Source organism: Peromyscus californicus, unplaced genomic scaffold (assembly GCF_007827085.1).
Source record: "Peromyscus californicus insignis strain IS unplaced genomic scaffold, ASM782708v3 Scaffold_22__1_contigs__length_63687245, whole genome shotgun sequence".
Lineage (NCBI taxonomy): Eukaryota > Metazoa > Chordata > Mammalia > Rodentia > Cricetidae > Peromyscus > Peromyscus californicus.
In genome coordinates, this window is record NW_026294525.1 from 17,978,968 (window position 1) to 18,051,056 (window position 72,089).

General features: G+C 43.5%; 1 long non-coding RNA gene across 1 annotated transcript; it reads left to right on the plus strand.

Moving 5' to 3' along the window:
* The first annotated feature begins 7,920 nt into the window (after positions 1-7,920).
* Positions 7,921-17,966, plus strand: LOC128118409 (uncharacterized). Its single transcript, XR_008221191.1, has 3 exons — positions 7,921-8,003; positions 10,864-11,162; positions 14,048-17,966. It is a non-coding gene; the product is annotated as an uncharacterized LOC128118409 (long non-coding RNA).
* The last annotated feature ends 54,123 nt before the right edge of the window (positions 17,967-72,089 follow it).

Sequence of the window (72,089 nt, forward strand, 5' to 3'; positions counted from 1 at the left end):
CAATAGAAGCCATGAAAATGAGCATTAGCATAAAGCCATCTCTCAAAACTGATCAGACTAATGAAAAGACGACCCATTAATCAATTCATTTCTTGGAACTGTATTTAGGTTTTCAGCCTTCCGTAGTCACTTGACTAAATCACTTCTGGCAGTGCGTTCTGGTGATGTAGACACAGCAAAGAGCTCATTCATTCTACCCCACTGCAATTTATTGCCTTTCGGAGAGGAGCTGCCCTGTGCTGCACTAGTGAGGACAGCCAGGGACCTACCGTTTTTTTTTGTTTCCTTCCTAACACCTCCATGCTACTTTCTGTTTCTAAATGTATACACTGGGATGTGGGGAGAAGAGCAGACTACTTTATTGGGCAAATTTGTTTACATTAGAGCTGAGACTCCTTGACAGGAGAGATCATCTCCAATTTTTCTTGCACTCTCCTAATTTAATTTTACCTTTCACCCTCAAGTCTTTATTTTATTTTATTTTATTTTATTTTGTATTTTTTAGAGAGAGGGTCTTACATAGCCCAAGCTGGCCTCGAACTCATGTGTAGTCCCTGATGACCTTGAACTTCTGATCATTCTGTCTCCACCTCCACAGTGCTGGGATTACAGGCCTTTGACACCATGCCTAGTTTTTGTGCCCTGCAGGGGATTGAACCCAGGGCCTCCTGCATACCAGGAAAGCATTCTACAACTGAGTTACATCCTCAGCCCCACCAAAGACTTCTTAGGCATAAAACTTTCAGGTATCTAAAATGTCAGAGATCTCTGTAAAGGAATTTAAACCATCAGGGTATATAATTCTATCAACATCAGTAAACACTGGCAATCAGTGCCAGCCTATAAAACCATTCTGAGATGGAAGTCCTTATGATGTGGGATTTCCCCACACTGTATCACAAACCATCCTACTTATAGCCATAGTTAAAGATTTACCCATCCAAGCTGGGCGGTGGTGGCACACGCCTTTAATCCCAGCAATCGGGAGGCAGAGGCAGGCGGATCTCTGTGAGTTCGAGGCCAGCCTGGTCTACAAAGTGAATTCCAGGAAAGGCACCAAAGCTACACAGAGAAACCCTGTCTCGAAAAACAAAAAGAAAAAAAAAGATTTACCCATCCCTCCACAAGAAACCATTCTTTCTCAAGAAGGCAGAGAGCTTCACTTTGCTCCCTTCTGTTTGCCGCATGCCGTCAACAGTGTTGAGCCCTGAGCAAAGACTCGGAAAGAATTTACTTCTAAAAGCCTAAAGTATTTCAAAAGCACGCTATACTTTCTGTATGTTTTTATTTATGGAGACTTAATGATACTTCAACTCAAGAGAAAACCTCACATAATTACTTCCCCGATAGCAAACTTACAGATTTGTTTAAAGTGGAAAATTACCACATGAGATCGTATAGAAGGGCTGTGGAAGTTAGCAGCTCAACCAAAGAGCCCTTGCCAAGCACAGGCAAGGTCCTGGGTTGGGTACCCAGGACTTTCTTCAGAAAGAAGAAGAAAACAAGAGAAATTATGGAAAATTTGAAGTTACAAGTCATTACATTGACTATTTCCTTAAAACTTGTAATTTATAGTCACATACTAGTTTTTATCAAAGGTAGTGGTAATTTATTAACATGGATGCTTCAAGGTAATAGACAGAAAAATATGCATTTTTGGTATAATTCTATCCTAAATGTTGTGTGCTCTTTCTCTCTCTTTCCATACATAACACATACATACACACACACACACACACACACACACATCTGAAATTCACGATTTAACTGAACATTTCATTTTACATATTCTTTTGTAAATTTGTAAATATACATATATTCTTTTGTAAATTTCACAACTGCAGCTCTAAAGAAAGCAGTATCATTCTCATTTCAAAGTGTCACCACCAAAGAAAATTGCTTCATACCTAAGCCTGGAACTTGCCTCCAACTTGTCCTGGTTTAGGCTACCTTATCATCACGAATAAACAAACAAAGGGGAAAAAAACTTTCCTACCCAGGTCCTGCTGTGACGCTCCACAGGGCCACTCCTTTGTGCTTCCTAAGGTCAGAGGTTCCCTGAGGCAGCATGCACTGTGACCTAGAGATTTCCTCTCCCTGCCGAACCAAATGACTGTCTCTCAGACCTTCACTAGGGTACTCTCCCAGAGGTTTCTTCCGCCTGTTTGTTTAAGAGATCTATAAAACAAAAATGCCTCTAACCTGTAAGTCCTTCTTGCCCAAAGACAGATAAACCTGTAAGCCCCACTTGCCCAAGGACAGATAACTTCCTGGAATACTGGAGGCTGTTCACGTAAGATAATCAGTCATGTGTTTTCACTCCCACACTGCCTCAACAGTACAGGATGTGCTTAATCACACACAGGTAGGCAGGAGGTACAGAGGCAGGAAGTACGTCAGGATGTGGGCTTGCCCCCATTGGATGAAGGTGGGAAGTACATAGCCTAGTGGGTTCTGCCTTTATAAGCACCCAGTTAATTACAGCCATAATTCACAGCCATTCTCTGGGAATCCCAGGTATGGACCTGGCCAGTGTCCATTGTCTTGGCCAGTATTTAATAGAATGGGCTTCAAATTTAGCTCAAAAGTTGGGGTAGTGTCTTATTCCCACCTGGTGGGATCAACATAACCTCATACAGCTGTTAAGAGCATCTGCAGCTGCAGACCTTTGGCTCCTGGCCTTTGCCTGCACAGGCATGGAGATTGGTGCCTTGTGCATGCTTCGGGAGGCCTCCGATCATTTAAACAGCACCCGAGTGCTGGACCAGAGTGGCAGAGTAACACTGATATACCAGCTAAGCTTTTCCTCTTACGTGCTTTGTGCTGAGAAAATCCTCTCTTCCTTTTCCCCGTCCGTAACTCCTTCCTCACATTGCATCAAAGAGACGCTGGACATGTTTTAGGGTGGAGGTGACACTCTGGACAGACACAAGGCTGCAGGTCCAGGCTCACTGCCTTGAGAAACCGACAGATAATCATTACTTGCTGGGTCTGCTAGTAAGTCCTACAGAGCCTTAACTTTCCCTTCTTTAAAATGGAGCTCTGAGCTAACATGCGGCCTGTCCAGTCACGTGAGATAGTGATGTAAACATTCAGCTGAGGTTGGGCACATTCAGGTGGTATGGTGGCAACAGGTAGACTGGCGTAAAACATCCAGGAGCTTCATAAGTGCTAACCAAATGATACTAATTTTAAAGTAAAATATATATTTAGGTATACAAAGCTATCACACAGAAATTGGCATTCTAGCAAATATTTCCTCTTTTAAAACTACAGGGATTGATCATTAGGTCTTTAAAAAAGACTTATTTTAATTTTACGTGTATGTTTGTCTGCATGTATGTCTTTTTTTTGTACTATGTGCATGACTGTTGGTTATGGAGACCAGAAGAGGGCATCAGATTCCCCGGAACTGGAAATACAGATGGTTGTAAGCTAGGAACGGAACTCGGGTCCTATGCAAGAGCAGTTAGCACTAATCTATTAATATATTACAGAATTTCACATTTCCCGCTTGGGAAAACTCTGAGCAATTAGCCTCTCACCACTTGCACAGGGGATACAAAAACCAAGTGATGTTTTTATCTTCACTGGGCCGGAGCAGAAGAACACAGTCCAGACTACTGGAGTGTCAGAAACAGGTGGTTTCACTGAGAGAGGTGGTGGGGTCAGTGCAGTCTGCCTACCAGGTGAAGCCCTGGGTGCAGTCATCATGCAGCCTTGACCTGTGCGGTGCTCTGGTAGAGAGAGGCATGCTGGGAACCATTTCCCATTTGGTGGACTGGACTTCTTCACGTGGGGAGAGGGCTTTTCTCTAGCACTTTGCTGGCACCAGTGTGGTCTGAACATGCCATAGGCCACCAAGAAGATGGCACTATGGTCCATGGCACAGATAACAAGTTTACCAGGACACAATGGGGGGAATCAAAATAATTTCTTTGAGTGTTATTGCATTTCCCCCACCCCCTTTTTTCCTTCTATGGGAGAAGCTAAGAGCAGGTGCCAGAAGGTAGATTCTAGTCATCTAAAAAGCAATGCATCTATCCTGCTCAGAAAAGGACTTTGTTGATTTGTTTACTTTGGCTTCTTCTCTGCAGAAAGGGGCAAATTTTGGGGGACAAGAGCAATCGAGAGAGCCAGAGGAACTGATTAGTAGAAAGGAGTTAGCAGGGATCCACGCATTTTTGTGTTGCCTGCTTTAGAAGTGGGCACCAGAGTCGATGCATGTTAGCAAATGACGGTGCTAAGATTTTCAACTCGTGCTCTTTGGAAAAGGCAAATGTCAGTGTAGCACCGAGAGCTGAGGCTGGAAAACCCCATTGAGCTGTTGAAACACTTTGGAGAGAAAATTGGTGCTTTATCCGGGTGCTTCCTCCCACCCCCAATTCAGCAAGATGTAAACATAATTCAGATTTTCCAGGCAATTATTTTGTGCCACCTGACTTCTTCCCTGGGACAAATTAGAGCCTGGGACTGAATCCCACAGACCGAGGTCCACAGCTTGGAACTGCCACTTACAAAGTGTTATTTGAAATGGGGGCCATTAGCAATGGTGCATTAGAAAAAAACACAGTCCTTTTGTTGGTAGAGTAATAATGAAATGGCAGCAATGGTGTAGTTAGTACCTTATGGGTCTAGGAAGGTGCTGGGCAAGTGTATAACTAGCTGTGGATTCCTCTTCCCTACATCCTGGTGAGAAAGGACCTACTGTTATCTATCCATTTGGGACCTCACTGTAGTGAGGAAGGACCTTCTCTGTGCCCTCTCTATAAAAGGGAGGGAGGTCCTTTGATCCCTGCATTTGAGTCACTAAGGTAAGGGACCGGGATTTGTAAACTGACTCTAAAGTCTGTTTCCAGCCATTTTTTTGAATTTGCCACTGGCCTTTGCTTTAAACTATTCTTTGATCACTGACCTTGGTCTGTGGTGATATGTCGTGTACCCTAATAAACTTGCCTGGGGATCGGAGGACAGAACCAGCCAATAGATTAGACATAGAGGTCAGGCAGTGGTGGCACACATCCTTAATCCTATCACTCGGGAGGCCAGAGATCCAACTGGATCTCTGTGAATTCAGGGCCACATTGGGAACAGAGCCAGGTGTGGTGGCACACACCTTTAATCCCAGCACTTGAGATCTCATGTCTTTGCTTGGGAAGGACACGCATCTTTAATCCCCAGAAGTAATGTGGCAGGACACAGAAAGGTATATAAGGCATGAGGAAACAGGAACTCATGCTCTCTAGACTGAGGATTTCCTGGAGGTGAGCTAGTGGCAGCAACAGTTGAACTGAGACCCTCAGGGGTGAGGACTCAGAGCAGAGGCTTTTGGTCTGAGGATTCGTGGAAACAGGACTGGCTGAGGAGTTGGGAAGGTGAGGTTGGCTGTGGCTTGTTCTGTTTCTCTGATCTTTCAACTTTCACCTCAATATCTGGCTCCGTTGTTGTTGTTGTTGTTGTTGTTTAAATTTATTAATAAGGCCTTTTAAGATTAGTGTTACATCAAGGTCCACTGACTCTGTGGCAGTTTCCTGGCTGTGTGGCTTTGTTTAAATTCTTCTTGCCTGCATTGACCTGTGGCCAACAGTGTATCTGCAAACACATTGATGATGATGGAACTGAATCTGTCTACAAAGTTGAAGTGCCTTACTCCAGAAAGATGTGACTAGCTTGTGTTACCCATATTCCTGTGGCAGAACCAGCCTGGGTATGGCAGATATTGGCATATTATGCTTTTTCAGAAGCTAGAATCCTGCTTTGTTTTCCTCAGCCATTTCAGGTCCTTAGACTTTCCCATGAAACAATGTGGCCACCCATATTAGGCCGGGGGCCATTCAGTCAGGTTATTCTAGCTGCCTGGTGAATGGTAATGCTCACAAAATATATAAACATGACCAACATCTTTCAAGTCCAATAAGCGGATAGAATCTTTACTTTTTTTCTTCCAAAGACAGCTATCATGACTGTCCTAAGTCAACCTCCAGGGTCATTGGCAGAGGACTGGGTACCATGTTCAGTGACTTGTGGGGAAGATCTTAACTCATTGTACCCGGTAGACAAAGTACAGGATGCTTGTATCCAGATTTTAGAGACCATAGATCTGGCACCAGTAATGTGAGTGACACCTCTAATTCTCCTCCCCTTCCAGGATGAGCTGGGTCTCCAGTTCCACAGAGAGGGCTGATAGAACCTCCTCCTCACAATGCAGCCTGTGTTGGAATAAGCAAAGCCCGCATTAATCTGCTGCCTTCTGTGAACCCCTTGGGATGGTTCACTTCACTTATACTCTAAAAGGAGGAAAAGCAAGCAGTCAAGGCCATCTCGAACACATCACTCAGTGGGCAGAATTGCAAATGGATTGAGGATGCTTCGTTGGCTGCTGATTTCTTGGGGTATGCCCAGAGTCATGCCTAAGGAGAAGTCTACCGAGCTCTGCTTCAGGAGAGCTATGGTTCTGAGAATGTCTGTAGGGCCAGTCCCAGCATCGTTGGCCTCCTATAGGGTTTGGATTATTGGGCATTGGCAGGTCACTCTGTGCTCACTTCATTCTGAACTATGTCTGGATTGAATGAGGTGTTCTAGGTTACTGTAGAGCTGTGGTTCTCAACCTTCCTAATGCTGTGACCCTTTAATGCAGTTCTTCATGTTGTGGTGACCCCCCCACCATAATATTATTTCATTGCTACTTCAGGACTGTAATTTTGCTACTGATGTGAATTGTTATGTAAATAACTGATGTACAGGATATCTGATATGTGACCCCTGTAAAAGGATCGCTTGACCCCTAAAGGGGTTGTGACCCACAGGTTGAGAACCACTGCTCATGGTAACTCTGATTTACTTTTCAGGGCTGCTGTTGAATTAAATAGACTTTTTTGAAGCCTTGGTATAGAACTCGTGAACAATGTAGTTGGCATATCATTTGTCTGCATTGCTGTGCTCCAATGCCCATTTACTGGAAGAGCAGACCTGCCAGGACTCAGCTCTGCCTCTGACCACATCCTAAGTGACAGAGTTCCCATGGGACTCGATATCTGAGCAGTGTGTCCTTCACAGCACTCCCAGGGGAAGAGCCCCCCGAAGGCAATTTTTATAGGTGAAGGGCCCCACAGGCCAGTGCATAAACCCCTGCAAGTGCCTCAAGGCCGAGTGCTGCTAATATCTGCATTAATATTCATATCCCTACATTTCTGTGCAAGGCTCCATCAACCCATAGCCTGGAAAGAGGCGGCATGGGATTCTGCAGGAGGGAGCCCCTAGGTAGCTGTGTCTCTCTCTACCTGCGGTGGATGGAGGATGAGCCCAGAATTTGGGGAAGACAGTGGTTTCAAATCATTTTAAAAATTGAATTGGCGAGCAATTCACATCGGATGGACTAGTTATATAGCTCCCTGAGGCAAGAAATAAGACTCCGGATTCGGTTGTCTCTTCTGGCTGTGTGAGTCTGTGAAAAGACCATTCCAGAAGGCAGCTCTGCCCACCTTCTAATCTCAAGTAACACTGGAAGGCACTCCAATAAGTACATTCCCAAAGTTAGTTCCTTCCTGTCCCAGTCCAGTGTGTTTTACGTCCCCTGCCTGAGTGTGTGACCAGTGCTCAAAATTCTAACTGTTCTTTTTCAGAAAGAACATGACATAACCAAACCCTCTTAGACACCAGTATCAGTGTTTCTTGGCTCTAAACTCCTTTTTTTTTTAGGGTAGCCCCCAAAAACTTCTGGGAAACCAGCAGCAACATGAATCACAATCACAAAGAGCACCCAGTATACCAAGCTGCGGTTTTATTCCCAGCTCTTGTTTTTGCTTTATTTAACGAACAGGGCAATGCTCAGTGGATACGTTCTGTCTTGTTCCTTCTTTCACATCTCATCTTTTTTTTTTACCCCTCCTTACTTAGCATTCTTGGAGAACACTTAGCCTACTTCACCAGACTTGGCGAACGGTTCTCACAATGTGGATGCAGCAAGCCCCGGGGAGACTCTAGACAGCACTTCCGGTACTTAGGTGAGTTTGAGCCATCACAGTCCATATGGAGACATCACTCAGGCAGGCAGGGAGAATAGGGCTGGCTTCCCTTCCCTCAAAGACCACCTTCAGGCAGATACCAATCCCATGATGCAGGAACTGAGACTCCCATATTACAGATCTGAGGCCAGAGAGGCTGAAAGAAGGCAACTCTGCTGTCTGCTTCCCACCCCCCCCCACACACACTGTCCTGCCTTATTTTTGCATTCATCTCTCACCCCTTTAAAAGCTATTTTCAACTGATTTTGCTTGAAGCAAATATGGGCAAATTATTAATCCCTGGTTTTCAGCCATGTCCTAATTAGTCAGAGATGATGCATCCCTGTGGAAAAGGAGATGGTAGTTCTGTTTCCCAGTCTTTGGTCCCTTATTTCCTCAAGTATATGTGCACTGACATTATGCACTTTGAAAAAAAAAATCTTATCGGTAGATGACTAATTTGTATGCACTAAGAATGGAAAGCCAGAGTGCATGTGTATGTTTACAGATGTCATCAAGTAAAATCCAAGAAGTTAAATTAATCTGACACAGACTTAATGATGTACATAATGATTATGTTGCATGGTAGTTAGGCATAAATGGGAAACATCCTCCAGAAATGAGTGTCACTGGTGTGAATTTACATAGGTTTTCTTTGATAATGCTGTTACCCAACAGTATCCACTTATTCATATCAGTTTAAACCAAAGGGAGATTATTGGCTCTCACAATGGGAATATCAGTGGTGGATCCAGTTATTTGGAGATGTTACTGAGACATCCCCTCTCTCCTATCCCAAGTCTCATATAGCCCAGACTAGTCCCCAACTCCTTATGTAGCCAAGAATGACCTGGAACTCCTGATCTTCCTGCTTCCATGTGCCTGGAGCTTGTATTCCTGGTGTGTACCAGCATGCCTGGCCTGTTCTAAATGTCTTTAGTCAAAGCAACTCTTAATTCCAGATACAGAAAAGGGGACATAGGTGCAAATGCTGTAGGAAAGACAGTGTAAAGGTCAGACTAAGTGCAGCCAGAGAAGAATTAAAATGTCATCTCATTTCTGATTTTGATTAGGAACGGGAAGAAGGCAGCGATGGTCTAGAGTACAGCACATGATTATGGTTGATGACCAATTGAATATTTTTGAGAAGGTAGCAAAGAGGATGTTGAGTGTTTCCAATACAAGAAAAGGATACATGTTTGAGGTTCTGAATATTCTAATTACCCTGATCTGGTTATTACACATTGAGGACATGTATTGAAATGTCACATTCTAATTCACTGATACCTGTTACTAATGCTGTGTCAAATAAAAATCCAGATATGATTTTTTTTAAAAAAGGAGGTAGCGGGGGAAATACCATTCAAAGGGAACAGAAAGAAGAAATTCTGAAGACTGAAGACAGAAAAGCTCTCCAGGCTTCCCAAATTTGCCGACATCAGCCCAGTTGACGGAGCACAGAGAACAGCCCCCAGACTCATCTTGACAGAAATTCTGTTGTACTGGCCATGATTACTATTGATCTCTGTTCTTTCAAGACTTCTTAGTTTATTGACTGGAAACTGGAGTTTAGAAACTCTGCGATAGTTCTCTGAAGATTCTCAGTAGCCTGAACAATCACTGCTGAGTTGTGTCGTTATTCGAACTGGTGAGAAGAATTATGGGAAAAAGAGTGCAGGAGACACTTGGCGGTCAGCTTACCAAAGGCCTCGCCTGGAATTTCTTTTTTTCTTTGATTTGTTGAGACAGGGTTTCTCTGTGTAGTTTTGGTGTAGTTCTGGATCTTGCTCTGTAGACCAGGCTGGCCTTGAACTCAAAGAGATCCACCTGGCTCTGCCTGCTAGTGCTACGATTTAAGGTGTGCGCCACTGCTGCCCGGCCCTGCCTGGAATTTCTTAATGAAATCTGACTTTATTTTCATTCCTGACGATGTCTGTGGGTCTATGTTAATTATCATCTCCTACAAGAAGAAGCCTCAGCCGGGCGGTGGTGGCGCACACCTTTAATGCCAGCACTCGGGAAGCAGAGCCAGGCAGATCTCTGTGAGGCTAGCCTGGACTACAGAGTGAGTTCCAGGAAAGGTGCAAAGCTACACAGAGAAACCCTGTCTTGAAAAACCAAAAAAAAAAAAAAAAAAAAAAGAAGCCTCGCTGATGTGGGCTGAGCACTGATCTACGGGAATAGCAATGTATCTTTAGGAGTGATTTTATTTCTCTATTTAGCAGAGTAATAGTAGTAGGTCTCCCCTAGGGCCCATGACCTACCCAGCCTCAGGTTCTTGGCCTTAACATGGTTAGGTGTGGCTTCTGTCTCATGGAGCAGGACTTACACCCAATATAATGTGGCTGGTCTCATCTATAAAATTTATGCCACAATTGTACCACAATTCCTAGTTCTTAACTGGAAGGTAGAAGAGAACTTCTTATATACAATGGAATCAAAGATTAACATCTAAAAGGTGTTGGCTGTGTTCTCAGAAAAAAACAAAACAAAACCCAGTAATGATTTCATGAACATGTAGACTTTCTTTATTGGAGTCATGGCTTTTACTTCTGTGTAACATGTGAATGCTGCCATGACTGATCTGAAATCACTGTTTGGTTATATACTAAAAAAAGCAGCATCTCCAAGTCTGAACCATGACACACTTCTATAAAACTCATTACCCTTGGGCCATCGAGTGGCTCAGCAGATAAGGGTGTTGTGCCTCTAAGGCTGAAGATCTAAGTCTGGTATCAGGGATCCAGATGGGAGAAGGAAGGAACTGATGCCCAGAAGTTGTCTTTTCACCTCGACGTGCATACCTACACACGCGTGTCCACATACAATGGAATGGAAAGCTCACCGTTCTTGTCCTTAGTCCCTATTTTTCAGACGTTTTCGGAATCCAACGGCCTTACTAGTATCAACCATCTCTCTCCATATCTTTGAGGCTGACTGGTCTTATCAAGCTTATTCACCCATGGCAAAGGCCACCACTGGTGACCACGGACACCAGAGGTTCTCCAGAGGGCTTCCTTCAGATGCACTCAAGGCCTTGAGACAGATGCGGGATGAGTCTGCTCTCTTACCACGCTACTGCCTTTTATCCCAAAGCCACAGAGGAGGAAGACAAGGACAAAAATGAAGCTCTGGAGCCAGTGACCTACCTAGAATCAGGTAGGTTTGGGTCAATCATGTCTTCGGCAATCAACAACCCATGATGTTTGCACAGGGTGAGTCACCCTGGCTCCACCTTGAGCCAACACCGTGTGGCAGCTCCAGTTTTTCTCTTGCGTTTCCCATCATCCACTCACAATATAAAAGGCTTCTCCAGGTTCCTCCAGCTATAGATGGCTAGGTGACTTGGGCTAGAAAAGCTCCCTAGAATTTCACACCGTATATTGGTTCTCTTTTCTTTGTCTTTCATTGGCACAGTGCAAAGCAAAGGGGTGCAGGGATGCCCTTAAATTGTGCCTGCATAGGACTCAGCAGTTTCCCGTGACCAACTCCCTAGCGGTCTAAAGGTCGGAAGGTGAAATCTCTGTGCCCTGTCTTGTTTGGTGACCAGACCTAGATAACAGATTTTGTCGATGTGCTATGCCCACGGTTAATCTAACTGCTACCAGGATCCATTTTTCTGACTTTAGAACAGACCAAAAGTGGAGTGTGTGTGTGTGTGTGTGTGTGTGTGTGTGTGTGTGTGTGTGTGTGGTGTATGACATAGAAAAAGAGAGAGAGAGAGAGAAAGTGCGAGCTTAGGCATATGCATTCCATGTATGTCTGTATATTGATTTGAAGACTGGCATGGAATTTACTGAGAAGCAGGAAACTGCAGATTTAAAATATTCTTGAACTCAGAAAAAGGTGGCCAAGGAGCCAAGGAGTGCAAATATAGCAGACCAGAATGAATGCAGTGGGGAGGTGGGGGGGGGACAGCGGGGCAGGGAGCCGACTGAATGGGTCAAACTACTTGCCACACAAGCCTGATGACATGAGTTCAATCCCTGGAACCTACCTAAAAATCTGGACGTGATGGCTCACATCGCAGCATTCCTATGTCAAGATGAGGAGGCAGAGATAGGAGTGTGGCCGGAAGCTCACGGGCTAGCCTGGGGTAGGCTGTGCAGCTGCAGAGACTCAGTCTCAAACAAGGTATAAAGTGAGAACGATCTTCAGAAAGTTATCCTTTGTCTTCCACACACTGGCACACGCGTGTCTCCCCCTGTATGTGCACACTCAAGAATTTATGGAGGGAGAAGTTGTTTCTAAGCAGAGAGATGGCTTCCTGTTTGGCATCAACATGAATATTTGGCGGGAGCTTTTCCTTCTGCTTACTTCTAGATTTTCAATTATACTTAGTTTTAAGTACCTGACTTTTAAAGTCCCCTGTATGCTGCTTCTGGATCAGTCTTCAGTTTGGAACAGCCCGTGTTTCCTGGATGTGCTGATGGTAAGGAGGGCTCATCTTGTGGGCAAATCCCAGGGCCACTCTGCTGCCGACTCTGCTTTCTCTAAGTGATTGACAAGCACACTTGACACACTCCCTTTCTGGAGATCAAGCCATAATTAAATCCAGGCAACCTCGCTGCCGGTGGAGCCTGCAGGTGTTGGATTGCTATTTGTTCTTGCAAAAGCCGACAGCTCTGGCTTGTACATGGCTGCCACCGGCAGGGCCAGTTAAGGTGACTCTGAAATGTTTGTTCTGCCTGCCGCTCATTTTGTTTGGTGAAAATGAAAGCCTGCCAGGAGAGTGGACCTGCTTGGAATACAGATGTAAGCATTTCCTTACAAAACTCAAGCACCATTTTTTTTTTTTCTCCCAGAGAAGACTAAAGGTTAGTTCCCTATTGGGCCAACAAATAAGAAACCATCGCTAAGCAGTTAAGAATAGGTAAACACAATGGCTTTCGCAAGGGGGAGATGTCTGGTGGGATGCCAGTGTAGAGCTCCGACTTAACAGCTTTATCAAAGGGAATGTGTTAAATGCTCATTAACTAAATTTACAAATGATTCCCAACTGGGAGGTGTTGCAAACAACAGAGGAAACACACACACACACACACACACACACACACACACACACACTCACTAATTACATGCATGTGTGCACTCAAAGCAGAAAATGTAGTAAACTTGTGCTTGGAAAACAAATCCCAAAATAAATCATCATAAGTAAAGACATCCAAAGAGAGCAGCTACATATATACACTCCTTCCAGAACTAAGGTGATAATTCTTGAATGGCAAGTCTCTGGATTGGCAGGATGGCTCAGTGGGTAAGGGTATTTGCTGCCTAAGTCCTCAGTTTGACATCTGGAGCTCACAGGATGAAAGGTGAGAACAGACTCTGACCTCCACATGAAGGGTGTGCCTCATGTACACTCAAGAGTGCCTGACATGTGAGACACACACACACACACACACACACACACACACACACACACACACACACACAGCTATTTTCCACCTCAGATGAAGTCTTTTATTCAAAAAAGATTTATTTTATTTGTTTGTTCTTTTTTTTTAGATTTATTTATATTTTATGTATATGAGTGCTGTATCTGCAAGCCAGAAGAGGGCACCAGATCTCATTATAGATGGTTGTGAGCCACCATGTGGGTGCTAGGAATTGAACTCAAGACCTCTGGAAGAGTAGCCAGTGCTCTTAACCACTGAGCCATCTCTCAGCCCCCTATTTACTTTATATATATGGATGTTTTGTCTGCATGTACATCTATTTGCACACCAGAAAATGTCATCTGATCCCATGAGACTACAGTTATAGGTGGTTGTGAGCCACCATATAGGTGCTGAGAACTGAACTCAGGACCTCTGAAAGAGCAGCCAGTGCTCTTAGCCACTGAGCCATCTCTCCAGCCCACTATAAAGGTTTCTGGGACTCTGCCAGGGAGGCTGTGGCTGAGGTGGCAGAGACTGTAGTACCTCCACACTTAGAGGGGAACATATGAGGTCCCTGACACAGTTACAACTGTAATGGGAGAAAGCATGATGGTGATGTGCCTCCAGATTTGAGATTTGTAACCAAAGTCCTTTATTTTCAAGGCTCCAGGAGACCCCAGTCCATACCTTCCTCTGGATCTTAGTAGTAGACGGAAGGTAACCCTGGACCTGGATCACACTGGCACCTTCATTACCTCATTGGTCCCTCAGAAGCCACTATGAAGACTCCCTGAGGTTACATTGGGTATTGCACTGGTATCCTAGGGGAACTGGAGAGTGACCAGGATCCTCAGTCTCATCCTGATGTCACCAGAGAGCTGGGGCAAAGGCCATACCTCCACTCTTGTCTCACCTCAAGTGACCCTTTGGACTCTGCCTGCAGGCTTTTGGGACAACACACCCCGGTCTTAAAAAGCACAGAGACAGTAGGCAGAGGGCTGTGGAAGACTGGACGACATGATACCTGAGTTGCTGCTGCTCTGCCTCTCCTGTTCAAGTCTCTGGACCTCGCTGGGTTACAGTGATTAGCTTGGGGATTTGCTATGGGTGGAAATGGGTATCCTTCCAGGTTTATATGATGATGTCCTAACTCCAGGTCTCCCAGAGTGTGACCATGCATGGAGACAGGGTTTTGAAATGGATCCTTGTGTCAAAATGGTCATTATAGTGGATCTTAATTCAGTGGGAATGGTGTCTTCATAGCATTAGGACATGGACACACATAGAAGGAATAACACATGAGCGTACAGGAAAAAGGTGGCCATCCCCAAGTCAAAAAGAAAGGCTTCAAAAGAGCCAATCGTGTTGACCTGTCATCTTGGATTTGCAGTCTCTAGAATAGGAGAAGTAAATTCTTGCAGCGTAAATCTTCCCAATTGCGGTCTTCCTACCTATTAATATAGGAAGCCTAGAGGAGGGGGCCCATGAATCAGGGACAAGGAGGTCTTTAATCCCATGTTGCTGAGAAACGCTTTGTGTAGGTATACCTTTTAGAGGAATGATATATTTACACACACACACTGTACTCCCTGGCAAGGTCTCATGTATCCCAGGCTGGTTTCACATTTGCTACATAGCTGAGGAGCACATTGAACTTCTGATCCTTCTGTCTCTACTTCTGAAGTCTGGCATTAATCAAATCCAGGGTTTACTGCATGCTAAGCAAGCACTCTTATCAACTGAGTCACACCCCTGGGCCCAGGGATCTATCCTTTAGGAAGAATTCAATTTTCTAGAGAGATTCATGATATAAGAAAGTGAACAAGCACTGGCTATATCTAGGTTTTCCTAAAGTTCAAAGCCAAACTTCAACCCTACCAAGCAGGACCTACTCAGTCTTTAACATGTATAGGCAACATGCGGTTCTGGTAATTTAGGGAGAATCTGGGACAGCTGCTTATTACGGGTCCCTTAAATTGAAATCCAGATGTCTGGCCACCTTCATTTTGTGAAGGTTGTGCTGAGAACTGACAGAGCTTCTTTGATCACATGGTTAGGCACAGGGCAAGGGAAGCCAGGATTGCAAGCCCGACACATTTGGACCATTTCACTTTCACCTAAAAGTGGAGTCAGGGGGGCTGAGCAGATGGTTCAACCAGTAAAGTGTCTGTTCTGCAAGAGTGAGGACCAAACTTCAGATCCCCAGCACCCACATAAAAGTCTGGTGGATATAGTGACCCATTTGCCATCCCGGTTTCAGGATGTGGAGAGCAAGCTGGCTACCTAGACTAACCAAATCAGCGAGCTCTGGCCTTGGGTGGAGGCCAGAGAGGACACACAGTGACAACCTCTAATATCTGAACCTGCAGCCATGCACACACACACACACACACACACACACACACACACACACACACACACACACATGCACCTGCATAGGCCTACATACCTACACACATATGAAGATGCACATACACATGTACATATCACATACATATACATACATGCTTTAAAAATTAAAGTAAAGCTAGGGTCAAAAATCTTCAACTGGAACCATCAACAAAACTCTATGCAGACATCATCCATATATGGAACCATCATCCACGAAACCCTATGCGGACACTGTAGATAGATTTCTTTGAAATGCATAGAAATTTATGGAAAAGATAAAAAGACACAGCCTGTCATACATAGCTTTTAGATAAATGTCATGGATGACACAAACTTGCTTCTTTCAGAACCTTGTAGAGTTCTCTTGTTACCATCCTGGAGAATGGCTTTCTCGTGCCCCAAATGCCCAGAGGTCACACTGTGATGCTGTATATCCTACTCAGTGCTGGGTGGGAATCTCTCTGTTTTCTGTGGTTCTAAGAATGGAACCCAGGGCTTGCAAGGGCTAGGCAGGAACACTCCCAGTGAGCTACACCCCATACCCCTTATTATTTAAGAGAAAGACTGTAAGTTCAAGTTCTAGCCCTGAAAAAAAAAAAATCTCGGAGAGCAGAAATTTAGATTAATGGCTTCCTTTGGAACTGAGGGAGGTGAGCTGTGCTGAGCCCAGTGTGGCTTTCCCTGTGCGTGTGACATGCTCTCTAAGTTGTATGCTGGCCATGAGCTTGCTGGTTTACTCATCTACTCTGCACAGTCTGGTATTAAATATTAAATAAACTTCAACAACCCACCTGAAAAAAAAAATGGTTTACTTAGCCTTAAAAATGTTCATGTCATTGACTGACTCTGCTTTCGGGAGTGTATTGGAAGAAAATAATCTGAACTGAGGCCAGAGATGTTCATACCAGAAGTTTATCGTAGCATTGGAAATTGGAAATAACTTTTAAAGGTCCAACAAGGAAGAACGACTGGGAAAATTATGTTACTTCTATTACACAGACTTCAAAAAAAAAAAAAAAAAGATGCTCACAAAGAGGTTTTAGTAGTACAAGGAGCATTTGATAAAATTTTAAATAGAAAATCAGAATATTAAATTATGCATAAAATAAGACTTCAAAGTGCTGGAAAAGACCGAAGAAAAAGAAAAGAAAAAAAAAGCCAAAAAGAAAACAGTGAATAGGAAGTATCCCTGGGCTTGTAATTACAGTTCTTTTTCTTGTGTCCAAGTTTTTGTTTGTTTTGCAAAGCTTGGGATCAAAGACTAAAGTCAGAGCCTTGGTCACGCTGCATGGACACTAGTGAGCTCTGCACTCGGCCCCTGAAAGTTTTCATTTTTATACACGTGAACATGGAACTCTTTCATCAAATGGAGAGTTGATTAAAGAATGGCCTGCCTATTGGTTCTTCTTATTAAAAACCTCCAGGTAGGTTCTTCTTTTATGCTGAACAGCGTGGCTTCTTGCCCTCAGAATGAAGAGGCTGATTGGGGTAGGGGTAGCGGGGAGGCATTTGGGGGTTTCTGGTCTCGTGTATATATTTTTACTGTGCTTTTTCTTTTCTTTCTTTTTTTATAGTTTTTTTTTATTTATTTAACTTTATTTCATGTGCATCGGCATCAGAGCCCCTGGAACTGGAGTTACAGACAGTTGTGAGCAGCCATGTGGGTGCTGGGAATTGAACCCAGGTCCTCTGGAAGAGCAGCCAGTGCTCTTAACCTCTGAGCCATCTCTCCAGCCCCATGGTTTTTCCTGATACAGATGACTGTTGTGGGATATTTGTGCACTGTGTGAAGATATATTGCTATGATTGGTTTAATAAAAGGCTAAACAGCCAATAGCTAGGCAGGAGACTGGACTTGCTTTTGATTGCAGCTATCCACCTGCCTCTGCTTCCCGAGAGCTGGGATTGAAGGCGTGTCCCTCCACGCTGGGATCTTATCTCAGTTTTCACTGAGCGTGTTTCGCTGTGTAAATATACACCCTTATCAGCACCATGTCCAATGGGCTTAATAAGCAACTTCTCCTAGCGAGTCAAACAAACAACACTGTCACTGGTCTCCTGTCTCCACACATATCACCCCATTCTACCCTTCAAAGTGCCACCACTGATCTCTTTTCTCCACACATATCACCCCATTCTGTTCCTCGCCTGACAACCATTCTTAACTCTTCCAGTGGGTTTTTTGTTTGACTTTTTTCCCTGACATTTTCTTTCTTTTATTTTTTTTTTATTTTTTTATTTTTTTTTGTTTTTCGAGACAGGGTTTCTCTGTGTAGCTTTGTGCCTTTCCTGGATCTCACTCTGTAGACCAGGCTGGCTTTGAACTCACAGAGATCCGCCTGGCTCTGCTTCCCGAGGGCTGGGATTAAAAGTGTGTGCCTTTCTTTCTCATTTTTAAACCATGAGTTTGTTTTGGTATTTCTTTGTCTTCCTATCAGGGACATATAGGTGTTATCTACTGACCTTAAATATAATTGACTTTGTTTTGGTTCAAGCATCAAGGCAATACTTCATGTTACAAAATAGAATTGAGTATTCCTATGTATGGATTTCCTAAACTGCAAGGTGGGAAGTTGGGGCCTCATCCATGCCAGACAAGCACTCTACTTCCAAGATGTATCCCCAGGACTCTTGAACTTTTGAGACAGAGTTTCATTAAGTGGCCCAGGTTGGCCTTGAACTCACTCTGTCACCCAGGCAAGCCTTCAACTTGTGGTCTTGCCACAGCCTGTTTGTTGAGTACACTGCAGGTCTACTGCACCAGACCCTGTTTACAAATGATATTTAATAGTCCATCTTGCCCTCCCCGTCAGGTTTCCTTCTTCTGGTCTCTCACTCTACTGGTTATGTTAACACCTGTCCTTGAAATGCGCAGTGTGTATCAGGGAAGATGTCTAGGAAGGGTTACAGGCTCTAAGCTGAGGACTTCTGGGAGGGAAAGGGGCCTGGACAGAACCTTTAGACTGCGGTAGAGTCCTGAGTAATTCAAGGCCAGTCCCAAGGGAGAACCAGAACAGATCCTGGTGATGCTCTGGGTGGGACCAGCTAGCTGCTCAGTTCTCTTGCAATACTCTGATAGTGTCATTCTCTGTGAGGACAGCAGGGGACCCAGCCCTAGCGTAACACACTCCTTAGTCAAGGTATCCTTTAAAGCACTGGTTCTCAACCTGTGGGTTGTGACCCAATGTGGGGGGGGTGGGGAAGGGGGGCATTGCATATCAGATACTGTGCATATTTACATTACGATTCATAACAGTAGCAAAATTATAGTTATGAAGTAGCAATAAAGTAATTTTATGGTTAGGGTTTACCATAACATGAGGAGCTATATTAAAGGGTCCCAGCATGAGGAAGGGTGAGAACCACTGCTTTAAAGGGAGGCTGGAGTGGTATGCCTCCGTGGCTATCAGGTTTATATTCTAACTTGGTCTGTTCCTATCAAGGCTTCACTTCAGTATGCGCTATAACCAGATTTCATACTTTTTTTTTTTGGTTTTTCGAGACAGGGTCTCTCTATGTAGCTTTGTGCTGGAACTCACTCAGTAGCCCAGGCTGGCCTTGAACTCACAAAGATCTACCTTGCTACTGTTATGAATAAAGGTGTGCGCCACCACCGCCCGGCCTCAGATTTCATCCTTTTTAAAAAAATTTCTTGGAGCTTTCTTTTGGTTGTTATTTAGAATTTTAGTGTGTGTGTGTGTGTGTGTGTGTGTGTGTGTGTGTGTGTGTGTGTGTGTACATGCGTGCCTGCATATGGGCCAGGTGTCAATGTCAGACATCTCCCTCAATTGCTCTCCACCATACTTCGTTTATTTATTTTTGGATATTCTTCCCTTTATCTGTACCTCCTTCAATTTCTTTCATCAATGTCTTGCTTCTCCACTTGTCTGTCTGTCTGTCTACCTACCTACCTATTTTGAGACAAGATTTCAAGTTAGACCTTTTAACTGGGTGTCTGCTGACTAGGCTGGGCTGGCTGGCTGGCCAGTGAGCCCCAGGGGCTTCCTGTCTCTGGCTCCTTAGGAATTATACCCACACGCTGTCCCTGTTCCACTTGGATTTTTCCATGAGGGCTGGGGATCCAGCTCAGGTCCACACACTTGCAAGGCGAGCTCTTCACCCATGGAGCCACGCTTCCCACCGTGAGGACTTCTCTTTTTTAAGTCGCTTGCTGTTGGTTTTGCCGGCCTGGGGATGGAGGCCAGGGCTTCAGATGTGCTGGCAAATGCTGTATGCTCTACTGAGCTATACCCCGAGCCTTCTCCTATAATCTTAGTGGGCTGGGTCTTCCAGAAGCTTGCCCGAAGGAGCTTAATGAGACCACCGCTGATAGGTCTCAGACATCGCCTGTCTATAATCCTGAGGCCATTGCTTCCTGGTGTCTCACTTCCTGATGGAAGGGCCTGCTGTTTGGATTCCTGTTGCTGTGGGTCATCTTTCCTTTCCTTTTTTCTTTCTTTCTTTTCCTGTCTGGCTGTTTTTAGGATCTCCTGCTTACCTCTGTTTTGAAAATTCACGGTGATGAGTTTTTGCTTTTGTTTCTCCATTGTTAGATGCTGGGCTGATGATTTTGAATCAAGAAACCCATGCCTTTTATTTCTGGCATAGTATTATTTTATTAATTTTCTTCAGTCATCTGACCTGGATATATTCCACAATTTGGATATTTGATCTTTTGGGGTGACTATTTCCTTTCTTTAGACTGCCTGTCTCGCTGTTTTGTGGCATTTCTTGCCCAGAGGGCCTCACTTGTGATGGATTCACTAGGTAGAAGGCGAAGAGCTTGTTGGGAATTCCCGATGTCCATCGGTACGTGCAGATTTTGACTGTTGGGCAGATCCCTTGCTACAAGAGGAAGTCTTCCATCTCCTGGGTTGCTGGTGGGCAAGACAGGGACAAGCCCTGTGCAAACCTGGCTGACTGCCTGTTTCCTCCTTGGCTGCCTGAAGGCTGGGTGCCATCACGACACAGTAACTAGCCAGATCTGGACGTTTATGACCAACTGAGTCCTTCCAAGGAAACAAAAAGCTTCCAATGTCCCTCACTCCTGGAATACAAGAGCATCTAAGACAAAGATTCAGGAAAAACAAAAACCCAGGCAAGTTGGATAAGACCATATTCGACGCCATCTTTGTATTTGGATTCAGAACTCATCCTGGGGGCTGGGGAGACAACTGGCTCTGGCATGATATAGGATTCCTCGGATGACACAAAGAGAACGGAGCCCACGCACACGCTTAAGAGACATGGTCTGCATCAGGAGAGAATGAACCTTCGGTAGCAATAATGAATACAGGAACAGAAAGCAGAGGTCAGGGCACGCGGAGGCTAGCGCTGGCGTTGGCAAGGAGCGGGAGTGAAGGAGATTCTGCCGTGACTTTGTCCACTGTGATATTTTTTTTTAACTAAAATATAAAACTAGACTGAAAACCAAAAACAAATCCTGCCTAATATCATTTGGGGAGCTAAGTTCAGAGGTAGAGTTTCACTAATTGTGTAGCTGGTTCTGGGGCTTTTTTTTTTTTTTTTTTTTTTTGGTTGAGTCTCCCCCCCAGCCTTTCTGTTGTGATGGGAGCAGCTGGCTCAGCCTCTTGGTGGCCCAGGCAGGCCTAAGAGGTGACAGGAGCAGCCGCTGGGATTCTAATTGCTCCTACCACAGACTTCCAAAGGACCCCCCAATTTCAGCCCCCTTCCCTGCACCTCTACGCTGCGACCTCCTCTTTCGAGATCTTTGAGGTTGAGGTTCTCATTAGGGGTTTTATTCAGACACCCCTAGTTAGTTGCTTCTGTCTCCCTCAACCCAAATTTGTTCCCAAATTTGGTTGGCATTTCTTATCCACTCCTTTCAGGATGGAGTAAAAAAAAGGACAGATGACTAAGATGTTATGGTTAATGAGAAGTCATGTTTTTGCTACTTTTTTTACTAACACACTCCGGGTCAATATGCTGCCTCAAAAATGATTGAAAATATGCTTCTTTTGTAGGATGTGCTTAGAGGAAGCCTCCTATCCCTGGATATTTTTCTTCTTTGACAGGCTTCTGAACTAGCTTTTCTTTAAGGTAACAAAGGGTTGCCATTCAAACGACATAAATAAACAAAGGAAAACAGTTAATGGAGCAAGTACTGTGCGCTAGTGGCCAGAGTGTGTGATTTGTCATCAGTATGACTCTTCGGTTTCACAGGACCTCAGCAAGGCAGGCATTATGCCCATTTTAATGGACAGGCCTCGGGTTTACGTACTCCTTCCAGAACATTCTGATTTCCAAGAAATGAACAGCCGGCAAGGTGTAGATCCTGGATTCAAATGGGTCCTCTCACTTCTAACCTGATTACTCCTTCTGGGGCACTTTGCTGTCCATCCTGAAGAAGGTACTGATGTTAGGTGATAGCAGGATGTGCTTTGTCGGAAAATGAATGGACCACTGGGGTAGAGATCTCATGTGATCTACTCATCACCTCTTCCCAAGCATGAGAACAATACTTGTCTCCTTGGATGCTTGCATCGATTCACTTTTTTTTTCCCCACTAACAAGAGTTTTATTAAGATAAGGGAGAGGGACAGATGTGCACAGGCCTGCGGAAAGACACGTGAGTGAAGTCTCGATTCACTTTTTAAAATAATGCATGGAGGGAGGGAGGGGCGTCACCTCACAGAATGCTCAGAGCAACTCCTCTGGTAAGAGGTTTCTGGAAACGTGTTCCAGAAACGTTGGGCTTTTGCTTCCTAAGAGGCTGTCCTTTCTAGGAGTCCTACCTACATACAATCTGACAATTACCCACTCTCAGCTGTGCTATAACTCAGAGCAACTGGCCGTAATGAGACAGAGGAGCTGGCCCAAGTTAGCCCAGAATAACCCAACATTTCTTCAAGAAAAGATTGAGCATCCACTACATGTTAGGCACCAGACATGGAGATTTTTATATTTATGGGCTTTCTTTTTTATCTTCACAAATGTCCCCCGACTCCCAGGTAGCCACCAGGTAGCTTCAAGCTAGTTCCTTAAATATCCATTTGCCCAATGGGAAGGTGACTCCAAATTCAAGTCTGGTTGATAACTAGATTTCATTTTAGTGTCTTATGTTTTGGGGCAGTTTAATGATGAAACAATAAACAAACAAACAAAACAAATGGTTCTTGTTTAGGCACAACTAACTCCATTTGGTGTTTATAATAGGTGTTTGTTGAACTGGTGGAACTGTATTCTTTTAAAGACTGGGATTCTTTCACACGCTCAAAAGTGCCTTTTTCTGTCTGACCTACTTTTGGACAGTTAAGCTCTTTTTAGTCAGCTTATGGAAAGCCTTTTGATGGAGAACTGAAATTAAATTAACAATTAATTTAATATTTATTTCTAGGACACCTGAACAGATGTGCAAGTGCTCCGGAGGGCACTAAATTCACACCCGTGGGGGTGAGGTGAGTTGTTCTTCAGTTAAACAGGGGAGGAAGAAAACAGGGATGAATCCTTGGGCAAATCCATCAACGATGAACAAGCACCTTTCTTTCTTCTCCTTCGCTGGCGTGCAAGGAGGATGCTGAGCTCTTCTTAGCTTCAATTGACAAATAGCACCTGATGGGTAGAGGGTGCTATTTCACATTCTTATAAGTCCGAAGTGAAGGTCAGCTGCTGTATAGATGTTTCGGAGGCAGACAAAACTTCCGGACAAACTTTCACACACTCTCACCTACCTATTCATCTAAAACCCATGCCCAAGTCATCCAAAGGTCACATGAATTGACTTAACATAGGAATGGTAGAGACAGCCAGAGAATCAGATAACCTTGGAAGTATGTGCATAGAAATGTTTATAATATTAAATTATTAATTACATACATTAAATAAAACATAAATTAAAATATTAACTTCAGACAAATGGAAGAGGGGAGGTTCTGCGCAATGTCTGCCTATCTAATATGCTCTTCGATCAGAATTTGATTTTGGTTGACTGTGGTACCTCTTTGGTAAAATGCCTACTTTTGATATGAGACACTGAGATCAAGTGGTTCAAAGCCATGTGGGGAGAAGTTGGGGCTCAGAATGAAGCATGAGAAGCATCATAGGACTAGGAACCAGAGAGATGGTTCAGTGATTATAAGCCCTGACTCCTCTCCTAGAGAACCCAGGTTCTCTTCCCAGCAACCACACTGCATCTCACAACAGTATCTAACTCCAGTTGCAAGGGATCTAATGCCCTCTTCTGGCCTTTGTGGGTATCGGGCATGCAAGTGTTGTACAGACATGCATGAAGGCAAAATGCACATATACAAAAAATAAAATAAAATAAAATTGAAAAATTGAAAAGCATAACAATTATTTTAGAACATGAAACTGTCAAAGATTAATTTAGGAAACAATCAGCGATCACTTTTGTTTCTTTAAAAAAAAGTCTAAATAAAAAATGATTTTTTGGACTGGAAAGATGGCTTAGCGGTTAAGAGCACTGGCTGCTCTTCCAGAGGTCCTGAGTTCAATTCCCAGTAACCACATGGTAGCTCACAACCATCTTGAATGAGATCTGGGGCCCTCTTCTTGCCTGCAGGCATACATGCTGTATACATAATAAATAAATCTTAAAAAATGATTTTTTTTGGGTAGTGTTATATGGAGTTTAATGGTTGAGCATTTGCCTGGCATGGAAGAGACTCTGGGTTTGAATTCTAGTACTGCCAAAATGAGATATTCTTTTTTATTGATTTGTTTGTTTTGAGATAGTGTCTGGCTAGGTATACCAGGCTGACCTTGAACTCATAAAGTTCCTGAGCGCTGGGATGACAAGGAGGGACTGCCACACTCAGTACGACTGTCTTTGATTGGGAAATAATGAAGTACTAATGTAATAGTATCTCTAAAGTTCCAGAAAGAATTGTGAGACATGTCTAGACAACCGTTTGGGATAACGACAGTGTTCTGCCTGGTTATGCTGCATGGAAAGCTGAGGTCACCTCACCTCTCCTCTGGGTAATTTTTTTTTCTTATTTTTCAGAATCTTCTGAACTCTTTCCCTCACTCACTCTTCTGGGTTTCATTTCATTTTCTTTTGAGTGACGGGAGAGGTGGCTTGATGAAAGGTGGAATCGGGCTATTGACAGGTTACATCAAAATGAAGGGAACCCAATGGCCAAAGAGAAGACTCCACAGCTGGAGAGAGAGAGAGAGAGAGAGAGAGAGAGAGAGAGAGAGAGAGAGAGAGAGAGAGAGAGAGAGAGAGAGAGAGGCCTACGTTCCTCTTGACTTCACTGTCCAGTGTCTGGTGTCTGCCAGCTCAGGTTTAGATAATTGTTTACTGACACTCATCTTCCACCCTGTGTGGCTCAAGCACTTGGCCAGTTCTTTCTGGCAGATTATCATTTAATCCTTACAACAACACCCTGAAGGCAGGTGTCACTCCCAGTTTACAGAGGAAAAGAAAAAAAGAAAGGCAAGTACCCTTTAAGGCCACCAGCTGTCGCGCAGAGGACCAGAACTGGAACCCGCATGTTCCATGTCCATGGCCCCTTTTCTACCCACTGTTCAGTCTTTCCCACATATGAAATAGAAGCAAAATAAAGACGGACACATTCCCGTCAATCTCACACTCACCAGACGAAATTGCTCATTTGGAATTTTTTTTTTTTTTTTTTTTGGCTTTTCAAGACAGGGTTTCTCTATGTAGTTTTGGTGCCTATCCTGGAGCTCTCTCTGTAGATCAGGCTGGCCTCGAACTCACAGAGATCTTCCTGGCTCTGCCTCCTGAGTGCTGGGATTAGAGGTGTGGGCCACCACCGCCCGGCTGCTCATTTGGAATTTTGTACAACTGTCCACCTAGCTTTCCGCCATTCTCTAAATAAAGAACCTTCCCTTCAGTATCCTATCCATCCCACCACCCTTCCATCCATGAATCCATTGCCCTCCTGATGAGAGTTTGCACACGAACTCTCGTGACAATTATTTCTTTTGTACCAGGCATTGTAGTAAGTTCCGAAGAAATCCCCATCTTTAAGCAGTTCTGAGCACAGGGAAGGGACAACACAGAAGCAGCTATCACAGTCTGTGGGAATTTTAGTAGAAAATGGGGCTTATGAGATCTCATGAGAATGCAGAAGTCGAAAAGGAGGACTTTCTAACTTTTCTGAGGATCTATTTCTTCTGCCATTCTCCCTATGCGGCCCAGTCTGGTCTTGAACTTTCTGTTTCCCTGCTTCAGTGTCCTGAGTGGTGGGACTAGAAGCATGCACTATTAAACCTGGTGGAATGATTTTTAAAATCTTTTATTACATCTATAATTTATGGCTTTTATTACATTTATATTTATATGTATGTACACATTTATTATATATAATTTATGGCTTTTTATTACATTTATGTATACATGTACATATTTATTATATATGATTTATGGCTTTTATTACATTTATGTATGTGTATGCTCATGCCCATGTATGGAGATCAGAGGCTAACTCATGGGAATTGGTTCTCTCCTTTTAACACAGGGTCTTAGGGATCTCAGGCTTGGCAGCAGACACCCATACCTGCTGAGCCATCTCACTGGCCATGGGGATTGTTTTTAATTGGCGCCCTCAAACCTTTAGGTCAGCAGAGAAGACACCTGTAGCTGTGTACAAAGTTTTTTCAGAGAGCTTTGTGGCTCAGGGAGTAGAGGCATCTTGGGGCATCACAGGAGATGTTTCAATGATTTTGATGTTTGAGCGGACTTAACAAGAGCTGTCAGGACTTGGGAAGAACACGACCCAGGCAAAAGAAACCACAAGAGGAAAAGTATACACAAATAATTTGATTGGACTCGAGCCCAGGGGACTCTCTGAAGGTGTAGAGGAAGACAAAGTACTTAGGGCGAAGAGTTAGGGTCCAGATCAAGACAGCAATGATGTGTGTGCAAGAACAAGGAAGAATTGCAAGGATATTAAAAACATTCTCACAAGTATTACTAGAATTCATCGCAAGATTTATTCTCTAATACCACAAGGCAATTGTCAAGTCTTTCTGTTCTTTTCTAGAAGTTTCTAGAAGATTCTATTCTAGGATAAATTTGCATTCAGGAGTTGAGCTGGGAGCTTGTTTCTGGGTGATAATGTGCTCTGAATTCCAAGTATGGCTTTCAGAACTTCTGAGGAGCAAGACGTCCTGTGAAACTGAATGGTGACATGGCTGGTTAGGGCCCTAACTGTGGATTCCCCAAATACTTAGTATTCAAATTAGGGGCCTGTGAGTAAAAAGAGGGGGCTGAAGGAAGAGGACGTGGGCCCCAGTGAAAACTTGCTCATTCTGTTGGTGAGGAAGAGGCAGAAGGTTGTGGGTTACACTTGAAGTAACAGCAGTTAGATCGATTATCTATGTATCATTGTGGAAGTCCCAGCCATACTGCCTTAATGTTATTCCCATGCTTTTGGGGTTGAGGAATTAAACAAGAAGATGAATAGGTTAGTTAAATTAAGACACAGGACTGGAGATACAGGTAGATGTTTATCCCCTATATACAAATTTCGGGGTTCAATTCCCAGACCTGCGTAAACTGATTGTGAATGATGGAACATGCCCATAATCCCAGCACTCTGGAGATGGGGTGGGTATCAGAAGTTCAAGGTCATTCTCAACTACATAGTTAATTTGAGGCTAGCCTGGGTTACAAAGAGACCCTTCTTCAAAAAATAAAACTGACCAACCAAATTAAGTCATGCACATAATTATCTCTCCATAGGGAGCTGATCTGCATTGGCTGTTCCTTTAGATTTTAAACTCCTTTGCTAGTGACCTTAGGTAGGTCAGGGATGGTTATCCACGCCTGATGGCCCTCCTTTCAGTCTGCACTGAGCAATACATCTTTTGCATTGTCCAGTACAAAACCCGAATGTGTTCGCTTCCTTCTCTGAAATAAAGCCTCTGTCTCTCGGGCATTAAGAGGGCATAGTCCCATGACACAGTTTCCAGTCGAATTTTGGCATTCAAAGAAACCCTTCCTCTTTTCAAGGGCACCAGTCAATGGGCAACCAGTCAAGAGCAGGCAGTCTTTGGGCATTGAGACGAAAACGTTACCTGCCAACTGGGCTGCTCTGGGCCTATTGTTTCTGAGGCCAGGGGAAGGACATGGAACAGAGGGGGTTTGTGCAGTTCGCCCATCTTTGATGAACACATCTGTACCAAGTTGGAAAGGCAAATCGGTCCTGCCACTTTCTCTTTCCCAGCTTTCCTTGGAGTTCCTGAACATTCTCACAGGGCAGGACTCATGCCGCAGAATCGTCGCTTTGTTCAAACCATAACCACGGTACCATGCACTTCACCTGCCATTTCTGTCGCTGGTCCCTCTGAGTTACTCAACACTGCTTATTCCTAACTTCCGGTTCCACTGTACCAAGGAAGGTGAAAACCCACTCAACAGAGTCATACATCCCCAGTGCCATGTCTTCCAGAATCCCAGTCTACCACTGTATTTCCAAGCAACAAGTTTGCCTTTAGCCGTTCCCGTAGCAAGCACTGCCTTCTCTCTCTGAGAGGCAGCAAAGAGAGAAACAGTTCTAGAGTCAAAACAGTATAGAAGGAATCTTTGGAACGGTGCATCCAGTTGCCTGGTGACTTGCAGACCTTTGTGACTTCCTGATTCCTTTTAATTGTCTTCCATGATGACATACATATACATATACATGCATCATGACCATATAAATGTGTATACATGTGTGTATATATGTATATATATACACACACACACATACACACACACAGATATATGGCAGAGAACTTCTCAGTCTTCAATATATTGTTCTCACAGAGAATACCGTTACCCAGAAAGCTAAGAAAGACACTATTTCAGTGGAATATTAGATGGCAAATGGTTTCTCTGCCAGCCTGGGTCCCCAGAGGCTTGTAATATGAAGTTCAGAGTCCCAGCCTTCATTCTTAGCATGTGTGGAAGTCTTTTAAAATGATTTTGTAGATAAACGGAGAGTGGAAAAGCTTTGGTGTTTAACAGTAAAAACTTTTCTTGGCTTACAAAACCCTCTTTTATTTTTTTAAGAGTCCTAGAGGAAAACAAAGATCTGCATAATCAAACCAATGTATCTTATATAATAAATAGCAAGTCACACAAATCCAAAGACCTGGCAGACCAGCTCTGAGACAGAGGCTGCCTGGTTCCTTGGAAGTTTGCTCAATTGCTTAGCGGCCCTGAAAATACTTACAAAAAGTCCCCACCATTGTCCCTCCATGTCTAATGGTCAGAAGGACACCAAAACAAAACAACAGAAAATGAAAATCTTAGAACTTGAAAATCCACAGCCTACGTACCCCAAAATCTTGGTCCTCCATGAAGGGAGCCGCTTGTGGTCTAGCGAGCCATACGTTCGAACGGCCCTGGACTTCCTCTCTGACTCACAGATCCTCAGCTCTGATGTCAGGCTCTTAGTGGGAAGCTGTTTTCAATTCAGGGCAGATGTGGGACACTCATGTAGCCCTGGAGATTATGAACTTTTAAACAAATCGCCTGGAGGACGATAAGTCCAGAGGCGGTATCTGCTTCCTGAGGCCTGGCTGGGGCGCCTTCCAAACACTTAACGTATAACACTGTGACAGGAAGGCAAGCCTGCCTCGTTAGATTCTCAGCCTGTAAAGGGAAGCCTGCAAACATGCCTGAGAAAGGAGCTTGTGCATACCTCTCAGAGTGCTTAACCAGACCTTGAGATGCATCAGGAACAAACATCAGGAATCGAAACGACGCTCCTCCCTCCTGGGCCCCCAATACTATCTTTATACCGCTTGGCTCATTATATTTTGATTTTTTCCAAAAGCTGAAAGTGAATTGTTCTGGTTCAGGCTTTTCTTGGCTCATGAAAGGGAAGGGGAGGGCTAGTCCAAGACTTCCATGGAGAAACATCTAGAAATACATTTAACACGGCAAGTTTAATGTTCTAGAATTTGGGTTCACATGGCACAAACTGTCTATGTCTCAGCACACATTCTTTTCGGGGGGGTTTACCCCCTCCCCAAACTCTAGCTGGGGCTTAATATAATTCAATCCAGTTTAATAACCCTGAAAAGAAATGCTATAAAAACATTAATTTTCGAAGGTATCCAAAGGGGAAAATTTTGATACTTTTTAAAAAATAAAATACAGGGCCAGGTGTAGTGGCACACGCCTTTAATCCCAGCAGTACCCAGTAGACAGAGGCAGGTGGATCTCTGAGTTTGAGGCCAGCATAGTCTACAGAATGAACTCCAGGACAACCAGGGCTACAGAGAAACCCTGTCTTGAAAAACAAACAAACAAACAACCCCAAAGCCAAGTTTCATATAGTGCTTAAAACTGTAAAAGTGCATTGTGTTTCCTTCACACGGATAAGTCTCTGTGTGTGTGTGTCACATCGGCGAAGAAGGAGAAAATAGCTGCATTGAAATACATACATTCAAAAGGGCACAATCTAGAGCTATCGAGGTGGCTCAGTGGGTAAACGCACTTACCACAGGAGCTTTATAGTCTCTGGTCCCTGGAACACTGGGTAGAGGGAGAACGTGGAAGTTGTCCTTTAACTGCTACATGAACCCTGGCATGCACACACAAGTGTAACACGCACAGTAGTGTAGTTTTTTTTTTTTTTAACTCTTTGCTCCTTTTACTCTTTGGGGGCCTGCCACCCAGCTCCCATATAAATCACATGGAGTCTTATTCTTGCTTATGCATACCTGGCCTTAGCTTGGCTTGTTTCTAGCCAGCTTTTCTTAACTCAAATTATCCCCTCTACCTTTTGCCTCTGGACTTTTACCTTTTTCTATTTCTGTATATCTTTTCTTTCCTTCTTACTCCTTATTCTGTGTCTGGCTGGGTGGCTGGGTGGCTGGCCCCTCGCATCCTCCTCTCCTCCTTTCCTTGGTCCTCTTTTGCTTCCTTCTTTTCCTCCTTCTATTTATTCTCTCTCCTGCCTCGCTATTGGCCAGTCAGCTCTTTATTAGACCAATCAGGTGTTTCAGGCAGGCAAAGTAACACAGCTTCACAGAATTAAACAAATGCGACATAAAAGAATACAACACATCTTTGCATCATTAAGCAAATATTCCACAGCATAAACAAATGCAACATATCTTGAATTAATATTTCATGACACACTAGTGCTAATATATAGATAGAAAATAATTTTGTTCCTTAGTATTGCAAATATGACATGGCAGATCTGGATGCCAAGTTACCAAAGACCCTTAGAGCTGTGAGTTCTGTCTTCAAGGAGAAAGACCCAAACTGCCAATCCAACTTTCTTAGGGATGTGTGAAAATAATCACCAATTGGTATTACTTGCTTTTTATTTATTCTATTTATTTACTCTTTTGACAAGGTCTCACAGAGCCCAAGCTAGCCTTGAACTTGCATGTAGCTGAAGATGACCTTGAACTCTTGATCCTCCTGCCTGTACCTCCCTAGTGCTGGGCTTATAGACATGTTCCACCATTTTTGGGTTATCAAGCAGTAGTAAAAGGGGTATTGAGAGTTCTGGCTAGGACAGAAAGAGATGTCTCCCTGCATCTCTCTTTAAAGGAATGGACCTAAACAAACCATCCTCAGAGTCAGTTTGTCTATTTGTACAGAGACTGAATTCAACAGATTATTTCTAAAGCCCAAACCTCAAATATCAGTGATGGCATATTAGCTAAGCCCGGGTGGGCCAGAGGGTGAAACTTTTCTTCCTAACTGCCACTGGCTTACATCCCAAAGCCTCCCCCACCTTGGAGCTTGTGTCTATAATGAGAGTGGAGAAGGCAAAATTTAGCTAAAAAAGGAGGGCCTGAGGTATAAGACTACTTATGACTTCATAAAGACTAGGATTCTAGGTTTTCTTTGGGTGGATAGGATATTAGAGAAACTATTCCCAAAGGTGTAATTTCTAAATTCTGATCTTGCTCACAAGCATCAACAATATATTTCCTATGCAATTAGGATTGGTTTATTTAAAACATTGTTTTTGCATGGAAATGGCTGAGATAGTAGTAATCTAAGTGGATAATTTTAATAAATGGAGGTAAGGTGGAAGGCAGAGTGTTGGGGAATGACCCCTGGCTTATGAGTCAGGAAATCCAAATGCTAGTTAGTTCTAGGGTAGTTCTAGCTGGCCTTGGAACCCTGACTGTGGCACTTCCGTGTTGTACCAGCTTGTTTTCTGTCATTGTGACAAAACACTGACCAAAAGCAACTTGAGTGCATGTGTGTGCTATCTCAACTTACAGGTGATAGTCCACTATTGAGGGCAGCCAGGGCAGGCACTCAAAGAGGAACCTGGAGGTGGAAACCAGAGACCGTAGAGGAACATAAAGTAATGTGGCCTGTTGGTCCATTTCTCCTGCTGCTGAGTCAGCTACCTTTCTTACGTAACTCAGGCCTCCTTGCCGAGATCTCACAGTCCATAGAGGGCTGGGCACTCCTACATCAATTATCAATTGAGAAGATACCTCCTGGTCACGCCCACAAGCCAATCTGAAGGCGGCTAGTCGTCAAGCAAAGTCCCCCTCTTCCCAAGAGACTCTAGTTAGTGTCATGTAGACAAAAACTACCCAACACACCTATTCCCCACCTGTGTCCTCGTCTATACAAAGAAAGCGATGGTCTGTTCATCTTCCTCTAACATCCAAAAGAGAAACATGGCTGCCTGTGGGATGTTGTGTTTGGTTTTGAATTTGGGTCTCAGGAGCACAAGTAGCTATGCTCATAAAAGCAGTGTCTACCAGAGTAGAGCCCTTAGTAGTTCTGATTTTACACCAGGCAAAGATCCACAGCCCTCCCCGAGATGCTCTTTTTCATTGTCAAAAGAGACACCTTCTCACCCTTCTGAAGGAGCATAGAAACATCAGTAACATCCTGTTAGCAACAATGTTACTGTTACGTTTTTCTTTCCATGCACCTGCTTTCATTTCCTGGCCATGGCTTGATACTACAGGAATATTCTTCAAAATGATCATATATACTGCTGATGTTGGGTCAAACTGTCCCATCCCACCCCCAAATCTCCATACGAAAGCCCTAGTCTCTCTCTATAGCTCAGAACGTGACCTCATTTGGAAGAAGGATTTTTAAGGATGTAATGAAATTAGAAGGAGGTGACCAGGATACGGCCTAAGCCAATTCTAATGGTGTTCTTATAACAAGGGAAAACGTTGTCACAGATAACATATGTATGGAGAGCACTATGAGATATCCCCAAGCTAAGGTGGGAGCTGGAACTGACCCTTCCCTTTCAGACCTCAGAGGGGGCCATCCCCATCAACACCTTCATCTTGGGCTTCCAGACTCCACAGCATTTAGGCAATAAACTGTGCAAGCCCCCACACTAGTACTTTGCTCTGGCGGCCCTCGTTAGAAAATGCCACCAGCGTGCTCCAAAACCTGATTTTACAGTGTATCTTGTATCCTGCTCTGCCCCAGATACTCACCACGCACAAATCAAGTTATTTTAGTGCTCGAGGATGGAAGAGACCAACACCACGAGTAGGCTGACCATGGGGAATTCTTCAGTAGTCATTCATTCATTCAGTTATTTGGCTTTTCTTTTAAAATGAAAAACTGTGTGCGTGCGTGTGTGTGTGTGTGTGTGCGTGTGTGTGTGTGCATGTGTGTGTGTGCGTGTGTGTGTATGTGTGTGTGTGCGTGTGCGTGTGTGCGTGTGTGTGTGTGTGCATGTGTGTGTGCGTGTGTGTATGTGTGTGTGTATGTGTGTGTGTGTGTGCATGTGTGTGCGTGTGTATGTGTGTGTGTGCGTGTGTGTATGTGTGTGTGTATGTGTGTGTGTATGTGTGTGTGTGTGCGTGTGTGTGTGTGTGCGTGTGTGTATGTGTGTGTGTGCATGTGTGTGCGTGTGTGTATGTGTGTGTGTGCATGTGTGTGTGCGTGTGTGTATGTGTGTGTATGTGTGTGTGTGCGTGTGTGTGTGTATGTGTGTGTGTGTGTGTGTATGTGTGTATGTGTGTGTGTGTGTATGTGTGTGCGTGTGTGTATGTGTGTGTGTATGTGTGTATGTGTGTGTGTATGTGTGTGTGTATGTGTGTATGTGTGTATGTGTGTGTGTGTGTGTGTGTGTGTGTGTGTGTGTGTGTGTGCACGTGGAGATCAGAGGACAACTTTGGGGAGTTGGGAATTGTTTCCATCACTGTATAATGTCCAGGGATCAACGACAGGTTCTCAGAGCTGGATATGGTGATGCACGCCTTTATTTTCAGCATCCAAGAGGCAGGGGCAGGTGATCTCTGTGAGTTCCAGGCCAGTCTAGTCTATATGTGGAGTTCCAGGCCAGCCACAACTACATAGTGAGCTTGTCTCAACACACACACACACACACACACACACACACACACACACACACACAAGTTATCAGGCACCTTTAGCCATGGACCATCTCACTTGTTCTAGTTATTTAGTTTTATGTGATCAAAGTACACATGCATTTATGAAATTATATTAAGCCCATAATTCTATGTAACTAATGTTAATTTAAAAGTTACGAACACATCCCTGTCTTCCATCTCTCAAGCAAAGTAAGACTGAAATAATTCAAGAGAGCACAACGAAAATCACCATAAATAGAGTAGATGAGGAGAGGACACACACCTGGGAACATTCACGATTCTGTTCCAGGTGTGCTCTGCATTGGTCCACAAGAGACAGGGCTCCTCAGCTCTGTATCTACAAAGCATGTAGTATATGACTCCAGGAACCTATAATACATCTTCTTAAAAACTTTTCTCCAGCCGGGCGTGGTGGCGCATGCCTTTAATCGCAGCACTCGGGAGGCAGAGCCAGGCGGATCTCTGTGAGTTTGAGGCCAGTCTGGCCTACAAAGCAAGTTCCAGGACAGGCACCAAAAGCTAAACAGAGAAACCCTGTCTCGTAAAAATAAAACAACAACAAAAAAATCTTTTCTCCAAATATAAACCAAGGAAGCAACATGTTATTTCATATCATACAGGTAGGCCATATTTGATTTTCTTTCAAAGTAAAAGGGCCGTTGTAGACACAGCTTAGTGGTAGAGCATCTGCCTTGTGTTTGAATCCTAGCTCTGAAACAATGAAACAGAAAAGTAGCAGGAGACACTAGGAATGAAGATTGCAGACACCAACACAAGCACTTTTTGCACACAACGAGCTGCTATAGTTTCCAAAGATAAAATGCAAACGGCTAAGACCATGGCTCCCAGGTGCAGAATCTGGCAAAGTTCAGAAGGGAGTAACTCGAGCAAAGCCAGCACAAAGCAAACACAAATCCCCCGACTTTTAGATTTATTAAAATCAATTTCCAGCATCTTTCTTCTTAAAAAGCATAGAAGAAGAGAGTCTCTCGATACTGACGATGTTTATAAAACTCAAAGCTTGGACCAAGTAAGACAGACTTCAAACAAGGCAGGAAGTGAGAGGGAGGGAAAACGGAAGGTTAACTACATAGGCCAGGCAGGTGGATGTGGGCCCAGAGGGGATGGGGTTCCTCGAGGCAGCTTTTCAGGATCTCAGAGAGATCAATTGTTCTCATGGAATTTGATGCCCTGGTAAGGAGGAGGTTTAGAGATGTCGGGTGCGGTGCAGGCTTGGAGTCAAGTTCTGAAACCTAGATTTCAGCATCTGCTTAACTGTTTTTTTTTCCTTCATATATTTACTGCTTGTCTGTGACCTCACAGCTTGTCTGTACATAATTCACAATTAACCTCATCTGTCTAACTTTCTCACGAGCGTGAAAAGTAATGCTGGGGGGCTGGAGAGATTGCTCGGTAGTTAAGAACATTAGCTGTTCTTCCAGAGGTCCTGAGTTCAATTCCCAGCACCCACAGGGTGGCTCACAACCATCCATGATGAGATCTGGCACACATGCAGACAGATAAATAAATAAAAAAGGGAAGCAATGCTGGAAGCTGTATAGAACCTTGCAAAATATACTTTTTGGAGGAACAAGAATAAAAATGCAGTTATGTCTGCTTCACGTGCAGGTCAGTTCCCACTGTATGCACTCCGAAAAGCCAAGTGTATTACTTTATTTCACAATTCAAACATTTCCTCCCAAGTGAAAGGATTCTCCCAATGCGTATTGTGCTGTTCCAATGTGTTTTGAAGAGAGAATTTCACAACGTTGAAATCCTTTGACATCAGTCAAGGTTTCCCTAACTTGAAAGTGGTCGGAGATGATTCTTCCACAAAGAGAAACAAACGACTAGCTGTTTACTCACTGTTCATGCCGTTGCTCAGCACCCACGGGCCTTCTGTTCTTGGGGTTCATGGGGTTCCATGTGGGTTTGGGGTGACGTAAGTGTGAGGACTTCACAGAACATCCCTTCCAACTCTCCAGAGACGCTTTAACACCTTATTTCTCAGCACTGGCTGCTGATACTGAACTAAGGGTGCTAAGAATTCGCTGGCTCCCAATCTTGCTGCCTTGGCAGGCTGATTACAAGGTATGGTGGGACTCAAAGGTTTCTCACCATTGGGCAAGTTCGAGACATTTTATTTCATGGCTTTAAAATTTTTATGTACTTTTTATTTCTTTTACTGTTATTGATTTTTGAGATTATAATATAATTGTAAGTATAATTATAACACAATTCCTTCCTCCAAACCCTTCCCTATATCCCTCCTTGCTGTCTTTCCAATTCAAGACCTCTTTTTTCATTAAACGCATGCATATATGTATTTGTGTATACATATACATTCCCAAACATAACCTGCTCAGTCATAATGTTACTTGTATGTAGTTTTCATGTCTGACTGTTTGGTATTGGATAACCAATTCTCAGTCCCAGTGGACACATCTACAAAACATTTCCACACAAAAGGCTTAAGGGACATCTTGGAAGATGGGGTTTAAAGACTGTAAAAGTCAGAAGGTCAAGGAATTTGCTGTGAGATGGTGTCTCCAAGTAACACTGGAAGCCACATCCATGAAGTCTCACCAACATGACTGCCCCAAACATGAGCTAAACAAGGATGACAATAATGGGCATTTCAAAGTGGATGTGGAAAAGCCCACGAAGCCTCAACCCTACACAGAGAACTTTGGGCAACTAAAAAAAGCTGGGAGTGGGAGAAATAGTCTTACCTTTTATTTTTTGAAGCAGGGTCTCATTATATGAACTAGATTGGTCTAGAATTCACTGTGTAGACCAGCTGGGCTCAAATTCACTGTCCTCCTGGGTTCTGGGATTTGTTAGATATGAACTAGCATTCCTAATTAATTCCTTAACTGCTAGTATTGACTAGATATGGGGACTTAAAAAAAAAGTACCAAGGGTTCTGGAGATTAGTCCAGTGGTTAAGGGTCCTGCTGCTCAAGCATGAGGACCTAAATTAGAATCCTAGCATCCCATCGAGCAGCTCACAATTGCCTGTAACTCTTAACTCCAAAGGATGCCTGGGCATCAGTGTACATATGTGCATATACACTTACTTACATATATCTATATATACTCACACACACATAAAATAAATCTTCAAAAAGTACTACTGAGCAAACACACTATCTTAGTCTAGGGAATGGTCTAGGACATTTGGAGATTTTACTTTCCCACGTGATTTTTAGGAACAGCTAGGCTAAGAGCCATTGGCTCATTTGAAGCAGCAGCCAATTGACTGAGCACATGGAAGGGCAGTTTATGGAGATAATCATAAAGGATAGACAAAGGAATATAGGAATATTTCTTTTTTTTTTTTTGGTTTTTCGAGACAGGGTTTCTCTGTGTAGCTTTGCGCCTTTCCTGGAACTCACTTGGTAGTCCAGGCTGGCCTCGAACTCACAGAGATCCGCCTGGCTCTGCCTCCCGAGTGCTGGGATTAAAGGCGTGCGCCACCACCGCCCGGCGGAATATTTCTTTTGAGTCCTGACAAACTGGGTGGAGGTGGGGTAAAGTCTGTTTATTTGAGACAGGGTCTTACTATATACTCCTGTTTGGCATAGAGCTAGCTATGTAGACCAGGCTGACCTGGAACTCATACAGATCCACCTGCCTCTGTATCATTCTTTTATAGATCAGCAAAGTAAAGCTTGGAGCAGGGAAGTTACTAGCTTGGATGTCCTGTGCTAAGCAGAATCATAGAATTCATTTCTCACACCTCTCTCTGCTCATTTGTTCCTTCCTGGCTCTTTACCTGTCCAGTCTTCCCTTAAGAGTCAAGAAATAAAAGAAACCCAGGCCTTGGGTGGTGCATCCTTTTAACATCAGAAGCGCTATTAGAAACAATACTAGCAGCAGCTAGCAGTAGGTGCTCTGTGTGTATTATTTTAATGATCTTTGGCTGGGGAGAAGACTCAGTCAATATAGTGCTTGTCTCAGAGACACCGAGGACCTGAGTTCCATCCCCAAAACCCAATTAAAAAAAATAACAAAGCAAAACCAAACAATAGCAACACCCAGACATCCCCCAACACAGCGCCGAGGATCTGGTTTTCTAGGGCTTTTCACATATGCATTTACCTCTTGTTATTATATCAGTGTTGAGGGCCCAAAGTCAATCAAGCAACAATGTTTGGGTTCTGAGTTCAAAAGGCAGGAAGAACATGGGATTTGATGTGATCTTACAGCACTCCAAAGAGGGAGAAAGACGTAAAAGAACAGTTTCTCCCTCCTTGCAATTTATCACACTGTCACTGGGTATGGGAACCTGTCATTTTTGGCAAAATGGAGGTTATGTTAAGACTGAGAATATTGACTATCAATGGGTAAGCTTACATGTCATCTTATGTGCAAAGCTCAATTTATCCACAGATATCACAAGTATTTGACTTGTGCGAGACACTTGGCATACAATGGTGACATAGGTCCCCCTACCCTCTTGTAGCACGTTTTCAGTATGCATGCAGACCAATGGGTATGAATGGGTATGAAAGCAGATTAGTAAAACAGCGATTATTAAACTGCATTTTGCTTGTGTTTTTAGTCAGAGTCTCCTGTATCAGGCTAGCATCACACTTGCTGAAGATGACCTTGAACTTCCAATTCCCCTACCTTTATCCCTTGTTGGGATTATAGCTGTATGCCACCATTTCTGGCTTCCCAAGGTTCTGGAGATCAAATCCAGGGCTTCCTGTATTTTAGACATGCCTTCTACCAATGGAATTATACTCCCAGCCCCAGTTCATGTTAAATTTGACATAAGACGTCCTCAGAGAGAATGGTGAGGGTGGGAGGCAACAGTTACTTTGTAGAGGACAGGGTTTTGAATGACAAGTTTCTCTGGGCGTGGAAGGAAGGCATTGCAGGCAAACAGATTTTAAAATGCAGGGGGTGGGTGGGAGATGTTTGTATAGTGAGATGCTGGGGAAAGTCAAGGATAATGGGGTACAGAGGAAGGCAGAGGAGGTGGGACAGGAGGCCACGGGCTCTTGAGCAACCACCTTGGACAGTCATCACAGACAATGGCAAGCAGTGTGGATTTTTACCTGAAACCCAGTAAGAAGCCACTGGAGAATTTTAAACAGAGAAGTAGCATGAACTGTGCCTTAATGTACTTCCTGTGGTGCGTGGAGAAAGGAGCAGAGAATATTGAAGACAATAATGAGCATTCTCTACCCAAATGACACATGCAAGAAAAAGCTGAAATTATAAAATCTGCATGTATTTTTTTTTAAAGCCTTGTTCTGTGGACCCACTTCTCCCTCCTATTATTTTCTAAAAGGCACAACAGTGATTCTATACTTAAAATTGGGGCTCAACTTATAGACCATCTAGTATTAACCTGCTAAACTGAGGTCAGGAACACACTGGCCAGCTCTTGTGTGTTTGTGTATCAAAACAAAAGACAACAGCATCCTTTTAGACTGTTGCCAGCAAATATGAACCATCCTGCTTCTCTTTTACCAGAGAGAGGTGCTGTGTTGAAAGCGACCTCCATTCACATTTAGCCTCATTAGATCCCAGGTGAAACACGAGGCTTTCTGACTTCCTCATTTTAGATGGGTTGAGTCTAAAGCATTCAGGTAAGGTAGGATGCAGGGCTGATTGGCAGACAAGCATTGCTTCCCACCACGAGAGAACTCTTGGCAGCCCTACATACAGAAAGTTGACTTCCAAATTTTCCCCGGGCCAGCCAGAAATGAATCTTCTACCTTTAGATAGGCTGTTTCTACTACCCAGATAGACATGGAGACAATAAAGCCCTCAATAATTCGGAGAGTGTCATACCCAGGGGCACTGGATAAATGTAGCATTTTTATAGTCCCAAAAGGTAAACTCTCTTTATCCCATGAGAGTTTCCTTTTCAGATTCTCATTCAAGACAAAGTGTATTTCCATGATCAAGTTATGAACTCCCAAACTAAGGGCCTGTCCCGGCAACTTGGGCATGCCTTACCGCAGCCACACTCCCGGACAATGCTACAGTCATCGGTTTTAATGAAGGCTGTTAATGTCACCTCCATCAGAATGGTCGCCTTGGGCTGACATTCGAGCCCTGCACAGGTGTTCTTGGCCCACACTGTAATGCAGGTTATTACGCTATCAATGAGGCACAGATGTGCCTTCTGTCTGAACTCAGGGTGGTGTGCTTGCCAAGTGTATAACTCTATCTGCAGGCCCAGGTCCGTGGGCATCAAAATGCTGTTGTAACCCAGCGATGCCCAGCACGGCCGTCTGTTTCCCTAGGACAGAAGATTTCAGGGGCTGGGGACATAGCTAGAGTGCTTGCCTAGCACACAAGAAGCTCTGCACTTGACCCCCAGCACCACATAAACTGGGTGTGATGGCTTATGTTTGTTATCTGAGCACTTGGCCAGCACGAACTCCTGGGAGATGGGGGGTGGATCCTGGGCTCTAAAGCCAGACTTCCTTAAGAACATGAGACACATCTGGTCATCTCCTGCTTTTGCTGGGGAAGCAGTGGCCTTGCCTGCATACACACTCACTAGGTTTATTTCGGCACTGAAAAGCTACCATGTACCCTAGAAGAGCCAATCAGTCTGTCTCTGGGTACCTCGAAATGATTTTTGCTGTTTCGGGTCTTCTCTTTCCACCTGGTTCTGAAATGTCTGTCCAAGCTCACTTCCATCACTTCTCCCAGGGGTCTTGTCCTGACATCACAGAGTTTCCTGATGTTGAATGTCTCCCCAAATTTACCACACTGCCATCTTCTTTCAAACAAAACATGCATTATTTGGGCGTTTTGTTATCAAACTTGGCCCCCTGGGCTCTATCTGATTTGAAGCTTTATTTTCCTTACAGATAGTACTTGTAGACACTGCAGTTGGCCTAGGGGCCTTCTTCAGTACTGCCATATGGTTGTGGATCCCTGGTGCTGAGAATCAGCCTGCCCTCAAGGTGCGGGGAGGGGCCAGGGATGATACCGCATTTTCTTTGTTCCATGGCCTCAACAACCCGACAGGTTGGGAACGGTGACCCAGGAGGGAGATGGGGTTCTTCTCCCCATGAGGGACTGATTTAGAATTGACTTTGACCTTGAGAGTGACCTTGCCTGGCTGTCTGGGAAAATTTGGGTTTTATACAGGAGCCAAAGTGGTAAGAAAGGAGGTCAGTTCCCAGGCACAGGGCAGCTTCCTCATTGACAAGACAGACACTGGGAAATGTGTGTGTGTGTGTGTGTGTGTGTGTGTGTGTGTGTGTGTGTGTGTGTGTGAGAGAGAGAGAGAGAGACAGACAGACAGACAGACAGACAGACAGAGACAGAGATCTCTGAGAGGTGGGAAAGGTTTTCCCGGGGATCTGAGTGAATCAAGCTTGCAGTAAAACTAACAGAGTCAGGACACAGTCTTACGCTTTTTGTCTACCTCTCATCTGTTAACCAACGGTGAAAAAAAGATCTTGGCATTGAATGGATGTTTTCTTCCATGTCCTCCTCCACACCCCCACTGTGCATGTCTTCAGTCCCCCCGCCCCCCCGCCTTCTCTTATTCCCATTCCTTTCTGCCCCTCGTTTGACGATGGTTTCAGTGGCAGCATGAAGGGGTGGCACTAACCCCGCTGTCTGCCTCCAGCCTCCCCCCAGAGGGATGTGCTTGCTGTTGGGTAGTACTGGCTGTCATTCCTGAAGCCTGCCTGTGAGCCCTGAAGATTTGGGCCAGCAGCTCTGGGCCCTGGTGGCACAGTGGCAGTTCTACATGGCTGGGCTCTCTCCGAAGTAAATCTCTTGACAAGCAATTTGCCTCCACCACCTGTACCTAGAAATCCTTGGCTCCATCTGTGAAACGCAGCCAGCTCCCTCCGCTCCCGGGATCTAGCTAACCCAAAGCCCGGATTTTCCTTCAAGCTGGCAGCTGCAGGTGCTGCAATCGGCCTCCTGGCCTGGCCTGACACGGCCTTCCATCACTACCATGGGAGCCTGGGGGTGGAGGTACTCCCACCACTGTGCGGCCTCCACTGAGCAAACATGGCCCTGTTTGAATTTCTATGTGGTGTTTAACATAGTCCGATCGTCTGCGGAAGTGTGAGGAACAGAAGCATGAAAACACGTTGAAGACCCACAAGTACTCATGGAAAATAGATGCCACACGGATATGCCTGTGACTCAGGAAGGGGTGTGTGTGTGTGTGTGTGTGTGTGTGTGTGTGTGTGTGTGTGTGTGTTGGGGACAGAAGTTCTGGTGAAAATCTGCTTAGGGTGAAATACAGATGAAGTAGGGTTGTGGTTTTTTTATTTTTTTATTTGGTTTTTGGAGACCTTTTCTTTGTAGCCGAGGATGACCTTGGACTTCAGATCCTCCTGACTCTACTTCCCAAGCACCAAGAGGACAGGTGTATGACGTCATTCCTGGCTTGAGCTGACCTTTTAAGTGAGGAAGGTAGGATAGAGTATCTTTATTTATTTTTATTTTTTTGGTTTTTTGAGACAGGGTTTCTCTGTGTAGTTTTGGTGCCTCTCCTGGATCTCGCTCTGTAGACCAGGTTGGCCTCGAACTCACAGAGATCTACCTGACTCTGCCTCCCGAGTGCTGGGATTAAAGGCGTGTGCTACCGACACCGGGCTGATAGAGTATCTTTTTTTCCTGATTATCCCAATGACAGAAAATTTGGGCAATACAGTAGCATTTACAAACTGCTTTTAGAAGATTTGGAAAATACAATAATGACTCAAAACAGGCATATAAGAAACCATTATACTTACTATCAAATACATAAATGTCATCATAAGATTGTTTTTGAGGGGCAAGTATAAGAACATTTGTAACCATACACATAATATTTAAAATAATTTCTATTTCAAAGAGTGACTTTTTCTTTAGAACAATTAAGCGTCAAGTCTCATGCAAGTTGAAGGGAGCATTGTGATGAGTTGATACTCCCCGACCTTTGTTCTTTGGCTATTTTCTGATCATCTATATTCCATGCAGATTATAATTAAGCTTGGGCTCAACAAAAAAAACATTAGGTTTTAAATGTTCTGCTTTGCCCCTGAAATAAGAATAACAAACAAATAATTTAAAGTGTTAAGCTGCCCCTGAAATAAGAATAACAAGCAAATAATTTAAAGAGTTAAGCTTGGTTGGGTGTGGTGGTTCCTACTTATAAACTTAGCACTTGAGAACTTGAGGCAGGAGAATTGTTACTATGAGGCAGGAACTAGATAGTAGGTTCCAGGCTAACCCAAGCCACACACTAAGACCCTTGCTCAAAAACAAAAACAAAAATGTCAAGCTGGATGATGCTTCCAGATGATGTCAGACTGATGACAAATGTCTCCGTTTAGGCCTGACTCATTGTTTGCACACTGTTGGTAGGGTTCAAGGTCCTTTCCATGACAGGGGAGCCAGACCCTAGCCTTATATTTCCAGGCACTTCTTCAGCTTTGACTTTATAACTCATCTCCACAACAAGTAAGATACCTTAAGTTAGGTGTGTATTGGATTAAGGTGGTACAACGATTCATTCCAAAGGCAACCCTGGCTCCACCATCACGGAGCACACAGCGGCTGTAGCAGCACCAGCAGCAGTAGTAGAAATAGGGCCGGGGTGGGCCAAAGACCCACTTTTGAGGTCTTGAGCCTATGCATATGTTTGGCTAGGCTGATAAGGGTGGGGGGCATTTTGCCCTTGCTTTGAAATACCAAGAAAAGAGCAAAAGCTGGACTTCCGTTGTCTGTTTCTTGAGGTTCATGGGAGTTTAAGGGCAGTCTGCACCATGGGTATGGACAAGTCTGTCCCTTGGGAGGATTTTGGCTTAGTCAGATCTATGTAAAGTTTCCTAATGGGAGGTTCTAGCTTTGCATGATTCCAAGCTCTTCTCCAACAGGAGTTGCCTCCATATTGGCATGAACATCCCCTTAACCTCTAACCCCACACCTCCATTGATAATGGTCTTTGGGTACTGTCTAGTCGTAACATATACATGACCAAGTTACCACAGATGAATAGAGAGGAACAATCTCAGGTGGTTTGCTTGTGGCCATGACAACCACGAAATGAGCAAACATTTAATATAGTTGAGGTCACCGGGGCAGCTGCTAATCTCCTACAACAACTTCCAGGATGTGTGATACAAGCCTTGAGACACCTGGCGCGGAGCTTGTTGCTCAGAAATGCCAGAATTATGGCCTTTACGGTAAGTGTTTAACTCACATTGAGTTATCCCTTGAGCAGAACTTTGGGAAGTATAGTTAAAGCCTTCTGGGTTTGGTTGACTACAAAGTTAGGGGCCAAATGGAAGAAGCCCATCCATCCGTTCTTTGTGTGTGCCCATTTTTGCAGTCCCCTTCTCAATGCAAGGGGCCGTTCGGTCAGTAGTTTGGATGACTAAGATGACCTCAGGATGCGTCAGCCTGATTTGAAGACGTTGTGTGATGCTGAACTCAAGAAGGGATTTGCTAAACTGTGAAGCCAAGGAAAGACAGAGAGGGCCCAAAGGCTGGAGAACAATCTCAAGCCATACTATCACCTCTCCTTCCATTTTCTCCTGGCAAGGTCACACAGAGAAATGACCGCTATGACCTCTACGGTGTTGGGAATATCATTGCATGTCTGTGAGTCTCAATTCACATCTGTGTAATGGGAGCATTAGAAACACTGACTCAAGAGCTAATAGTAGAAATGAAATGAGATAACTGAATACAAATTACATAGCGTGAAGCTTAGTCCAGAGCAGGTCGATAGACACTAAGCTATTATTGATACCCCCTGAACTTAGGAAACTCCATGCTTCCGTTTGAATTCTTCAGTTTGGCAATTCTGAAAATGGCTCACTACAGTACAAAGTGTTATGTGCATTCTAACACACTGAAAACAGAGAACCAATTACTCATTTCTTTAACAAACATCTTCTATGTGCTCAGCAGTGGGTAGGACCGGGGAGGCAGATACAGGACAACCCTTCTCTTCCAGCATCTTCAAGTCCAGGGAGGCAGATGAATGAATAAAATGCCAAGGTGACAGGATATCTGGGCTCTAATGAGATGGCATGGCAGACCTGGGCCCTGAACACCTAGAACTTCTAAGACAAGAAGGCAGTGAGACTATATGCCTGCTCAAGTCTGATATTACGTTTCTAAAGGATTGGGAGAAGGAGGTGGGCAACATGTGAGGGATTAGTTCAGACCCTGCTGACTTCCAGTCTCTTGTCCCTAGGCCAGGCTGTCTTGGCTAAGTGGGAACAGGAGCTTAAGAGATTCTGGGAAATCTTTGTGTGGCTCAGGTTCAAGCCCGAGTTGTATGTTCAGAAACCTGAAGCCAGTGTGGCAGCATTCATGGAGGATGTTTAGGGTGAGAACTAGGTTCTCTCTTCCTCATAGGTCCATGAAGCTCTGGTCCTGGCTCTGGACTCCATTCTTAGGAGTGGAATAGTGCTGCCTCTTAAAGACCTTACAGATGATGCTGGTTCTCTTAGATTCTTTTGGTGGGAGGAATGTAACAGTTTTATTGAGACATAATTCACAGAGCGTATAATTCCTTCATTGAAAAATTCAGTGGTTGGGCTGGGAGATGGCTAGAGAGAGTGGAAAGAGTGCATGCTGCATGAGCATTTGGATTAACGTTTGGAGCCTCTGCACCCACATCCATGCTGGGTGAGTGTGGCAACACACTGGGAAGTCCAGTGCACACAGGGCAGAGACAGGGATCTCCAGGGCGGAGACAGGGATCTCCAGGGCAGAGACAGGGATCTCCAGGGCAGAGACAGGGATCTCCAGGGCAGAGACAGGGATGTCCGGGCAAGCTGGCTAGCCAGAAGAGCAGAATCAGGGAGTCTCAGGTTTAGCAAGAGACCTTGCCTCAGTAGACAAAGTGACTCAAATGGAGGAAGATCTCTGATGTCAACCTCAGGCCTCTACATGCCTGTGGGCACACGTGTATCCATGCCTGAGCACACAGCAAACATGCCCATCACACACACAAAATAAATACAAAAAAACTCAGCGGTTCTTAGCATAGTCACCGAATTGTGTACCATAATCAAAGTCAGTTTCAGAATATATTCACCACAACAGAAGGCCCAAGCCCCTGAGCTTCTGTCCCTCATCCTCCATGCTTCCAAACTGACAACTCTAACTCTGCTTTCATAGCCACATATTTGCTTACTCTGAAACATATGACATAGGTAGATGTTGCAGACAGAATCATGCCCCTTCCTACGTATAATTTGTAACCCTGAACTTGAATAGGATTGTACTTGAAAATTAGCATTTAAAGAAGTAATTAAAATTAAGTGAGGTTGTGGGGCTGGGGATGTAGCTCAGTTGGTTGAGTGTGTTTGCCTAGCATGCGTGAAGTTCTGGATTTGATTCTGATCACCACATAAAAGCTGGGCATGCAGCACACTTCTGTAACTCCAGCACTTGGGAGATGAGGAATGAAGACCCGGAAATCAAAATCATCAAGGGCTATACAGTTAGTTTGGGGTAAACTGGGCATATATGAAACCCTATCTCAAAAAAAAATAGGGAAGACATTCTACAAATTCAGGAATGAAACACTAGTTCAATTGGACTAGTGTCCTTATCAAAAGAAGGATAGCTACCAGGAGTTTGTGCAATCAGAACAAAGGCCATCTTAGGACACAGAGCAAAAATGTCATGTACAAGCCAAGGAGAAAGGTATTAGGAAATCAAACCTGCCAGACCAACACCTTTAACTTGGACTTCTAGACTCCAGACTGTGACTAGATTGATGCCCCTGAAGCTGTTTTGTAGTAGTCTGTGGTAGACCAAATGCTTCTATCCCCTCCGAAATTCATGCATTGAAGTCCTAACTGCCACGGTAGCTGTATTTGAAGATGGTATCTTGTTTTGTTGTTGTTTGTTTTTCGAGACAGGCTTTCTCTGTGTAGTCCTGGCTGTCCTGGAACTTGCTCTATAGATCAGGCTGGCCTCCAACTCAGAGACCCACCTGCCTCTGCCTCCTGAGTGACAGGATTAAAGGTGTCCATCACCACTGTCCAGCTTGAGGATGGTATCTTTACTAAAGCAATGAAATTTAAAGGAGAGCTGATAGGGTCATCATCCTTACGTGAAGACTGATCAGAGAGCATGTGGACTCCCCGTAAGATCACAGAGGAAAAGGTCTAAGAAGACACAGTAAGAATATAGCCACCTAGAAGAAGTTTCCAGCATTTTCTAGTCTCCAGAACTGTGAGAAGACACCTATGGTGTAAATCACCCAAACTGTCATTTCTGTTATGGTTCTAGCAGACCAAATATGAATTGAGACTATGGAGCTATGGAGTCTGGCTTCTTTCATTTGGCATGCTGTTTGCAAGATTTAATGCATGATGTAAAACTTACCAGTTTTTAATCCCTTTTTATTGACAAACAATATTCCATGACACAGATGTATGCTATCTTGTTTATCTGTGTTTTAGAAAGATGGTCATTTCAGTCATTGCTACTGATGGCTATTTGGATTAGTCATGCTACAAATATTCATGTACAAGGTTTTGTGTGGATATATGCTTCCTTTTGTCTGGGGTTTGTGTTTAGGAATGGGATGTTATTCAAAATGACACCCCTATATTTTAGTGTCAGGAACTCTACGGGAACCTGTGGGTACCTTCGAGGAAGTTCCAAAGTCTGAAATGGCTGCTTTATTGTGTGTTCTCACTAGCAAAATGTGAGAACAATTTCCCTCCATTGTGTACAACAGAGTCTGTCTGTTGCTTTGGTCCTGTGAGGGAGTATGAAGTACATCTCATTGTGGTTTGGATCTGCACTTCCCCAGGAGAATTTAGTGACCATTTTTATGTCTTCATTGGAGAGATCTCTATTCAGACCTTTATCAATTTGGGTATTCTTTTATTACTGAGTTATCTCTCATTCTTTATGTTTTTTTGGTACAGGTTCCTTATCAGACATATCACTTTGCAAGTGATTTATCCCATTCTATGGTCACAGTGTTACTTCCTCGATGGTGTCCCTTGAAATGCAAAAGTTTTCATTATTATGCAATTCAGCAAATTAAATTTTGTCACTGAGCATGGCGCTGCATGCCTGTAATTCCAGCACTTGGGAGGCTGCTCTAGGAGGTTCATGCATTTTTGAGCATAGCCTCTTACATAGTGAGATGTTGTCTTTAGAAAACAAGCAAAAAATAGTATTTCTTTTGTTGCTTCATTTGTGATTTAATCATTTAAAAAATCATTTCAAATCTAGGGAAACATTTATTCATATCCTCCCCAATAGTTTTTAAAAAACTTTTTACATCTAGATCTTCGATGAATTTTATAAGTCAAAGGAGGTGGGTGTCCATTCTTTAGCCCATGGATGTACAGTTATCCTGCTATATTTGTTGAAAAGGTTGCTTACTTCCCAATGGTGTCATCTCAGCACTCTTTATGATCATGAGAATCGGATCCAGGGCCTCATGCATACGAGGCAAGCTTTCTACCATTGGGTTACCTGCCCAGCCCTGCCGGCGTACACTTGATGAAAATCAGTTAATCATAAATATAAGAATTTAATTTTGGACTCTCAGTTCTACCTCATGGATCTGCACATTCGTCTTGATAACCATAGCTGTGCGGTAATCTTTGAAACTGGCACATGTGAGTCCTCTCTAGTTTAATCCCCCCCCTTTTTTTTAAAGACACGGTCTCATTTATGCAATCCAGCCTTGAACTCACTATGTAGGCAAGCATGACCTTGAACTTGTGATTTTGCTGTCTCTACTCTCCCTGGGTGTTCTGATAACAGGTGTGAGCTACCATGCCTAGTTTATGTGGTGCTAGGGATCACACCCAGTTCTTACTGTGTTCATGCTAGGCAAGCAAGCCGTCTCCTGAGCCAGGTTTGTTCTCTCTGTTTCTCTCCCCATGATGTGTATGTATGAGTGTGTGTGTGTGTGTGTGTGTGTGTGTGTGTGTGTGTGTGTGTGTGTGTGTGTATGTGTAGCATGCATGTGTCTGTACATGGGGAACAGGCACTGCCCATGTATGGAGGTCAAAGAGTAACTTCCAGTCAGTGCTTGGTTTCTGCCTTGTTCACAGAGGTCTCTTACTGTTTGCCACTGTGTATACTGGGGGCACTGGCTCCAGAACATCTAGGGATTTTTCTGTCTCTGCCTCTCATCCAGCGGTAGGAGAGCCAAGATGACACACACACACATGCTACTAGATCTGGACTTATGTGGCTTCTGAGATCTCAACTCTGGTTCTCAGCCATGCAAGGCAAGTCCTTCAGCCACTGAGCCATCTCCCCTGCCCCAGCTTGGTTCTTCTTTATGGATAGTCTTGGCTATTCTGGGTTCTTGATAATCTCTAGACTTTCTCTGTTGCCTGCCACCAGGATTCTATCCACAGCCTGGAGCATCAGGTTGGATGTATATGATACAGTTCACCCACATTAGCTGGTCCCTACATCACTATTAGTAGTCCTGAGCACACATTTCTAGTCCCTAGAGCTGGGTCTCATGAACTCAAGTTCCTAATGACTTCCTTGTGGAGGAAGAGATAGAATTCCAAGCCCAAAGCCTGCTGAGCTGGTATTCCAAATAGGATTGGCACATTTAATCTGATAATTCTCTTAGATTCCCAAAACCTAATCGGCTTTGATGGACAGCTTACCACCAAACCCTGTTGTAGTTACCATTTTAAATAAATCATAGTCTAAAATAAAACGACAAACAGAAAAATAACACTATACTCAGAATTCACTTGTCATAACTTGTAAAATAATTATCATTTAATACATCACTCGGCGAGACACTTTTTTCTCTGTAAAAAGACATTTTTGGGGCTTTGAGAATTCCATTAGAAATTTTCTGGGGGTGTCTAGTTCCCTTATGACTAGAGAGGCCAGAAATATTTGTGAGGGTCATAATTAAGCAAACTTATTTGTGCACAGAAAGAAGAATGCATTTACCTGGATGTATTTTGAAACCAGCTTCGATGTAACAGGCAGCTTTTTTTGTGGGTTTCCAGACGCCCTTTCTCATCATTCTAAGGGTGCTTAAGACTTGCTGCAGATGTTTGAGTTTTAATCAGCTTGGCTTCCTTCCCACCCTAATGGAACGTGCCACTTCATCTATGGAAACCTGGGTTCTGGTAATCATCCGCCCAGATTTTCTTCAGGTTGACCAGCAAGGGGCACTAAAACATAGCATCTCTCCACCAGCCCTCCAGGCAATCGCAGAAGAGGTTTCTGCAGGCGAGTAATTGAGATAGAACCTGGAAACAGTGTACTCCCCCCGTCAGATCAAAAGACCTGGCTGCAGTTTCTCTGATATTTTTCAAGGGTATTGATATTTTTAAGAGGAGAAAAAAATTCTGATTGGCAGCAAAACAATTCCAAATACAGAAGCACTCTTTGCTTGCAAGCCATAATTCTCCTGTCTAGTCAATACTATTAGGAAACCCTGCAGGATCCTGTCATTACTTTTCTGTGAATGACTACATTTTCTTTCCATCCCTGAAACATAATGGGCAAGCCACATAACGAGTCCTTAAAAGGATGAACTACTTGATGTTATGGTGACATGCAATTATTACAGAGCCCTACTGGTTGGTCTTTTTATTTTTTTTCCTCCTTTCCTTTAAATTTTGCCTGCCTATTTATTTCCACCAGCTACTAAAGATGACTCTTTTATTTGTTTCAAATAAAGGATGCGATCTATATGCTAGGCATTCCTTATGAATAATTCCTTGTCATAACAAGGCCCAATGTCCTTCAGAGATTGGCATGAAGTTACTGATGCTGTGCAGTACTGGGTAAAGGGCTTTTCTCTCTCCCTCCTTTTAATTTTAGTTTTTTATCTGTGATTAATCACATCAAAGCACTGAAACATTCAAGGTGATAGAATCTACCCAACATGGCTGATGCAGGTCTGTTGTAGTCTCAGGAGACAGGAGGGTTGCAAATTCAAGGCCAGCCTGGGCTACATTCAGAGACACTGTCTGAAAAGAGCCAAACAAGAAGGAAAAAAAAAAACAAAACAGGAGGAGAGAGACAGAGAGAGGGAGGGAGGGTGTGTGTGTGTGTGTGTGTGTGTGTGTGTGTGTGTGTGTGTGTGAGAGAGAGAGAGAGAGAATATTTAGTAGTCCATCAAGCTAGATACAAGCATGCATTATATTTGTTTTTGTTTTGTTTTATTTTATTTATTTATTATTTTATTTGGTTTGTTGAGACAGGGGTTCTCTGTGTAGCCCTGGCTGTCCTGGAACTGTAGACCAGGCTAGCCTCAAGCTCAGAGGTCTGCCTTCTTCTGCCTCCCATATGCAGGGATTAAAAGCATGTGCCATCATGCCCAGCCCATGTCTTTTAATTCTAAAGCAAAGAAATAGCTTTTGGAAGCATTGTCCACATAGTACTACAGAAAAATGCATATAAAGCTAATGAATCCACATTCATGTTCAATTACAGGCCACTGTGCACTACTTAAGACCCATTACATTGCTTTTAAAAAAATGTGTGTGTCAGACATGCATGTGCCTATGCCTGTTTGCATGTGTGGGGATGCATGTGTTTTTAGGTCTATGTGCATGCATGTCCAGAAGCCTGAGGTTGACGTCAGGTGTCTTCGCAATCACCTTGTTCACTGAAGTAGGGTCTATTGCTTGAACTCAGAGCTCATGGATGTGGATAGTCTGGCTAGCCAGATTGCTCTGAGGGTGCCGTGTCTCCACCTTCCAAAAGCCAGAATTACAGGCAGGCTGGCATGCCCAGCTGACATGGTGGATTCCGAGGATCTCAACACTGGCCCTCCGTCTTGCACAGCCTGTGCTTTCTCTGCTGAACCGTCTCTCCAGCCCTATTACACTGTTTGTAAACGACAGTGTGAGATTTAGATTATTTTGGACCCCATTTTTGTAGCCTAGGAGAAAGGCTACATTAAAACAGATAACACAGTTAATTCTTTAGGCTTCTCATTACAGCCCTCTCCCCTCAAACGCAATCCCAACTTGCCAGTGACTGATTACTAAAGGACCCTTAAGAATTTATCAGTCAAATGATGGATAGCTCAAGTAGAATTTCTAATATTTTTTTCTCTCTGCTAGCCAAAAGTAGAAATTAGAGGAGGCAGGGGAAAGGTTTTTAGGGGTTGAGGGAGATATCAAGAGTGAACAAAAAGACGGAATAAGCCAGAGGATATATGACACCCTAGCTTTTGAACAACCTCATGGTGTTCTGTTTTAGCTACTGGAAATGACCTTCACACTTGTATACGCCCAGATATTGGAGACCCATGTCTGCAGCACCCTGTTCTCTCTGATCCAGGAGATGGATTCAGAGACCCTTAGTGACAGGAATGGCTTTAGTGCATGGTCCCTGGAGTTCATTTGAGGCTCTGTGAGTGGGCAAGTTACTCATATACATTGTGCATAATTTCTCTGTATGGGAAAGATGCCTTTATTCATTTAGCACGTGTTCATGAAATGCTGCCATCTATGAGGCACCACTGAAGACACATGTCCTTGTTCTGAGGGTCAACAATATTTAGTCTGCAGCAATAATAATAAGGGCTAGTATTATCGGCAGAGGACCTTATGTGTACAGATATTAACCTATATGCTTAGATAGTTACTGAACTTCTCCTTGCCTTAGTTTTACTCATTTGCAAAGAGTTTTTTTTTAATCTCATACATGGACTCTTGTGAGGTTTAATGATGTAATGCACGAAACAGTCCTGACACACGGGAGTATTAGTTTTCATGTCCGATTTCTCTCTGACAGCCTGGAGATAAAGGCTACTATCACTGTTTTGGGGATGAGTTAACTGAGGGTTCAAGGAGGCAAGATAACTTAGTCAAGGTCAAATGGAGGGTAAGCTTCATATTAGCAACCTATCTGCATGGCTCTAAAGCCTATGCCTTTCCCACGGTACCTTGGTGCCGCCTAGAAGCATTCAATGACCAGCAGGAGGTGACAGTTTACACACCAGCAATCTGTGGCATTAGAATGCGACTTCCAAGTCCCTCCATCTCTCTCCATTAAGTTACATGCGCATGCACTCACGCACACACACACACACACACACACACACACACACACACACACACACATGCAGGCACTCAGGCATGCTTTCTCTCTCTTATTCATGTCTATAATTTTTTCATTTACTGTTCATTCTAGTGAGGGGTTTGCTTACTTACTGAATCTATACTACTAGGCATATATTTAACCAACTCGCTGACCACTGCCCTAGACCCTTTATACTTTTTGGTAGACAATCAATAAAAAAAAAAAAATTTGCGTCTTTCCTATATGATTCTGCATGGGAAGAAAGCCTTTTGCTGACTTGAATATCTAATCACTCAGACATTAACTCACTCAGTCTTTTGTCTTCCACTCATTCACCCAGTCTTTACTGAGAGGCAGTACTGTACTAGGTATGTTGCTGAGTTTTTATGAACTGAACACTATACTGTATCAGTATGTGAAGCACTGAATCCGAATAGCACCGCTCATACACATTAGTCTAAAAAGATAGAATGCAGCAGAAGAAAATGCCACTTGTCCTCTTTGAATATCTCCTGGGGTTGCCATGGACTACAGGAGAAGATAGTTCTATCAATACCTCACAGCTTCAACAAGATGGACATTTTTTCCCCCAGCGTCCTTTGTGCATCTTCCCCGTTGGGAACACACAGCTATACACTACACGGGGTTCTTTAGTGCCAAGTGAATCTCCTTCTGAAACCCATAGGGACAGCAACTGCTTTTCTGAATTATTCTTTTCTGATTTGAAAATGAAAAATGTCATAGGTTTGAAAAGCAACACTTTTCTACGTGTTGATGAGGAAGATTTTGTGGGAAACAATGGTCCGTCATCAAATATAATAATTGCTGGGGCTGGAGAGATGGCATGACCATTAAGAGCACTGGCAGCTTTTGTGTGGGATCCAGATTCTGTACCCAGCACTCATATGGTAGTGTACTACAGTTTCTAACGCCATTCCCAGGGGTTTTGATTCCTTCTGGCCTCTGTGAGTACTTCATGCATGCAGCAAGCATATGTGAATGCAGGCAAAACACTCATACACATAAAATAAAAAAATCCCAAATCTTTATAAAAAAAAATACTGCAATTCTTTCTTAAAACAACAGACAAAAAGAATAGCTTTCTGCTCTGTACATACATAAAAATATGGAGGTTGAGTTTGAGAATTTGGACCCTGGTGACATGAACCATACATTTATTCCTCCAAAGGGCTGTAATTATTATTTTATTTATTTATTTTCTTTTGAGAAAGAGTCTCATGTATGCCAAGCTGGCCATGGACTTGCTATGTAGCTGTGGGTGACTGTGATCTTTCGAACTTCCTGACTCTGCCTCCTTACTGCTAGGATTATAGTCATGAGCTCCTAGTTTTCCATGCTACTGTGGATTGAACTTCAAGACATGCTAGGTGACCATTCCACCAACTGAACTACAGAGGTCTCACAAACCTGTGTTGGCTTTATCATTCCCGAAAACTGTAGCACGAATCTTAACAGGTCTTATTAATAAAAACAAATCTGAGCCAGGTATTGGGGTGAACGCTGAATGATCAGAGAAACAGAACAAGCCACAGCCACCTCACCTTGCCAATTCCTCAGCTGATCCCGTTTCCTCAGACTGGATGCCTTTGAGTCCTCATCCAAATGGATCTCAGCTGAACTGCTGCTAAAAGCCTAAAGCTTAACCAGGCTCTAGTTCCTGGTCCTCACACCTTATATACCTTTCTACTTCCTGCCATCACTTCCTGAGATTAAAGGTGTGAATGCCTGGCTGTTTCCAGTGTGGCTTTGAACTCACAGAGATCTGGATGGATCTCTGCCTTTGGAATGCTAGGATTAAAGGCGTGTGTGCCACCATTTTCTGGCCTCTGTATCTAGTGGCTGTTCTGTTTTCTGACCCTAGATAAGTTTATTAGGGTGCACAATATTTTGGGGAATACAATATCACCAAGATTTTCACCCTCAAAGTGGCCAACCCTGGACATAGCAGCTGGTATCTATCCAGTCAACATGGCTGGATGACAGTTGTCAAGTATCTGCATCGAGTGTTTGAGGTAGACCCACCTTGGCCATGCCCATGTCCACTGAAGAAGATGTCCTTACACAAATCTTTGGCTTGCCCCATCATAGTTTCAGGTCTACCCACTGCAGGAGGTAGATGTGTTTACCTTAGCCTGATGTAATTAGAGCCCCGAGTTCATTCATTAGACATCATTTATTTCTATCTTGTGCTTATCAAGAAGTCTGGTGTTGATCACACTTCCTGCTGGGGCTTGGTACTTCAAAGCCATAGCTTTGGGTGGTTCTACTTCTGAGGATGAATTGATAATTTAGCTTAGTATGAGTTATTGTGATTGCTTGGCCAGTGTGAGTCCCCTTCGTATAGCTCACTCCTGCCATGGTCCCAACTCTGTGAGACTACACTGAAGTCCACGGCAAATTGAGTAAAGTGACCCTCATGTCTCCAGGGACAGATACTTTTTGGGTCTCTTCCTCATTTTCAGTGGGACTTTTCACCCTAAATATGGTTAATTTCTATTATTTTTAATTTTCCTTGATTCTAGTATTTTTATTTACTGATTTGTTTTGATTGAGTCTCATTATGTAGCTCATGCTGGCTTTGAACTCAAAATCCTCTTTTTTCACCCTCCCTAGTGCTAGGAGGCTTGCCTTATCACACACAGCTGATTGAAACTGTTTGTCCCCCCAGAGATGACAAGCTCCTTGATAGCAGGAGCCACCTGCATTGTGCACACTACTTAATACAAAGGCACCCTGCACAGGAAGGGCTCACTGAATGCTCACTGAATGTAAATGGGGTAATAAAAACTATGTGGTTTCTTTGGGGATCAGCAAGCTTGAAGCAAGACAAACTTTGGCTTAAATTTGCAAATTATTTTTTTTAAAAAGATTTCCATTTATTTTGTGTGTATGAGTGCTTGCTTGCATGTACATATGTGCACAGTGTGCATGCCTGGTGCCCTGGAGGCCAGAAGAGTGTGCAGGATCCTTTGGAAATGGAATTAAGGGCAGTTGTAAGTCTGCGTACGGGTGTTGGGAACTGTACCCAAGTCCTCTGCAAGAGCATCAAGGGCTCTTAATCACTGAGCCATCTCCCCCGCCCAAATCATTTACTTATTCATCATGAAAGTGTGTATAGTATTTAGAGGCTGGAGATCCTTCGTCTGTCCATTCATGGTCATCAATTACATTTCACACCTGACTGTGGTTGATACAAAGCATTTCCCTCTTCACTATGGTATTGTACTGTTTTGTGTCAGTTAGATAATTAGGGGCCAAATACAAAATCCTTTTGTATTTGCCAGGAGTGATGAGAAACTTCAAGTCAAGAAAAAGCCAATCCTAGGTGAAGACCTTTATTGAGAGATGTAAGGAATAAGAGGAATGGCTGGAAGAGATGTCATCGAAGATCACTTGCAGCACCTACAGAAGTCTGCTTTGTGTCTTAGAGCAGTCTACCCAGAGGAGAATTCATGAGCTGAGTGACAGCGACAGCAATCACAATGAAAGACGTCTCCTCAGGGAGCTGGGCAGCTGGCTCTGCTGGCAGAATGTCTGCTTAGCGTTGGTACCCGGGATTCCATCTCCAGCATCACACAAAACTGGGGTGCCTGTCTGTAATGTGGAGGCAGGAAGGGTCCAAAGTTTAAGCTTATCCTAGGCTACAAAGTGAGTTCAAGACCAGTCTAGGCAGCATGAGATCCTGTCTCAAAAAACAAACAAACAAAAAACAAAAAAACCCTAAATATACCTTTATTTGGGTAAATTTCTATATAGCTATATTTTGTTAGTTTTATTCTGATTTAACTTCACTGCCCCCATGGTATATGGGGGAGAGATAGATAGATAAATAGACAGAGAGACAGATAGACAGATAGACAGAGATAGGGAGAAATAGAGAAATGAGAACATTTATACATAACACTCACACACACACACACACACACACACACACACACACACACACACACACAAATTAGGGACAAGAAGATGCCTCAAAGCTTAATTCTTATCTTTTTCAAACTCAACACCAAAACATACTGTATCCCATTATCTTTAATATTATTTTTGAAAGAAAAATACCTCTAGCTACAAGTTATGCTGACAGTTCTGTACCTTGTCATACTAAAAGGACAAACCAAGCCAAACCAAGCCAAACCAAGCCAAACCAAACCAAACCAAACCAAACCAAACCAAACCAAACCAAACCAAACCAACCAAACCAAACCAAACCAAACCAAACCAAACCAAGCCAAACCAAGCCAAACCAAACCAAACCAAACCAAACCAAGCCAAGCCAAGCCAAGCCAAGCCAAACCAAACCAAACCAAACCAAACCAAACCAAACCAAACCAAGCCAAGCCAAACCAAACCAAACCAAACCAAACCAAACCAAGCCAAACCAACCAAAACAGAGACCACCAAGGATATTAGCCATGGAATAATTAACTGTCAATTAATAATACATCAAAACCAGCACTGGCTTCTGTCAGAACAACATTGGGGCCAAGGTGTGTTGGTGAGAGGTTGGGCGGGCCTGAAGGAGAGATTATCTGCTCACCCCTCCCCTCCTCCGACCACGTTTTAACTGGAGCCTGGTGATAAACAGCCTGTGTGCACTCTAATGTCAAGACCTGGTTTTATTAGCGACATCTGTAGTTTAGTTGTTATCGTATTTACCTAGAGCCAAGTTTGGGAGAGAAACAGCCAGGACAGTGCCGGGAAAGAGAAGATTTAGTGTTGTTTGCTTTCATAAGCGGACAGGAAGTTATCAGGCCGGCAGATTCTAAAATTCTAACCCTCCAGAGTCTCGCATGTTTTCTTTTTACAAGCAGCTGTTTCTCTTGGGAGAGCTCCTGGCAACCAACTGAGTTGAGCATGGGGCACTGGAATCTGGGGCTTGAAAGAGGAATGCTGAGAGACAGCTTGCAACACACACACACACACACACACACACACACACACACCCCAGAACTGACAGTGAGTAGCTAACTTACAGTCTTTTGCCTTCTGGTCAAGCAAAACAAGAATCTACTCTGTCACATGGCGTGATCCTTCTTTTATTTTGCCCCCCTCCACCTCCCCAGGGAAACATGCTTAGAGGAGCCTTGTGGACAGGAGTGCAGCTGTGATCCAGCTGCCTTGGGACAGCAGCCCCTGGACCCAGAACTCCTGGAGAAACATCCGCACCCACAGCAATCACAGCTTCATCTGCAGTGTGCCCTTTGAGCAATCCACAGTCTCTCTTTAAGACATCGCGGCCGACAGTGGACCTTCAACATTGTCTTATTCATTCTGTACCAGAGTAAAGACTGCAAGCAGTCCGTCCCTTCATAGCTAAACACACTTGCCCACTCAATATTATTATTGTAATAACCGGTAAAATAACTTGCCGCCACTGTGTTCATCCATCCAGACATAGACACAGTATTCTGATAGGGTTTTCATGAGAGGTCATGGGAAAGGCCATGCCCTGTGAATCAAGACAGCTTCCCTGCATGGTAGGAAATTATTCTCAACAGGCAGGGAGAACATGCTTTTGAGGACAAGAACCAGAAAGAAGTGGGTGGTTATGGCTAAGCTTTCAAGAATCTAAATAAGCATGCTCTTCTACTCTGTTCCTTCTCGAGGAGGGGGAGAATGGTCTCCCCTAGCTGAGGATGCAGGACCAGAGCTGGGAAGGGAGGAGGAGACAAGCTCCGAGGGCAGAGTCCACAGCCATATGCCATCTTCTCTCCTTTGCTCGGTCTGTCTGGAAATGTTCCTGCCTTGTCTCAGAGAACTTTCGAGAATTCTGGGAATGGTCTCAGGTTAGCAAATGAGAAGATGGTTAGAGGGAGGTGGCCCCTCTGAGGCTGGAGTGGTTGTCACAGTTAGAGGCTCCGCTTCTTAGATAAGTGAGTCCACAGGTCTCCCATGTATTCGTGTTGGCTAGTTTCCCTGACCTGCCCAATTTGGAAAACTGCATTTGATCTAACTCTAACTAGCTGGCTTCCTTTTCTCATTTTTTTTTCTTCTAAAGATGAAGACTGTTTGTTCATCACTCGTCTCCACAGGCTGTGGAGGGACTAGTGGGTGACAAAGCTCAGTGGCTGCCATGATTGGAGAGCTGAAGTTCGGAGCCAGCTCTCAAGCAGGATTCCACTCTCCCGGTCACATCCAGTTCCAACTCTCCCATTCCATCTGCCAACTGAAGCATCCTGTTTGAACAGGGTGGCCACCATATGGGGGTCATACCATTAGCAGGGCTAAAAATAACACACGTCATTGCATACCGAGTGCCAATAGGCCAGATAACTTAGGTTTGCACAGAATATAGCCCCAGCCCATTGCCCTTAAGGAAGAAACTAGTTTCCTTTTTTGGTTTGGGCTCGTCAGTGGGAAAAAAGCACCACTAAAAACTGTGTCAAACTGTAGATGAACCAATGGCATGTGGGATTTTAAAATATCCACAGAAATTTCTACCAAAAGAGAAGAGAAGAGGAGAGAGAGAGAGAGAGAGAGAGAGAGAGAGAGAGAGAGAGAGAGAGAGAGAATGCAGTATACACTTTTCAGTGGTAGCTCCCCTTTTTAATAAGATATTAAGGCCATCTTTGAACCTATAAATCAATCCCTTTGCCAATGATAAGACCCGTCTCTGAAAATAAAAAGCAAAACAAAACAAAAACGAAAACAAATCAAAGCCCCCCACTGGGACATGAGCAACAAGTGAAAGGGATTTGGGATGGATACACCCTCACATTTTATTTGACCTTGAGAAAGGCTGAGAACTAGAAATTGGAGTCTTTGTTGTGAGCAGAGAGCTTCTGAAATTGCTTGGGCATGAAAGTGTTCCCAGGCAAATTCCGCGCTCCCAAAACAGGGAGTCCAAAGACAATCAGAGTCTCAGAGGTTATCCTGCCAAGAAAAAAAAAGGAACTCTGCCTTTTTGGCTTCCCCAAAGAGTGCTTCCCTCCAGGTTCCCACACACTGAAGAAGTCATTCACATATTTTCCCACCCTTTCTGGTCCCTTTGAATCATAAGGACCTTATTTTAGTTAGTTATTTGCAAGAGGAAAATGATCCCTTAAAACCAGGCCAAAGACTAGTTTTTAGGTTTTTAAAAAAAAAAAGAAGCCTAATAAAAATAGCAGGATGTAAAATTGTATGAGTGCAAACATGGAACACAATTATGCATAGAAAGATGACTGACAGTTTACATATATATATGTGTGTGTGTATGTGTGTGTGTGTGTGTGTGTGTGTGTATTATATACTTGTTGTCTAGCGGAATAAAATACGCATGTTTTCTATAACGAGAACACTTTCTTTGGAACACAAACACACTCGGTGCTGAGGAGATATCTCAGTTGATAAAGTGCTTGCCTCTCAAACATGAAGCCTGGAGCTGAATCCCCAGAATCCGTGCATAAAAAAAAGCTGGGAGTGGTGGTGCGCACTTGTAATCCCCGCACTGGACAGGTGAGCACAGGGCATCCTGAGGGGCTTACTGGCCAATGAGCTCAGCAGAATCTGTAAGCTCCAGGAAGAGTGGGAGACCCTGTCTCCAAAAATAAGGTGGACGGTATAATGACGAACACCACCTGGGGTTGACCTCCAGACTACACACAGACACACGGACACACACACCCCTGCACATAAATTATATAAATATAACCTATTTCCCAATCCATGAAAAAGAAAAAGAAAGAAAATTATAAGAAGCTTTGAGGAAGTAATCAGTTCACACAGAAGGAACTCTTTTTCTTCATCTTTAACCAAACTCTCAGCTCATAACAGTAATACCTAAATATGTATTTGAATACTTGTGAGCTGGCGATGGGGAGAATCGTTACCAATGTATTATCTAATGCAGTGGTTCTTAGCCTTTCTAATCCTGTGATCCTTTAATACAGTTCTTCATGTTGTGGTCATAAAATTACTTTCATTGCTATGTCATAACTAATTTTGCTACTGTTATGAATTGTAAATATTTTTGGTGATAGATGTTTGCCAAAGGGGTTGTGACCATTGATCTAGTGAAATCCTCACAACAGATATACATGGTTGACACTGGACTTAGCCCATGTACAGATGAGAAGGTTGAGGTATGAGGAGGCCAAGTCAGTTTTTTAGGCCAGAGGTTTGAACCCCAGCTGTGTGGCTCCAGAACCTCGTCCTCTAAACCAAACTTGCCCACTTTAGGAAGCTTTGTGATACTGTAGCTTACTCCCTCTGTGATGACTGAGAGTCATTCTAAACTCTCCGTTTAAATATTTATGCAGAATATAAATATGTACCCTGAGACTTTACAATGGGCATAGTCCTATATATTTCTTAGACATAATTCAAAGGGTCTATAAATTTCAAGTCTTAGAAGTAGGAGGAGATGCCATTTGCCTGGTCGTTTTCATCTCCAAGCATGTATTTTAGGAAAGTTCTGGAAGTGCACGCTCAAATTTGTGATAGCAGCATTTGTCCATGTCTGCTTGCTCAGAGGTGCTTGGATTGTGAGAGGTCTCCCTGTGGGACAGAATCAGTTCTTCATCTATGTTAAGTGATTTGTTAGTGTCTGACAAGTAGTTAAAGGCATGGAAGGGATGACAGGCAGGTCTTGGTTCCCATTTCTGGGCTCTCCTGATTATTTTTCCATCTTAAGGCCAGGAGGAGATAGCAATAATCTTTAATAGAGTGATGGAATTTCAAAGAACCCAGAATCTGACGGCTCTAATTCCAGTGGATATTTCTCTCCCTGAGATGGGCTTTAAATATTTTACAGACTTTTTTTTTTAGAGCTTCCCCCAAATAGGCCTCTGGATGCTTTGAAATGTTTCATTTGTAAGAGAGAGAAAGAGATAAAAACATAACTAAAGAGACAGTGACTGGGAAGGTGAAACTAATCACGTGGGAAAAGAAATCCGTCTTGGAGTTTGAAGCAGATAACCTCTTCTGACCCCAGCTAGAGGATACCACCCTAGGCACAAAATTATTAGCTGTGCCTTTTCTTTTTCTTTGAAGAATATCTCTTCTACTTATTAGATCAGCACAGATCAGGTGACAATAAAGCCAACTGGGAATTAAAATAAAAAAAAAATCTCTTTCTCCCTCTGTTGGGTTGTGAAGCCTCTGGCTCCGAGCTGGCCAATGCTGTGAGCTGCCTTGGCCCACAGAGGCCCCACACAGTACATGTAGTGTAGGAAGTCCCTTAGCCACTGCAGTCTGGGTGTGGGAAAGTATGCCTAAAACTCAGGGAAGGCAGCCCAGATGCTGAACACTTGATCTTCTTTGGCTGGAGAGCCAGCTACAAGATCCTGGGTTCCATCACTGTTATTTATTAATGTAAGGGGAAAATAATGACTTAATTGTAAGCCAATGACTTCACCCTAATACCATGTTCAAATCGTTTCTAAAGAAAGCTGCCTTTTTTCTGTCCCTGCCAACTTGCAAATGAAACAGATGACATTGGAACATGATTATATTCATTAGCAATTATTCCGTGAAAACAAGGAGGACTTGAATTTACCCTTCACATAACCTACATAAGTAAAACTGCAGTGCAGTCTCGGGCCAAATGTCAATGCATGCATGCTCTACCCTGTGGGGATCATACCCAGTCCCAAGCCTATGCGCATCTGAGTGCTCCCCTCCTTCAGTGAAACCCTGGTTCAGCCTCTGAGAAGGAAAAATGCAATAGAGGCACCTCGGCTTTGAGCCATAGGAATTTCATTAGAACCTTTGAATGATCTTTCTCCGGTTCAACTCTGAAGTTTTCAACATCTTGAGACATTGAACTGACGTGGGTCATACAGAGGCAGTGTGAGGGCTGGTGCATGAGTACTGGTTAGGAGCTGACACCCTTAGCCACCCGTCTGGTGTGTCCATGAGCACTCATGTGTGACTCAAGGCAGGGAAGTGTATTCTGGATATCAAGGCATTCTCTAGGCACCCTGTCTGGGCAGAAGAAAAAATGTAGGTTGGTCTTTGTGAGTGGGATGAAAAATAAAAAAGCACTCTGGTGGAATAACAACATTCCCTAGCATCATGTACGTATGTGTGTTAGGGGTTTGGTTGTCGATGTATGTTGAATTAGTAATTTTTCTATTGCCGTGATAAAACACCGTGGCCAAGGCTACTTATAGAAAGGAGGGTTTATTTGGGCTTATGGTTCCCAGGAGATGAGTCCATCACTGTCACAGGTGGGAAGTGTGGTGGCAGCAGGAGAGCATTGGAACTGGGGGAGCAAGCTGAGAGCTCAGAGCTTGAGCAGCAAGTATCAGAAACAGAGAGCTCAGCAGGAACGGTGCATAGCTTTTGAAACCTCAAAGCCCAACCACCATGGTATATTTCCTTCAGCAAGGCCATCTCTCCTAAACCTGCTCCGATAGCACCACCAACTGGGGACAGAATATTCAAATGCCCAAGACTACGGGGGATATGTCATTCAAACCACCGTGTGTGAGTGTGTGAGTGTGTGTGTATGTGTGTACACGATGTGTGCATTTCACGTGGAGGCCAGAGGACAACTTTTAATATTGTTCCTCAAATACCATCTACCTGGTTGCTTTTTTGAGACTAGATCTTTCACTGGCCTGGAACCTGGCATGTCGGTGAGGTTGGCTCACCAACAATCACTGGGGATCAGCCAGTGTTGTTATTTTAGATTGCTAGGCCAGCTTTTATATGTGGGTTCTGGGGTATTGAATTCAGGACTTCATGCAGACACAGCAAACACTGTACCAACTGAGTTATCTCGCCAGCCCTCCTCAAATTACTAAAATGAAAACATCAGTATTGTGACGTGTGTGTGTGTGTGTGTGTGTGTGTGTGTGTGTGTGTATGTGTGTGTGTGTGTGTGTGTGTGTATGTATGTATGTGCATGTGCATCATACACATGCATGATTTTTATTTGAGTGGCAGTGCCATGGCACATCTGTGGAGGTCACAGGCCAACTCTGTGGTATTTTTTTTCTCTCTACCTTTATGTGGGTTCATGGGCTGAAGTCCCGTCACCAGACTTGCATGGCAAGCTCCTTTACCCACCGAGTCATCTCATCACTCTCTTAAAATGATTTTTCTGCACTGCTGTGAGCTGATCTGCATATCAGAGCCGAGAGGTTGATTAGTGAGGTCCCACTTTTGTCGATGAAAGAGCTAAAGTGATAAAGGACAGTCATGTGGTTACAATGATCTGCTTGGGGTTGATTAACATGTCCAGGCAGGACTCAGAATTGAATCACTCTATCAGAAACCTGCTGCCTGGCTCTAACAATGAAAGAGTCCAGATCCTGAGGAGAATGATGAAAGGTCTGTGTCAGCTTCCTTTCCACAGAGTTCCAGCTGGTGAGGCTCTTTCTAGTCCCATGTTCTTGGTCATGGCAGAGCACTGGACTGGGTCCATGTGAGACAGTCAGCCTTCCCTGTCACTCCCCCTGGCAAAACACCAAAGGCTGTGCCACAGTAATTGTCTTGACCACACTGGGGATGCCATCATTTGCTTTAGAAAGTGCCAGCACACCTAACTATTTAACCATCATGACTTCCTACAGAAGAAGCCATCTATGCTTTATACTAAGAAGTTTGTTGCTTAAACAAATATGCTTAGGAGTATCAAGTCCATGGCTTGATGCAAAGCCCACTTGAACAGGACCTAGTGATAAGAGCTGCCACAGATGGAAAGTCTTATCCTCATTACAACTCAGGTTGGAATTTAATGGCCCCAAATGAACATTATTAAAAGATGGGACCTTTAAGAAGGGACAATGGGCCTTCATGGGTGTTATCAAAGCATGCTGATATAATGATATTATGATACTTTTATAGAAGGTGAGGTCAGTCCTATTTGCTTTCTCTTCTGTCCTTTCTGCCTTCTGGAATGTGAAGATTCGGGCTTCCTCCCTGCTGGGAGAATGTGAAAGGCGCCATGTTGGAAGAAGAAACCAGAGTCATTAGACACAAAACCTCCTGTCATTTTGACTCCCCAGACCTAAGAACTACGAGTCAATCAAGTCACATCCTTTCCAAGCTACCCGATCTGTGGTTCTGTCTGGTAGCAGCACAAAACAGATGAAGGCACATGCATAAGTAAGCCTAATGTCCCTAGTCGAAGCAGCCATATGGCATGATAAACTCATAGGCCAGTGAAGTAGTTGGTGATTGCAGATTCACAGTTTTTGTCTTTGCTTCTATCTGACCTTGATTCTCTATAGCTTCCTGCAATCTGCCTGCTGATTTGGTTATAGAATGACAACATTTCCTAGAGTGGCTTATAGAACTACTTCTAACAGACTTACTGACTTTTCTCCAACTAACCTGGGGTGTAGGTAGAGTTCATAGGAGAGGTGTATTAGTCAGCTCTCTGCAGCTACAAGTTATCTGAGATACATGACTTGGAGGAAATATTGATTTTGGCTCATGGTCCCTGAGGTTTTGGTCCCCCCATGACTGGCTGAATCCACTGTGGTGGGCCTTTGTGAGGCAGAACATCGCAGCAAGAAGGCAATGTAGACGAAAGCTGTTCCTCTTACGGCAGCCAGGAGGCAGGGAAACACTGAGTGACGGGCTGGGTAAGGGAAGCAGGAAAGAAGGGAGAGAGGCAGGGAGGATGAGAGACAGAGGCAGAGGCAGGAAAGGAGGGAGAAAGAAAGAAATATGGCACCTCAGACAAGATACACCCTTCAAAGGCTTACTTCCTCTAATCAGACCCTACCTCCTAATAGTCCATTCATCTAAGCTGTCTAAGATGTTATCAAGGGTAACCCATTATTCGGTTAATGTGCTCATGATTAATTCACCTCTCACTAGTACCACCAGTTGGTGACCATGCCTTCAACACATGATTCTTTGGGGGTACATTTTATAGACAAACCACAACAAGAAAATGTGCATACTTCTGGCAAGGGGCGGGTGGAGTGGATGTATTAAACAAGTATTTATTGAGAATCCACTATATGTCGGGGGTACTTTTCTAGTTTTGGAAATATGACAAGCAAAACTCACAAATATCCACTCTCTCACAAACTTCTTCCTGTGTTAGGAATGGGGTGGGTAAGATAACATGACCAAAATAACCGGAAACTTCTGTATATGATCTTATAGAGGCAATAAGTACCATGGAGTGAAAGTAGAAACAGAGTAAGGGGAGTTTTAAGATGGGAAGTTGATGAATAAAACTTCAAAAAAAAAAAAGCCACAAGAGAAAGCTCAATGAAACAGGAAGTATTTGAAAGAAACATGGGAGAAAACATAGCAAGCAGAGGGCCATCTCAAGTAGACCATTCTCAGCATGGAGCCAAGCACAGCTCAGAGCTCAAGTCACTGTGATGCTCAGTTTTAACACGTGCCATTCTCATAGCAGGCAGTTAAATGACATCCACTGAAATTGCGTTGTAAGCCATGGGTAGGGGGAGCCATGACCAACCTGTCCTGAGACATGAGCACTCTAGGAACCACCAAGAGGCTGGAGAGAGTAGGGAGAAGTCTGAAAGTGGAGGGCCAGGCATTGCAGGTTCTTTCCACTGACTGCCTATGAGGAACAATTCGTCAATACCACTGCCACCTCTGCTCAGAAAACACACTCTCCAATGGCTGTGCTGTGTCTGGCCTACTCGGATTTGATTCTTCACAACTGAGCTCCATGAAGAACAGAAATAAGCCACAGGCCTTTGCACAGCAAGTTTTTAACCCTCTCACTCCCAGAGGAATGAATTACCTGTTATAATGTGAATTGGCTGTAGGATCAGAAAATGTTGAATTTTGCTTTGGAGGATGAGAACAGAAATGGAGTAGTGAAATCCTTAATAAATCATAGATATAAATGCTAAGAGACCAGTATTTATGTGGCATAGGTAGAAGTCATATACTGTATTTAGTATAAGATAAAAAGTAATTTAGTGTGTGCTACAGCATATCAAAAAACAGATGAGTGATTGGATGTATGATGGAACAGACAATAACGTTACCTTAAAATTGTATAGACATATCAAGTTATAAGTGTTGATTTTGCTCTTTCTGGTCAATAGCTGGGTCATCTCCAGATCAGCGATCTACTGGTACCCTTGCTATGATCTTACGTTGCCCTCTCTTGAACTGTGTAAAAGTGCAGCTAAGAACTTTGTTCAGCAAGCTAATTGGCCAGAGACCCCTGTCCTTGACTTTCTCTTTTAGAACACATATGTGTCATTGGCTCAGCACATGAGCTTTCTGGTATGGATTCCATCGCTCAAACCCTGTTCTTATAGCTGTACCACCAGGACACAGGAAGGGGACAATAGGGCATGCCTGCCCTAGAGCTCAGCAGCCAAGCCTACTTGTACCCTCTCCTCATGAACTGACCCTGCCTTTTCAACCTGGCTTTTCTCTGTGTTTTAAAGTAACTGAACAAAGAGTGTGACTCCGGCATCTTGGTCTGGTCTGTATACTTCGATTTGGTCTGATTCCCTGTATTCTGGAATAGCCTGGGACAGGCTTTTGCTTTCTGGCATTTTCTGTCCATACTCTTTGTGTGTGAGTACGGAGCCCAGGGGGCTGTGAATTTTCCAACAGTCCTCATGCTTGCTCCTTACATTATGAATCCAGTGGTTGCAATGTGGCCACTGATAGACTGAACAGAAAGGAATTATCCAAAAACATGAAAAGAAGAACCCTAACCTACACTGTTCCCTGCAAGCATCTTCTGCATTTATCGTAAGTGACATTTCGAAGCCCCCACCTATAAACTTAACAGAGAGGTTCGAGAGATAAGACATAACTAGCCAAGTGGGAAAAATTGAAGCCCCGTTTGGGATGGATAGGAGAGCTTGGCATGAGTCCACGGGTATCCTATGTCTTCATCTACTATTATTTTCTGCACACAATTACTAGAAACTTGTTTATACTGGTCCCTTGGAATAAGTGGGATGAAATATAAGGAGGTGCGGGTCTGACTCATCATACTATGAGAGTCAACCATACAGCCACGGGATATATTATTATAGCCTAGAAATTGCTGAGTTGATGTACAATTTAGAGCAAGCACAGATACATATTTTCAAAATTATACACTTTCTAATCAGTTTTACCATGTTCTGTGGAAAGTAATCATGATTAGAAAAAAAAAAAAGAGTATTGGTTAGCCTTCTGTAATTGAGTAGGTCAAAAAGGTCAACAGAGGGGTAGAGTACCCGGAAATAACTTTTTGATGAGAGATATTTATTTTTCTGATTTTGTCTCTTTTTTTCCCCTATGAGTTGATTACATCTGACCCGATTAAGGATTATGGTTATATAAGGTCAGCAATCAGGATCTATTAATTTTCATATAACACACCCGCTTGCCTCTCTGCTGCAATGCACCAATTACCTTTAAAATTTTTTTTTTGTAGAATTTGATCTAGTTATGTGATTAAAATGCTTATCATTATGACACAGGCATCCCTGTGGTGTCAATCATAGTTTTCATGGGACAGCTGAGCCAGAGTCATATGGAGAAGACTGGGATGCATGTATGGTCAGGTATGTGCTAGCATATTTTCCCAGTAGATTCCATTCTGCTTCACCTGGGCTGTGGACCCAGCCAGTGTGGAGTTTGGAGAGTATTGCAGACGTCAGGAACAAGGTCCTTCAGCACCCCACTTGCCTTTGGATTAGCTCCAGACCTACCACCCTATTGTCACCTTTTCTCCTAGTTAACCCTTTACACCCAGACAAGCCCATGGTCAGCGACAGCACCCTGCCCAACCTAGGTGTCTTGTGGAGACCTCAGCAGGAGAAGCCAGTGTGAACGCTCAGCATAAAGCCCCTTCCCAAACTGCTCAGTTCAATCTTGTGAAACACTGGAAGCCATCAAAACAATTTTTATTAGTTTCTCAGCTAAGGTAGTTTTAAAAAGACAGTAACTCAAAATGCAAATTTCAGTCGTGATGTGGATCACTCAACTTGATTTTTGCCTTAAAATTAAACTTTGAGTCTTGCAGCTACCGAGGAAGTCCTTGCTTTGAAACCGATCACTTTCTTTGTTTCTCTTTTTTGAGTTCCATTCACTTTCTAGCAGACAGGATACACAGAGGGGTGTGTATTAGAGAGTTTTGATGATTACGTAATCCCTTGCTTAATGCGGTTACGTTGTTCTTCCTTGCAAGTAGCCAGCACCATGAAGATAGCTGGTGGTTTCTTTTTTCTTTACCTGCATGCGGCACTGAGGATGGATCCCAGGACCTATGTGTATCCCAGGCAAGTGATCTCCTATCTGTTGAGCTACACCCCAGCTCTCTTTTTACCCTCCTCTCCCCTCTTAGGCATGGTCTCACTCAGTTGTTCAGACTGACATTGAAAGGAGTTGACTCTTGCCCCTCCTTATATGATCAATGATTGACACACAGAACATATGTAGTAGGCATTTTCAAAAGATATGAGACGCTGTTGGGATGGATAGAAAAGTAAAAGAAGGAAAGAGAAAAGGTGGGAACTGGTTGGTGGAAGGCTCTAACCTCCAGGACAGTGTCCCTGCCTCATAGCTTGTGAGTCTGAAACTAACTGAGATAATGGGAGTGACATTCCTTATCAGAGTTACGATCTTTCATCCAATGTTGGAATGTCTTCCCTGCATTCCTAATGGTGAGGTCAACAGGCATTGGCTTGAATCTTTAAGAAATGGATAGAGCAGAGTGCATGGAAATCCGATCTATCTACGAACACATTTGTTATGAAGTTCCCCTTTTATATGGAACTGGGACTCCCTGCTCAGTTACTGAAACTGTCTGTGGTAATAAGGAATTCATTTTCTATATTAGAAGAACATTTAAGGCTATGAATTCATTTCTCATGTTCCACTTTTATATTTCACGGTACAGATTAAATACCACAAAGTTTTGTAATCTCTCTCTTAACGACCTCTGGTTCCAATCCACTTTATGAGTATCCTGCTTAAAGCTCCTGTCATAAGTCAACCATGAAAACCCAATGGGCTCAGAATAGGCAAAACAATCACAAAGAACAGTTTCTAGAACACAATACAAAGCTATAGTAGTCCAACTAGTGTGGTATTGGCTTAAGAATAGACTTACTCGGGATAGTGAGGTGGCTAATTAGGTAAAAGAGCTTGCTGTCAAATCTAGCAATCTAAACTCAATCCCTGGGAACCACGTCGGGGAAGGAGAATACTAACTCCAGCAAACTTCTCTGACCTCCACACTCACACTGTGCTACACATAGACACACATACATCCACACATCCACACAATAAAAATACATGAATGTAAAGAAAAAAAGAAAAAGCATGGATAGATAGACCATTGGAAAAGAACTGAGTATATACTTGGAGAGAGAGTTGGGTGTTAAGAGCCGTGTGTACTGTTTTTGCAGAAGACCTGAGTTTGGTTTTTCTACTATTTAAACCACACCTCAGTGATTCTCTTTAACATGTGATCTCCAATTCAAGCCAGTTTTTTTTGTTTGTTTGTTTTGTTTTGTTCCAATCTGACCAGAATTTTCTCACTGGAACTATTTGTTATTCTGAGAGGCTTATACTTAAGGAAAAGATTTATTTTTATTTTTTATTTGTGTGTGTGTGTGTGTGTGTGTGTGTGTGTGTGTGTGTGTTTGTATGCATGTGATTGTGGGTGCCCACTGAGTCCAGAAGAAGACATTAAATCCTCTGGAGCAGGAACCACAGGCAGTTATGAGTCACCCACTGTGGGTACCTCTGGAAGAGCAGTATGTGATCTTATAACCAACGAGATATCTCTCCGGCCTCTGAAGACCTATGCTTACTTATATATTTATATCACTGTTGCATTAATCTATTCATTTCTACCATAAGCTGTATGTCCCCAAGGACAAGAGTCATTTTACATTTTTATGTCTTCATTTTCTTGTAGAGGAGTGCCTTGTTCAAAATATTTAAGTTAAAGATGTTGTTAGTGAAATGAAAGTATTTTAGGCTGAATGAATATAGTTTGCATCAGTTTTGGGGTAGTCATTTCATATGTTATATACTCACCCTCTCCAAATCTCTTTCATGTGAATGTTAAGCCAGAACAATGTACCTGGCACTTGGGTAATACCTTTTTTTATCTTTTGAATAAAAGTTAAGGGTGTTCCCTTTACTTCAAAGTTTTTATCTTGTTGCTATCCATTGGTCACTCTGGTGAGTGATGACTGCTTTTCTTGGATCCTTTCTCTGCCGTCTAGGCGGCTGTCTACTGCTGCTTGCTTTGTGTGGCAAAGTCTTTCTTCAAGATGCCAATAAAACATTGAAGAGGGCAGAACTGAGGCCAAAGGCTGATGGGACATTAAACATTTATCTGAAGATAGACTTGGCTCTGGGCTTCAGCTAACCATTCTTTGACCTAGTTCTTTTGTACCTTTCTGGAAGTCACCTTCCAGAACTCCTTGACCAGATCTGGTACTACATCCTTGATGGGCCATTCTCTGATTATGTTAGCCAGAATACGTGTCTCCTTCTATTCAATTTACCATGACATTTCTTTGTACCATCCTTGAGACATCCCATACTATTTCAGCAGTAGTTCACGTGTGCAAATTCTAATTACTCACAAGTGTGCCTCAACATTCATTCTAGGCCATAATATGTGTAAGAGGAGGTATTGTATTTCCCTGAACTCTTTTGCCTCTCTGAATTTTTGGGTGCTTCCTAAGTATTAGAAGTGATAGATAAATAAGATATTCAGTGCTATTAAAAATACCATTAAATCTCAATACTGTCAGGGGATAGAGATCTGAAAAATGCATCCTGTATATGCAAATTTTAAAATAACTTGAAATAGTTTCTATAAAAAAAAAAAACTCTGCTAGACTAAGTACCTCCCCCAGTCTTCTTCAATGATTCATGATATAATTTGCATGGGCATCACCATTACATGTTTAGAGTTCAGTGAATGAATCATGTCATCGTTTTCAAACCAGTCCACCCTAGCTTGAAATGTAGTATTACTTGCAACTACATGTTTTCTTCTTTGTTTCTGTCTGATACTTGGGTAAGTTCTATGCCTTTTCTGTTTTGTTTTGTTTTGTTTTGATAC